The 70,608-nt window shown below is 38.1% G+C and overlaps 6 protein-coding genes and 1 long non-coding RNA gene across 9 annotated transcripts; 3 read left to right on the top strand and 4 right to left on the bottom strand.

Annotated features, from left to right (window-relative positions):
- Positions 1 to 17,556: 17,556 nt before the first annotated feature.
- Positions 17,557 to 22,166, bottom strand: LOC130461137 (uncharacterized). 2 transcript variants are annotated; one of them, XR_008921517.1, is made up of 11 exons: positions 21,764 to 22,166; positions 20,197 to 20,470; positions 20,037 to 20,124; positions 19,827 to 19,954; positions 19,164 to 19,245; positions 18,959 to 19,091; positions 18,548 to 18,709; positions 18,358 to 18,478; positions 18,091 to 18,270; positions 17,922 to 18,016; positions 17,557 to 17,846 (listed from the first exon to the last, which is right to left on the bottom strand). XR_008921517.1 is itself a non-coding variant. In XM_056829090.1 (4 exons), the coding sequence occupies exons 1-3, from the start codon at positions 21,998 to 22,000 to the stop codon at positions 20,072 to 20,074; spliced, it is 564 nt and encodes a 187-aa protein (XP_056685068.1). In that variant the 5' UTR covers positions 22,001 to 22,166; the 3' UTR covers positions 19,757 to 19,954; positions 20,037 to 20,071. The 2 variants fall into 2 exon arrangements, 1 of the variants encoding a protein (XP_056685068.1); XM_056829090.1 differs by lacking the exons at positions 17,557 to 17,846; positions 17,922 to 18,016; positions 18,091 to 18,270; ... (2 more) ...; positions 18,959 to 19,091; positions 19,164 to 19,245 and having other exon boundaries at positions 19,757 to 19,954.
- Positions 22,167 to 22,180: 14 nt separating this feature from the next.
- Positions 22,181 to 23,672, bottom strand: LOC130461738 (uncharacterized). Its single transcript, XM_056829921.1, has 2 exons — positions 22,329 to 23,672; positions 22,181 to 22,222 (listed from the first exon to the last, which is right to left on the bottom strand). Exons 1-2 carry the CDS (start codon positions 23,670 to 23,672, stop codon positions 22,181 to 22,183), a joined length of 1,386 nt encoding a protein of 461 aa, XP_056685899.1.
- A 1,191-nt stretch (positions 23,673 to 24,863) lies between these two features.
- On the bottom strand, positions 24,864 to 26,701 carry LOC130461737 (uncharacterized). The gene is made up of 3 exons (XM_056829920.1): positions 26,590 to 26,701; positions 25,104 to 26,480; positions 24,864 to 25,018 (listed from the first exon to the last, which is right to left on the bottom strand). Exons 1-3 carry the CDS (start codon positions 26,699 to 26,701, stop codon positions 24,864 to 24,866), a joined length of 1,644 nt encoding a protein of 547 aa, XP_056685898.1.
- Positions 26,702 to 29,786: 3,085 nt separating this feature from the next.
- Positions 29,787 to 30,951, top strand: LOC130461736 (uncharacterized). The gene is made up of 2 exons (XM_056829919.1): positions 29,787 to 30,021; positions 30,321 to 30,951. The coding sequence occupies exon 2, from the start codon at positions 30,322 to 30,324 to the stop codon at positions 30,949 to 30,951; it is 630 nt and encodes a 209-aa protein (XP_056685897.1). The 5' UTR covers positions 29,787 to 30,021; position 30,321.
- An 18,475-nt stretch (positions 30,952 to 49,426) lies between these two features.
- On the top strand, positions 49,427 to 51,941 carry LOC110793818 (thioredoxin-like 4, chloroplastic). Of its 2 annotated transcripts, none has more exons than XM_021998745.2 (4): positions 49,427 to 49,584; positions 50,051 to 50,671; positions 50,819 to 50,872; positions 51,472 to 51,941. In XM_021998745.2, exons 2-4 carry the CDS (start codon positions 50,198 to 50,200, stop codon positions 51,607 to 51,609), a joined length of 666 nt encoding a protein of 221 aa, XP_021854437.1. In that variant the 5' UTR covers positions 49,427 to 49,584; positions 50,051 to 50,197; the 3' UTR covers positions 51,610 to 51,941. The 2 variants fall into 2 exon arrangements, with proteins under 2 accessions (XP_021854437.1, XP_056684258.1); XM_056828280.1 differs by having other exon boundaries at positions 49,441 to 49,584; positions 50,396 to 50,671.
- Positions 51,942 to 52,137: 196 nt separating this feature from the next.
- On the bottom strand, positions 52,138 to 53,455 carry LOC130460749 (uncharacterized). The gene is made up of 2 exons (XR_008920865.1): positions 52,704 to 53,455; positions 52,138 to 52,597 (listed from the first exon to the last, which is right to left on the bottom strand). It is a non-coding gene; the product is annotated as an uncharacterized lncRNA (long non-coding RNA).
- A 112-nt stretch (positions 53,456 to 53,567) lies between these two features.
- Positions 53,568 to 57,816, top strand: LOC110793813 (uncharacterized). Its single transcript, XM_021998725.2, has 12 exons — positions 53,568 to 53,777; positions 54,335 to 54,554; positions 54,653 to 54,853; positions 54,980 to 55,050; positions 55,132 to 55,291; positions 55,493 to 56,089; positions 56,183 to 56,563; positions 56,645 to 56,720; positions 56,807 to 56,870; positions 57,003 to 57,138; positions 57,225 to 57,338; positions 57,423 to 57,816. The coding sequence occupies exons 1-12, from the start codon at positions 53,668 to 53,670 to the stop codon at positions 57,486 to 57,488; spliced, it is 2,196 nt and encodes a 731-aa protein (XP_021854417.2). The 5' UTR covers positions 53,568 to 53,667; the 3' UTR covers positions 57,489 to 57,816.
- The last annotated feature ends 12,792 nt before the right edge of the window (positions 57,817 to 70,608 follow it).

Below are 70,608 nucleotides of genomic sequence, written 5' to 3'. Positions count from 1 at the left end.
ACGCCGGAGTAATGGAGAGGAGCAGAAATCCGATGGTGTTGATTGCGGTGAAGAGGAGCAGCGACGCCGGAGTAATGGAGAAACAGGGAAAAAGAACGAGAACCAGAGGCTATAACATTAACAATCAAAATTCACAATTTCAATTTAACAAGAACTTAAAAAATTTTAAATTTGTGTAAAAACAACAGAAATTGGGGCAATCAATAGAGTTAGGGTTTAACGAAAGGTACCTGTGTCAGTGATATGTCGTTCACGCCTTTAAGATACAAGAACTTGCGTCTGGTCTCTCTGCAAATCCCCAAACGTCAGGTGGTGTTGATGGCGGTGAAGAGGAGCAACGACGCCGGAGTAATGGAGAAAGAAACAGGGAAGAAGAAGAGAAGCAGAGGTGGGAAGAAAAACGCGAGGGAAAGAAAAGTATTCGTGTTGTACATGGGTTCGTAGTGATCTAGGTAGGTAAATAATATTAATTAATAACGACTTTATTTATAGCAGTTACTATTAACAAGTCCTAGTCGAATTTGGGTTAGTATTTATGTTAATTAGTAACCGGCTTTAATTTATAGTAGTTACCATTAAAAAGTCCTAGTCGGATTTAGATTAGTATTTATAACTGGCATATTATCGGTTAATTACTAGTAAATAATTTAGTAACTGGCTATTTGGGCGCCCATTACTATTAGTGTGGCTGGTGGGTTTTTGGACTAGTATTTACAATGACACGTTTGGGTGCCAATTAGTAATTGCGTTTTTGTAACTGGACTTATCTTAGCCAGTTACTAATGGGGGGTTGTGAGGGGGTCGAAAAAGCACGAGGCTAATGCGTGACCTCGTCCCTCGTGGGTGTGACGATTCTTTTTATTCAATCAAGTGTAATTGGATTTTCTGTGAGTTTACACCCAATTGACTAGTAATATAGGAGTCGCCATTCAGTTTTTAACGACAATGAGAAAAACTGACAAAACCCGGTTATCGTGACATAAAGGGAGTGCAATTATGTTTGACCACGACGGCTGTAGGTTCCCTTGTGATCCCTGGTGTGGGGATCTCTCAACATACACCCACAAGGTAGAGATTGAGGGTTCGGGGGACTGTAACTACCGAGAGGAGTACTCGCTCGTCGATAACTCCAGAGGCAGGATATCCTTACTAGCTCAGCATAAATAATTGAAGGGACATGTGTTAACTATTAAACTAATCTGAGTTGATTTTAGCAATATGCAACATATAATACTAGGTCGATCGCGATTATCTGATTTAAATAGCATTAAGGGACCTAGCATGAAAGTCTAATTTCCCAAAAATATTATATTTGTTAGGCGTGATCGAACAATCAGATTTTAGTTAGTTTAACAGTTCATAAAAGGGCGAGGAAAGCAATTAAACCATGGAAAAGGGACACATTATGACGCACCCTTGAGAGGTGCGTCACGGTTCTCAGAAAACTAACCACTTTGACTTTGCTATTTCTCCTTTTATTTAACGAATCTCAAATTATGGGACAGGATACATTCTGTTCGATTTATGGATCGATTGCGACAGAACGCGTGATCAGTTTTGCAGCGTGAGGCTTAGGCTTAGGGGTTTAGAGTCAATACTCAGAATAATAATTGTGTGTTGTTGTGTCCTTTTCACGTCAGTTTTAAGGCCCTATTTATAGAAAAGAGTTCGTGGAAAGATAGAATTTGTAGAACTCTAACCCACGAGGAATTAGGAAAAAACACGTACCAGGTATTTTCAGCGCCCAGTGCTGGGCGTCAAAGATTTCGGCGCCCAGCTCTGGGCGTTGAAAATAGGACCCATGCAATTTCAGCGCCCAGGGCTGGGCGTTGAAATTGATGTTTGGGCTGTTTTCTTAGTCAGATTCGGATTCCTAGAATCCGGAGTATTTGAGATTTAATTGAGTCTTTTAGTGCGTATTAATTTTATGACGGAATGCGTCTGGGCCCGTTACGAACTCTAGGCTCGTTAGGATTTCAATCAATACGTGACTCTTACTTTCGAATCGTATTAGGAATAGGATTCTCTCGCAATTTCTGTCTCATTTAGGATTTATGTTGGAGTGCAACACCTAATTCTGACAGGTTTCTATCTTTTATGACTTGCCACTTTTAACAACTACCCATTACGGCAGTTACTATTTTAAGCAGGTTTCCATAAATAGCAGGTTTCTATAAATAGCAGGTTTCGGGTGAAATGAAAAGGGGTGATCGAGATTCGTTATTTTATAGGAGATGCGTTGTCAAGTGGAGATTTACGTTTTCATCATCGAACCTTCCCTTTCGGGAATTGGGACAAAAGTAGGTGTCTACAGTTAGCCCCCACTTTGACTGAGTCTTGGAGTAAGACGATGGTCAAAGTATTAGGCGGAGTGCGCCACACAAGTCATGGTGACCTGTTTTTGCGAGGGTCTCACGAGCCCCCGAGTGATAACATTTGACTTAAGGGTCATCACTTGAAGTGTCGACATATCCCTCACGTGTCATTGGGATTTGTCAACGGATAGTATAGAAACTCCCTCACTTTGTCATTGGAAGTATCTAAAGAAGCGTAGAAACTCCCTCACTTTGTCATTGGAAGTAGCTACAGATGTTTTCGAAATGAAAGCTATAAAGTGTAATTGGGCCTGGCCAAGCCCAACCACGAGGTAAAAATGTTTTTAAAGATTCTCATTTTCAGGGTTAGCTAAACGAGAAAACCCCCTTGTTTTTATGGGACGTAAAACGAAGGAAAATCCAGCACATCGTTCTTTTTTGGAAAAAACGGAAAACCAATCTTTGGAAAAAGGGAAAGCTACTCACATCGTTCTTTTTTGGAAAAACGGAAAACCAAAAGCTACTCACGTCGTTCTTTTTGGAAAAACGGAAAACCAAAAGTTACTCACATCGTTCTTTTTTGGAAAAACGGAAAACCAAAAGAAGTTATCGCTGCAGCGACTAAGGACCTGCGCGGTTAGTGACGCAGACCCCGCCGGCTAAAGATGGCGAGCCTGTCCGCTAAGGGTGGACACCCCGTCCGATAGAAGTGGACGAATCTGTTTTAAAATTTGTTTGTGCTTTTTTGAAAATAAGGACCTACGCGATTTGTGACGTAGACCCCGCCGGCTAAAGATGGCGAGCCTATCCGATAAGGGTGGACACCCCGCCCGATAGAAGTGGACGAATCTGTTTTGAAATTTGTTTGAAAATAAGGACCTACGCGGTTCGTGACGTAGACCCTGCCGGCTGAAGATGGCGAGCCTGTTTTTTTGTTTTGAAGATTTTTATTTTTCGAAAATTGAGGATCTGCGCGGCTAGTGACGCAGACCCCGCCCGCTGAAGGTGAGCGAGTCCTGTCCGCTGAGGGTGGACGTCCCTGAATTCGTTTTTCTATTTGGAGCTCGTGCGGTTCGTGGCGCGATCTTGCCCGATTGAGGTGGGCAAGTCCCTATTTCATTTGTTCTTGTGATTTCTTCGAGAATTTCTTTTCTTATTCATTCTCGCAGGAGCGAATTCTTTCGAGGGATGCTCGGATTTAGTTGTAACCTGAATGTGGGTTGACAACGTGCTTAGACGGACCATTGTTTTGTGGTCATCTTCTTTCGTGGTTTTGAGCTAGTCTTTATGGCTCGATTTTGCCACCACTTGGGTCTTTGGTTAGGGGACTATGTATAAGTGTCAATGGCGACCTTTGTCTTGAGGTCGTAAATCGGTTTTATTTTTTGAGACATCCAAACACGGGACTTCGTACAGCGTAGTCTGGGAATATTGTTTTAACTTTGCATAATATATATTTTCTTTCGAGCCCCCAAGCATTCGTGCTTGACGGTCATTTCTTGTCAAAGAGGTTCCTTGGGGATACGCATTCTGTAATGTCCTTGATCGTGTTTGGGATTGTGCTCGTAAGTGCGAGCGACCTTTGTAGTGGTGTGCTACTCTTGACAAAGTCGTGAGGTGCGACTTTCAGTAAGGAAATCGGCAATTTTCGAGTCGAATGGATGCGGCAGGGCCCAATAGAAGTTAGGGCCTTTTTGAGCCTGGGTTCAATTTTGGCGCCCAGGCCTGGGCGTTGAAATAATTCACGCCCAGGTGGGGCGTTGAAAGTGTTGTTTGGGCTGGTCTTTTGATGACACAGTTGGCCTCTTGTTCATTCGTTTATTTCACTTGGAAGTTCTATGTATTCTCTTTTCTTTTGTTTTTTTCTTTGTTTTTAGAACGTGATGATTTTCTTGAGAAGCCGTAGCCGATTGGTGGACTACGGTGCTTGTCGCTTTGGGGCGATTATTTTAAGGAATTGTTGCTCTTAAGGCGTACAGTTATTGCGATAGTTGGGCGAGTTTATATGGCCCGAGGAACATACCTTGAGGCGTAAGACTTTGACCGCTCTTGTTGTTGTATATTTTTCCTTTTGAACGCGTTCGTGAATGTCCGATACTTAGAATGACGATATGTATGTGCGAACGAACGTTCATAGAATGACCGTTGTGTGCGGTCCATTAATCAGTTTGCTTGAATCATTTTTTTTTTTTTTTTGAGCAATGACTGATTTTGAATAGTTTGCTTAGAAGCTTGATAGGGTTCAGGCCCATTCATGAAGTGGGCTCAAACATCGTGCCCTTTCGATTGTTCAAACATTTGCTTCGAGATTTTTTTTATTTTGCTATGGTCGTTTCGTAGCTTGGAGCCCCCAAGTATGCATGTTGGGATGCTTCCTTTTTGCGTACGATTTTGTAGGTTTTTTTGAGAAAGATGCCTTGGGGTTCCGCTCGTGTAGGTGCGAGCTATCCCTTCCCTGGTAGTGATGTTTTGCTACCTTTGATCCTTAATGTAGAAGTCGTGTGGCTTGCATTTTGAATTTGGGCGATAAGTAATCTTTGCCTCTTTTACACATGCTCTTTGGTCGTGCTCGCATTAGTGCAATATGCCTTACTCTCCTTTTTTAGACTTGTACCGTGGGATGGTTTAACTTATGGTGCGACGTAGGCTTGTGTGGCCTAACAGGTGTCTTAGAACATTTCTCCAGGTGTTGGGGTATCATTATTATTTTTTGCATTGGAGTACTTCATTACGCCTCGTTCAGGTGCTCGAACAAGTGTAGCACCTTCTGCGTGGGTTTGCACGGCTTATTACTTCGTTCGATGCGAGGATTCATAGGTGCTTCTTTCTTATTTTTATATCTGGGCAAAACTTGGCTAGCAGAAAGAATCAGCGCCAAGGCTGGGGCGTTAAAGATATTGGCGCCCAGCTCTGGGCGTTGAAAATTATCTCTGGGTATATTTTGACATTTCTTATCCTTGATTTTTCTTTCGCTTTTGCTTTGGAACGACGTAGACTGTGTAACGGGCTCTTATAGGGCGAGCGTTAGGTGCAGTAGTTTGATCGGAGTTTTGGTGACTCGCGATTTTCAGTTACCCTTGTTAGTGGGGTGACTTTATATATTCTAAGTAGTGCTTAGAATTTGGGAGGGGTTGTAGCCATTCTAAGGTTCGTTTTACACGATTAAAGTTTAGGATTGTGCCCCTATGATGTATGTATAGCATTAGCGTCGAGAATTTGCGATAAAATTGTCATTCCGAGCATTTTTAGAGTGTTTTTCTCAAGCCCCCAATTGTAGCTACGGGATTGTCTTGGTGCTATAATGCTTGGCATACGTTTTTATGCATTCATGGTGACATGGATCATGAATAGTTTGAACCAGACTCGTTTAGTGCGAGGTACGTTCGAGTAGTGATTTTGCTACTTCTCTTGTAAATGTCGTATTGTGCGACATTGCCATGGTCAAGGTAGTCACATGTTGAAGTGTGCCTTGACCAAAAGCTAGGTGCCTTTCTTTACCCATAATCATATTTAGAAATCTTTTGACTCACTTGCAACATCGAGATAAACGCATACTTAGCTTAAACCAACGACACTTTATTATGTTCGAAGAGGTCTTTGAAAATCTTTTGAAATCCGAGTCCTACTGTGTACAATCCGAGGTGTCCTAAGTAAGTTGACTTATAGAAGGGTTCGTACAGGATTATATGAGTGAATCAAAATACTGTTACGATTTTTGGAATGCTGTCTAAGGATTTGCTGGAAGCCAGGGTGCAGGCGTCAAGATACACTTGTGCCCGCTTGGCATTTGCTTTAGGCTTTTAGGGCCATCTTTTCCTGAATTGCGGGAATATAAACCGTTTTCAAATTGACTTAGATTTACTTGGTGTATGTCTGTACAAAAGGTCAAGGTATACTTAGTTCTTTTCCTAGCTCTTTCATTTCAATTTTTTAGCCCCCAATTGCTATTATGTCTTCCCATTAATGATGTTTTTAGATTTCGATTTTATATGCCCGTGTCATATGTCTGAGTAGGGTGAGCCTTGGTTAAGTGCCAAGTCCTATTGACAATGTCTTATTTTTTCCAAAGGGGATTAGCAAGCATTTGAATTACCATGAACGGGTGCCCTGAGTTCGAGGGAACGATGGGGTGATGCCGTAGAACAATCCTCTTTATTGCAAGCTTACTGCCTTTACTACTTGTCGGCGACTATGACTGTGTCTAGGGGTGAAAGAAGGTCTTTAAGCGAACGACTATGTCTAGTGGTGAAAGAAGGTCTTTAAGTGAGTTAGTTCGCTTTCGGTCAGGTCGAGTACTTTAGAGGTCATGGACGCTTGCGCTAGCCCCCATTCAATTGAGGCAAAGCGGTCTTTTGAGTCTTGGCTAAGTGCCTAGGAGTGTGAGTGCTCCTTCTGGCAAGGGTATGTGCCCTTATTATTTTTCGATGTGTGCTCGTTTTGGCATCTTGACGACTTGGATTCTTTCTTTGACTTAAATTTTTCTTCCGACTTGGATTGCAAGTAACTAAATTTCAATAAGGGACTCCATTTCTTATTCTTGTTATTCTATAGGCTTTAACGTTTTTACAAATTGGTTGGACCGAATCATGGATTGCCTACGTATCCGCCTTAAATAGATTTAATATGGAATCAGGTCTTGCGTAGTTCTTAGCCTAGAAAATGGTTTCTTAGAATGCCGAATTCGATAACTATGTTCTGAGATGGAAACATATTATTTGAAACGGTAGAATAAGTGAAGTTTATTATTATTTTAATCTGCCGCCTTGCCGTAAGCCAAAAATTTGTTTTATATTTTTAAGTACATGTATTTGCACAAAAATCTTTTCATGTGTTTTTTTGGTACGTATATCTGGATACGTGTTGTACCCCTCCAAGTGTTCGTTGTTTTTCCGTGTATGTGCGGATAAAATGACGAGCACTTCTGGACAAATTTTAGCAAGCAGAGAGATTCAGCGCCCAGGCTGGGGCGCTAAAGATTTCGGCGCCCAGCTGTGGGCGCTGAAAATGATTTCTGGCGGATCTTTTTTGGTGCGCTAAATGCTCCTTTTTTTTTAGACTAACTTTAGAGGCGCTTTGCAAAGTTCCTTTTTTTTATTATTTATTACTTTTTTGTACTTTTCATTTGTTTTCCTTTTTTATTCGTGACTCAAGATGGTTTGAACGATGGGTTGAATGAGATAGGATAATTTGTATAGGTATTGGTCAAGCATGAGGATTACATCCGCTAGGACTCACAATTTTGCCTCAAGCTAGGGTCATGAGTTTACATCAACCAAGGCCAATGAGTAGCATGGGGACGGCTCAAGGGTATATCAACAGGATGTATCCAAACATGTTATATGGTCATTATGCTAATGGTGGTGTAAGAGCAGGTTTTTGAAATAATGGTATGACGCACGTGTCAATGGCCGTACGTAGTTTGCGGTTGATAACAAGTTCAAAAACAAGAGTTGGGGTAATGGTTTCTTGGGTTATGGCAATGAGAACATGGATGGGTTAAATGAGCTGAACAGGGGCCCCAGAGCGAAGGCGTCTAAGAACATAAGGATTAGAAAGGGTAGACATCGTAGAACTTTATGATTTGGATTGGTTGACTCAATTCTTTTCCTTGTTTACTTGGGTAAATTTTGCACTTTGGGAGGTACGGGCTAGGTACTTCATGGCTCTTTTCGCTTCCCTTTTCTCTTTCTCTTTTTTTCTTTTTGCTTGGGATTTCTCCCCAACATAAATCCTTCAATCAATTTTTTGTTTGGGCTAAAAGGTAGATGGTTGTGGTCTTTGAGTCACGGAGCGAGACTGAGTAAGCCTCGTTTGGTAAGCCTATAGTGGACCTTTAATTTTAGTAGGCCTAGGGTGGACCTTTAATTTTAGTTGGCCTAGGGTGGACCTTTAATTTTAGTTGGCCTAGGGTGGACCTTTAATTTGTCTTACTTTGCAAGCGTATTTAGTGGTTTCTTAAAATGTGCAAATAGCGTAGATTCAAAATGTTGTTTTTACCTTATTGAAATTTAACGAAAGAATTACATCGAAAATAATTTTTTTTGCTTCTTTTCAGATTCCAGTTTCTGGGATTTAATTGAAAGTTGTGATTTAGACTCGAACTTTCGTTAATTTTTCTGATTATAACCCGTGTATGAATACAAGGAGGTGGCCTAGACTCAAAATAATGACGTGGCGTAAGCCTATAATACTTGACCAAGCGACTCTCAGACTTAGGCTAATTGGACCATAACTTTCGTCGGTTGACACTTTAGATTTTAACCCTTGGGTGTTCATTTGTCATGCGCCGTTTTGCTTAATGTTGGCAAGGTAGTTAGTTGGGGAGATCAAATTTTTATTTTTGCAAGACTAGAATCATTAGTGCGGCTTCTCTCTTAGTGTGTATTGCTTTACCCCAATGGTAGCCTTATGGCATGCCGATTTGGGTATTTTCATGGTTCGTCATGTTGTATTCATGGAAAATCTTTTAGTCCGTACTTAGGAGCACTTCAAGGAGCGAGTGGCTCGAGAGGACTATGATAGTCGTGACCCAATGTGATTATAAGCCTTGAGGCCATTAATTTTTTCTTTGCCAATGGTATTGACACCTTAGGTTCACTTTGGGGGTTGTGCGACTATGGGAGAATGATTTTCAGAATGTGACCGTTTCCATTTTGCAAGTACTATAATATATTCTTTTTATTGGTGAGAGAGAGTGTTGAGGCCGTGGATCCTTAGCAAGGGATGACAATTAGTATGGGTGCTTATTGATTTAAATGTTAGGAAGGGAGACTCAATATGGTTTAACCTTTTAACTTGCAGAACGACACCAAGCATTAGGACCGATTCTATGGATAAGACAACTAAGACTTAGGATTTAGATTGTACTTTGGCATAACCTAGTCTAGACTCGGGTTTACTTATTTTTCATTTGAACATTATTTTTGAATATTTTGCCCATGTGACATTCAAGTTTATTTTGATTAGCATGCTCGGTTTTGGAGCCGAACATTATCGTCATAGGAGCCCTAACAACGACACAAAGAGTTATTTTATCTTTTTACAAGTCGCTTTTAGAATCGAGTGCCTTTTCATACGCCCTTGCAGCAATTTTTACGAAAGGTTTTTTATGCTACGTGTTTTTTTTGCGCGGGCACCGAGGCTGCTGTGCCTGACCAAAAGGCCAGGCAGCAACTTCAACGCCCAGCTGAGGGCGTTAGAAATAATGGCGCCCAGCCAGGGGGGTTGAAAATGCGTCCCTAGCTGGTTTTCGTTTTCTGCTTACGTATATTTTTTGTTCATGCGACTTCGATTTTGCGTGCTTGCCTAATAACGTCCTTTGCGCGTCGTGCAGCGTTTGTGGGATTCGTTACAGGCCATCCCGAACGTCGCTTATTTTTGTGGCGATCGTTCGGGTTAGCGGAACACGTATCTTGGTATAACTCTTTGGCCAATTGGTTTATGAATGTTCGGGCAATTTTTAAGGTCGTTGGTTTTCTAGGATAGTTTGTCACACACAATCACATATTTCGCTACACATAACTAAAATTCATCATGAGGCGATAATAACATGTCATGTAGTTTATGATAGGCTTCTATGGGTAGTTATTTGCGCCTGGTTTGGTACCGCTTCTATCGTAGATCCAACACATGCCCTGGTCGAGGTTGTCTTCAACAGACGAATTTCGCCCAAGAGGCCAACCCGCAAGTGCAAGCCAAGGGGGCATGCAGGCGAGAGGGACCTAGTGGGCGAGCGATTGGGTTTGGGACGGGTGTACTACTAGCAAAAGTGCCGAGTGGACAACATTCGAAGCGTATGCACCCCCCCGATTGGCGATGGGTATCCTTAGTCCAAACTCCCTGAGGGAGCCAAGATTCATTATGCGTTTCTGCCCGTTCACATTAATATGCTGATTTTCAAGTCGTCCCAACTTGATGGGGAAATAAACGCGGGGTAGGATCGTTTCACCCTTCGGCTATTTTGATTACCTACAAGCACGAGTATTTCCTTCACTATCCCCAGTGGAGTCGTCACTGTGAAGGGGTCGAAAAAGCACGAGGCTAATGCGTGACCTCGTCCCTCGTGGGTGTGACGATTCTTTTTATTCAATCAAGTGTAATTGGATTTCCTGTGAGTTTACACCCAATTGACTAGTAATATAGGAGTCGCCATTCAGTTTTTAACGACAATGAGAAAAACTGATAAAACCCGATTATCGTGACATAAAGGGAGTGCAATTATGTTTGACCACGACGGCCGTAGGTTCCCTTGTGATCCCTGGTGTGGGGATCTCTCAACATACACCCGCAAGGTAGAGATTGAGGGTTCGGGGGACTGTAACTACCGAGAGGAGTACTCGCTCGTCGATAACTCCAGAGGCAGGATTTCCTTACTAGCTCAGCATAAATAATTGAAGGGACATGCGTTAACTATTAAACTAATCTGAGTTCATTTTAGCAATATGCAACATATAATACTAGATCGATCGCGATTATCTGATTTAAATAGCATTAAGGGACCTAGCATGATAGTCCGATTTCCCAAAAATATTATATTTGTTAGGCGTGATCGAACAATCAGATTTTAGTTAGTTTAACAGTTCATAAAAGGGCGAGGAAAGCAATTAAACCATGGAAAAGGGACACATTACGATGCACCCTTGAGAGGTGCGTCACGGTTCTCAGAAAACTAACCACTTTGACTTTGCTATTTCTCCTTTTATTTAACGAATCTCAAATTATGGGACAGGATACGTTCTGTTCGATTTATGGATCGATTGCGACAGAACGCGTGATCAGTTTTGCAGCGTGAGGCTTAGGCTTAGGGGTTTAGAGTCAATACTCAGAATAATAATTGTGTGTTGTTGTGTCCTTTTCACGTCGGTTTTAAGGCCCTATTTATAGAAAAGAGTTCGTGGAAAGATAGAATTTGTAGAACTCTAACCCACGAGGAATTAGGAAAAAACACGTACCAGGTATTTTCAGCGCCCAGTGCTGGGCGTCAAAGATTTCGGCGCCCAGCTCTGGGCGTTGAAAATAGGACCCATGCAATTTCAGCGCCCAGGGCTGGGCGTTGAAATTGATGTTTGGGCTGTTTTCTTAGTCAGATTCGGATTCCTAAAATCCAGAGTATTTGGGATTTAATTGAGTCTTTTAGTGCGTATTAATTTTATGACGGAATGTGTTTGGGCCCGTTACGAACTCTAGGCTCGTTAGGATTTCAATCAATACGTGACTCTTACTTTCGAATCGTATTAGGAATAGGATTCTCTCGCAATTTCTATCTCATTTAGGATTTATGTTGGAGTGCAACACCTAATTCTGACAGGTTTCTATCTTTTATGACTTGCCACTTTTAACAACTACCCATTACGGCAGTTACTATTTTAAGCAGGTTTCCATAAATAGCAGGTTTCTATAAATAGCAGGTTTTGGGTGAAATGAAAAGGGGTGATCGAGATTCGTTATTTTATAGGAGATGCGTTGTCAAGTGGAGATTTACGTTTTCATCATCGAACCTTCCCTTTCGGGAATGGGGACAAAAGTAGGTGTCTACAGGGGTTACTAATAGCACTTTTCTACTAGTGCTTGGAATATTGAACTAGGACTATTTTAGGGGGATTTCAACCCATTTAAAATTTGGAAATTTGACTTGTATTATTTCAAGGGATTTTCAACCCATTGGAAATATTTTAGGAGATTGGACCTGTATTATTTCAGGGGAGTTTCAACCCGATTGAAAAGGAATTGATTTTGTATTATTTCAAGGGAATTTCAACCCGTCAATATTTTAGGGGAATTTCAACCCGTTGGATTTTGGAATATTTTAGGGGAATTTCAACCTGGAGTAGAATTTGGACTATTTTAGGGGAGTTTCAACCCGTTGGATTTCGAATTATTTTAGGGGAGTTTCAACCCGAAGTAGAATTTGGAATATTTTAGGGAGTTTCAACCCGTTGATAGAATGTGGAACTTGAATTTGTATTATTTCTGGGGATTTTCAACCCGTTGGACAATTGGACTTGTACTATTTCAGGGGATTTTCAACCCATTGGACAATTGGACTTGTACTATTTCAAGGGATTTTCAACCCATTGGAAGTATTTGGAATTTTGTATTATTTCAAGGGATTTTCAACCCATTGGAAGTATTTTGAATTTTGTATGTGGAAGCAATGGAAGACAAGGATTTTTTGTAGCTTGAAGATGTATTTGAAATTTGAATTCGATTCAGAGTTTGAATTTGGAAAAGGAAAAGAAGCCTTTTTTGTATAGAGTATGAGGCTTTGAGTTTTGAAAATCCCGACAATATGCCGCCATGGATTTGAGACATTAAATTTGGAATTTTGAAAGTCCGGCATCATGCCGCCGTGGACTTGGAATTTTGAAATGTTTGGTCATAGAATTTTGAATTTGAAATTGAATGAGGAAAATCCGGCACTACGCCATCATGGATTTGGAATTGAAAAGTTTCGAATAAGGGACTTGAGATTTGGAAGATTGGATTTAGAACTTCGAACTCCAGGTTTGAAATATAGAATGGAAAAGTCAGCATTATGCCGGCATGGATTTGGAATTGAAATTTTGAATATGGGACTTGAAGTTCGAAAGATTGAACTTAGGAATTTGGTCTTGAAGCTTGAATTGAAAAGTTGGCATTACGCCGGCATGAGTTTGGGTACTTGAATTTGAGGTTTAAGATTGGAATTGGAAACTTGAATTTGAGGTTCGAAAGATGGAATTTAAAGATTTGAATGCTTGAACTAGAAAATCCGGCATGACGCCGTTGGACTTGAATTTTGAACTTGAAATTTGGACTAGAAAATCCGGAATTGCCGTTGGATTGAATTTTGAAACTCGAAATTTGGACTAGAAAATCCGGCATTATGACGCCGTTGGACTTGAATTTTGAACTTGAAATTTGGACTAGAAAATCCGGCATTATGACGCCGTTGGATTGAATTTTGAAACTCGGAATTTGGACTAGAAAATTCGGCATTATGACGCCGTTGGATTGAATTTTGAATTTGAAACTCGAAGTTTGGACTAGAAAATCCGGCATTATGACGCCGTTGGATTGAATTTGAATTTGGCATTTTGTGCGTGAGGCGTGTTTGAGGGTTTTGAATCAAATGGAGTTGCACTCCTAAAAGACTTTAAATCGGCGATTTTAGATGCATGAGGCTTGGATGATGCTCCTAGGGGTTTGGTTTCCTAGTTGGAGGCTAATGGGTTTTGGCAAAGCTATAACTAAGGTTAGCCATTCACGCGTGCAAAGACGCCCACACAATGCACAAGTAGCACGTTGTCACACTAATCGTGGATATGAATGCGACATGCAAAGTTCTCAACCTAAGTGGTCGGCTTTGGGTGTCAAAAGGTACTCGACTAAGAGGCGGATCCGGCGACAACTTGCACATCCACCTAAGGGACGTGTGTGTCGGCAGACGACCTCCATACTTGACATCGGGAATGTCAAGCAAATGCCAAGTTTCGGTAGGCACGGAAATGGTCACACACTTTGGTAGGGAACCGTATGGAGAGTCACCATTTCGTTACCCCCGGGGCTAGCCCGAATGTAGAACACATCCGTTTGGGCAAGGTAGAAATTCGTTTTGCACAAATATGGTTTTCGAAAAATGCATGAAATGCCTAGAAATTGAAAATTGAAATCGCACTTGAATATTGTATTTGAAAAGCTCGTTTTTCGACATTCGTTCTCAAGGTTTGGGTGCGTCCTTCAAAATTCAAAGACAGACTGACTCCCACTTGAAAACTTGAGCAAACGTGGGCAGCAAGCCACTGTGAGCCACTGTGCTGGATGCAGCCAGTGGCGTTTGGCGCAGGGGCCTGCGCCTGGCGCCAGTGCTGGCATTCAGAACTTAAGCAGATCAGTGGCTTGATGCTCAAGGTCTGCTCGTATTTTCGAAGTTGAAATCAGGAACTCCCCAGTGGAGTAGCCAGAATTGTAAGGGGGGTTTTTTGTACGTTGGTTTCCCTTCCTACGGGGCGGTTTTTTGGAACTTTTGTATCTTTGTATTTTGAAGGAGTCGCCACCAAACATTATTTAGGGTCTCGTTTGGAAAGACCAAAAAATGACTCTATTAGGATAAGGCATTGAATCTTAGAAACGGATGGGTGAGATCCGGGCAAGGGAACGAGATGCTTATTCCGCGAGCTTTAAAAATAATTCAAATGCGTGGCTCAACGTTTTCGAAAATACCCTAGTTTAGACTATGTGGTTTTGAATTTAGAACAAATAGAATTTCTACTGTGTATTGTGGTCACTTTGCTTTAAAGTTAATTTAAGGGAACCTAAGATCGGTTTGTCCAAGAAATTATCTTTGTTAAGCGTGGTGTAACCTTGTATTTTGTTGTATTTAGCATGTTAGGTGATGAAAGCAATAAACAAGTAAAGCAACATCACAATGGAAAATAGGTGCAAAATTAGTAAAGTACAAGACCACCTAGAAATGGACTAGGAGGTAAAACCACATTGCCTAGAAGGACTAGGCAAGTAAAGTTGCGGAATTAAAATTGCATAATTGAAAGTCAGAATTGAAATTGCATAATTGAAAGTGCGGAATTGAAATTGCATAATTGAAAGTGCGATATTGAGCTTGAATCTTAGCACATGAGATCCGAACGCCAAGCGACTCCTTAAAAATAAGTGCGCCCGACACGGATTCAAAGCACAAATCTCTACTTTAGGTCAAGTTGCTCGACCAAAAGTGTCTTAGATTTTGAACATAGAACTTGAACTTGAAAAGTTTGAATCTTGAAGTATTGGACTTGAAATATTGAACTCGAAATGTTGAACTTTGAAATATTGAACTTGAACTTGAAATATTGAACTTGAACTTGAAACATTGAACTTAAGAGTCTTGAATCTCAAAGCTTGGACCTTTTAATGTTGAAAAGGTTTGATCTTTGATGTGCTCTTATTTTGAAATGATCCTAGTTTAGGGAAGTGATTGCAAACAACCCAAAACATTATGGGATCTTGAAACTTGAACTTGAAATTTGAAAAGTAGAGTCTTGAATCTCATAGATTAAACCTTTAAACATTAGAAAGGCATCATCTTTGATTACTCCATGTTTCGAAGGTGATTCTAGTTCAAAGAAGTGATTACAAACAACTTTGAACATCATTGAATCTTGAAAGTTTGCATTTTTGTATCACATAAAGTTTGGATTTTGTAAGTGACACTTTTATGATTAAAAATGCCAACTTACTAATCATTTTTGAGAGAGAAAATCAAAGAAACATGATTGATTAGGGTTGGGATTCGGAATTACCTAGTTAGGTTTAGGCAAGAATTCCTTTTAGAGCTCTCAATTGATTAGAACTTGGAAATTGTATGTGATTTTGGAGGATTTTTATATTTTGATTTGAATGGCAATTTTTGTATTACGACGTTGTGTTTTAATTTTTGCCTCCCCATAATGCTCAGAATTAGGGGTTTAAATAGGAGAAGCTGCTGCTAAACGCCAGCTCACGCCAGCGTCCAGCGCAGCTGCCAGCGCCAGGCGCTGCTGACGTGGCGCAGAAGCTGCCAAACATGGACGAAAGATGTCGTCCTTGTTTTGGCTTGTAATGGTGTACCTTTGTACGAATTTTACGAAGTTGGCACATAGTGTTTTCTTGATGATTAAGGCTTAGTTTGCGTCTAAAAACTAGCCGTTTCAGGTTTTTGAATTCGATTTTACGGGACGAGGCCCGGCTTGCTCGGTTTTGTGGGTCGGCGCCCGAATTTGGATTCCTTAGTGTCATTTCGACTGGAAAAGGCCTTGTAACACTAATGGGATAGTCCATTGGGTGAGATTGTACTTGGATTTTGAAATTCATTTTTGGAAATTGTATTTGGTACCGAGTTCCGAAATGGGAACGGCCGCAGGGATTGGATTTTGGCTCTTGGATTTTGGAAATGTTCTTAGCAATTGGGATTTCTGCACTTTTAACACGTTAAGTAGTAATTCGCAAAATCACTAAATACAAAGGTAGTAATTGATAAAATTTTCTTTATTGGATAACCATTGTAGGAAGTCAGTAGCTCAACTCTCTGTAGTCTCGTTCACCGGGCCTTAAATCTGGTTAAATTTGGGTTTATGATACTGTGGCCCATAGGCTATAGGGTTACGCTTAGACCTGTCAAACGGGTCGGTCGGTTCGGGTTGTAAAAAAAATTCGGGTTCGGGTTAAATTGGGTCGGTCAATTTCGGGTTCAGGTTTACAAATGCTTGTTCGGGTGCCATAACTTTCGTGTTCGGGTCGACCCAACGGGTTGAGAGATTTTAAAACGCGTATTAAATTTTCATCAATTTAGGTAATAAATATACAAAATACGGGAAAAAATCAAAAAAATCATATATTTAGTCAAATTCAACAATAAAATGACGTATAATCCAAACTAAAATCATATTACACCCATCAATTGAAAAAACAACGTGTTTAATGTGCTTAAATTTCCTCATAATCTCATTTATTACTATAAATATAATTATTTCCAATCGGTCGGGTCAAGAACAGATTCGGTCGGGTTTTGACCTATTACTTTCCGGGTTGCTCGGGCTCGGATAAAATCGATTTACAGGTCACAAAATCTTGTTCAAGACCCAGTATTTTCAGGTCCGGTTCGGATTGTTTTTCGTTCAGGTCAGGTTCGGATCGTTTTTCGAGCCGGGTCAATTTTTGACAGGTCTAGTTTCCTTTAGAGGGCGTTCTGTTCACCTTAAAAAAATAAGTTTCAGGTCTAATAAGTTCAGATAAGTTCCAATAAGTTCCAATAAGTTTCAATAAGTTTCAATATTAAAAATAATATTATTATTTATAATTTTTAATATTATTATTATATATATTCATTTATATTAATTATTAATTATTTAATAATTACTCCATCCATTCCTTTTTGATGTTCCTATTTGGAGTTTGGGGTGTAAAATAAGAAAATTGAATATTGTAATGATTATGTGTAAGAGTAATGATTGAGCGTAAGAGAAAGTAATAAAGAAATGAATGAAAGTAATAAAGAAATGAAGGAGCTCGAAGATATTTTTATTTAAGTAATAAAAAATCATAAAAGCGGGGTTGGGTGGGTGAATGAGGAAATGTGAATGAATTAAACTAGTTTCAAGCCCGTGCGATGCACGGAACTTCCTATTGATTTGCAGTTTGAGCGACAAAGAATATTATTTCTACCTTTTAATTGCTAAATGTGACACTAATTTTTTCCTAACACTTATTCAAAGACAGTGTGTTTTTTTATATTTTTATTTTATTGCATAATAAATTGTATAACTTACAGGAGTCTTTATTTTGTCTAATACTTACATGGAAGGTAAATCCTTTGTACAATAGCTAAATAAGTTTTAGAATTACATTTTTTGGAAGTTCTACCAAATTATAGATAAAATCAAACAGGATATTTACTATCTAAGAAGCAATATGTCCAATATGTTTACAACACCTAATATAAGACACGAAAACATTTTATCCTTGTGTTGTTGATGTCCTCCATTCCACACCCAGGAGCCTTATTCTTTTCCCTTTAATCTGCAAAAACGTGGCATTAGTTTTCCATTTCATACATATATTATTTTAATTTTGTATTTTGTTATGGTTACTTACTTTTCTTGTTTAATCTTTTTAAGTCCTTAGCGTGTTGATATTGATGTAGTGGCTTCTATTTCAGTTGCGCTCCGCTTGTTTGTTGCCATTTGCACCTGGACATGCATATTTAATTAAAAAAACTTATAGCAAGCCTAATTTAAATTGTATAATAATGACGTCAACTCACCAAGGTTTGTGTAAGGTCTGTGGACTGAGTTTGATTATCTTCCTTCTCTTCATCTAGGGTGAATACCTTTATAGCAGTGAGCTCTTGTGTGAATCCTCTTTTGTTTACTTGTACTTTAAAAACAAATGAGTTTCCAATGCAATTTTCAAATCTTTCATGAACTTTTTCATCTCCATATTGCTACAATTTGCGGTGATCCTTTGTTAGTCACCGATTGATGATTTAGTTATAACGATTTAGTATTAACGAATTATTTGGATAATTTACCTGTGTGCTTATTTTGATCATTGCTGATATTGGCATTTGTACAATTTTTTCCACAGTTCTATCAAACATTCCGATCCTCATATACGCATCTCCTTCTTTGACTGTTATCACTATTCGATACCTACAATAACAAATTGTATTTGTAAATTTACTTATTATTACTTGTATTGCGTGTCTTTGTTATATATACCTTTGAGTTGGGAATTCATCTATGACTCCACACTTTTTGCACATATGGTGTTCATCAAGCTTTGTCTTGCAAACTCGACATGACTCATATTTCCATCCAAAATCTCTCACATGAAGCATTTCGATTTGTGCATGCCTTTCAAGTGTATGTCATTTGTATGTCCTATGTAACAAATATAGTTTCATTAGTGCAAAATAACAGTACATGTCTTATTTATGGTTTACATAAAGTGCTTTATGGTCATGTGCAATATATATATATATATATATATATATATATATATATATATATATATATATATATATATATATATATATATATATATATATATATATCAAATAATTTTCCTTTGAGTGTCAATTTATATAAGAGGTAGAATGAGATTGTAAAACTGAAGAAATCCAATATTACCTGGTTATCTTCTTGTTCCAAATAAAGCTGTTGTAGTTCTTCTATGGTTTTGCGATTTTTGCTCATTATTTCCATTTTGCTTTCTCGTTGTGGTATTTCAAATTGTGTAACTTCAGGAATAAATTCACCTACACTGTAATTAAGAAATTATTATTATATGATTTAACAACTTTGCCACACTTTGTATGTATTAATATTTTCTTACGCCTTTTTGAATTCCACGACTTCTGCAATATTAAAGTTCCTGTAAATTTTTGTTCCACTTGAAGATCCCAACTGGTAGTTTCCTGTACCAAAAAGTTATTTGTATTACCAGTTATATATTTTATATCGTTAAAAACTGTTAAAATAGTTACATATTCATCAAGGACTTCTGTATTTGTTCCTGTTAATGTCTTATATTCCAGAAGTTGCTTTCATAAACGACTCAAAGTGTGTATACTCAAATAAACATTATAATGTGCCAATTTCGCAAATAATTTGTAAAACACCAGTTACTAAGTTCAATGTTGTACCAAGCTGGTAACCATATGAATATGAGACCAAATTACCATCATATGTATTCATGTTAAGTATGAATGGACTGAATATATGAAGAAGTTCAAAGAAAATATTATTCTAATTTGTAAACACAAAAAAAAAGTTTGAAGGGAAATTACAAAACTTACACAAACAGAGTGTCTACTGCAACACCTATCAGACTTAACAACACTTTTAATTCCATTTTGCAACTCATTAAATCATATGCACTCATCGTCTGTCCATTTTCTTTTTTTAAATCCTGTATTGTATTACACATTTCATCTTTGTTGACTTGTTTCATAATGATAGAAGGATATCATGACAGATTATTACAAATAATTTTTACCTAAGTATTGAGTGACACGGGTTCCTGTTATAACCAATATGTTTGCTTCAATTCCAGTCAGCAACATGTTTTCCTGTATGAATGAATTTGCTACTTCGTTCCAAAGAGTGACTGTGACTTGTTGTTTCCTATATGAATAGGTATTAATGTAAATGTTAATGTGATACTTGAAAGAACTATTATTTAACACATTATATTTTATATTCTGACCTTTGATCTTGAATGTACAATTTCTTTCGTACATTTCATTCTCCATCCGTCACCGTATTCTCTACACCAGTCAGAAGTCCAATAACATCTGCACATGTTTAGAGTTAGTCAATTATATGATATATTTAATTTAATGAGATTTCCTATTTTCTAAAATCACCTGTAACTATGTCATTTCTACCGCTTCGCTCTTGCAAGTGCTCCAAAGGTTTTATTTCAAACTTGTGTATTGCGATTTGAGCAATGTTCTCCTCTTCCGGTGTTATAGAAGTGAATGAAGTGAACCATATCATGTATTCATTTGAAACAGGCTTTAATTTGCGCTTAGTTTTTGTAACATTGAAATGTTTGAAAGTAAAAATTCTCCATTCATGTAGCCTGTCCTTGAAATGAGTAATTAGATTTTTAGGCACGGCTGCTTGGATATGGTTGTCCTACAAATTGAGAAAGGAAGTTAATTTAAAAGAACAATTCCCCAAAAACATGTCATTTGCTAATTTATTTTGAACTCAAATATAAGATTGAGTGAGTTGAGTAGTCCTTATAATGATTTTCAATGTATCAGTCTTAGAAATCAAGGTTTTCATATTTTAAGTAATTTAGATCAAGTATGCAGTGATTTGGGTGTGTTTATCCAGTTCAAAAGGTTAAGTGGGCCGTATATTTTACAAAAAAGAAGCCAGCTTCACACACTAAAATTATCCCTGCTAAGTTTCTGACCAATAGGCAGGCACATTACTGTTTTGTTTCTTGGCTTTTTCTCCACTACTGCTAACATATTCTTTTAAATGCTGAGATTTAATCAACTAAGTGAAACCCATGAACCTCAAATGGTGTATGAAAATGACAGAAGAAAAGTCTAGATCAAAGCAAAATCAAATTTCCTGTAAATGAAACAATTAACCTGAGCCACATGCTGATAAAATTGTTCTTCTTTTACTCTTAGAAGACAAAATTCCTCATATTTGACTACAGAGCAATCTCTCTAATTATGGATCTTTCAATAAATGGGAACAATAATTCTTGGAAAGTCATAAGCGATGCATTACTCATACTCTATTGATCCAGGGGGATAGGAAGCCCCAATCAGTGATTAAATTATTATGTTTCTGCACCTAGTTCATATCGAAAAATAAGACCGGAAATTCATTTATGATGATCATAGATGTAAAAAAGAAGAAAAGTGACTTCAGTTCATCAAATATCACCCAAAGTTTGCTTTTATCTAAACTGAATTACCACTAATTGCTATGCATCTCACATAAACTATAACAAAGAAAATATTTGACAAAAACAACAATCGAAAAGGGCAACAACAAAGAGCACCCCTTTGCTCTTTCTGAATGTACTATTTGTTCATGCCAAGATTCTTGAGTCCATGGAATTTTAATAACTTGATGCTATTCTGTTAGAATTTTAATTCATTAAGCGGCTATGGAAGTTTGTGTTCCTATTTTTTTTTCACTACCTATTTTTATCATTTCTGACATTTTGATCAACCTTTGTTTGCAATATTAATTATGGATATGGATTTTCAATTTAAAACTATTTACACTTTTTAATTTCAGTTAGTTATTCTTTCTGTTATGTCACAACCATTTAGTTTGCATTCCCTATTAGTGTTAGTTTTGAACCTGTCAAGTGTTATATTTACAGAGGTGTGTATTTTTTTGGACCAAATTTAGTTTTGGAAAAATGATAGTTTTTTAAAGATAAAGTTTACTTACCTGCTCATCAAGGAGTATCATATCGAGAGTATCTGGTTCAACATTCTTAGAATCGTATCGTACTTCCCATAGGCGAGTAAGTCGAGCTATTATCTTCCATTTTTTCCTTGATGCATCCAGATCAGAAACATAGTATTTTGTAGGTTCCATCTTGTGTACCCCTGCATAATTAACATATGTCAATAGATTCATATAGTAATGGAAAAATACATTTAATTGAAAAACACATGCTTTCATTAAAGGAAATAATAAAATATAATTAACAGAAACAATCACAAACCTGGAGTTATTTTTTTGTGTTTTTTGTTAGTATTTTATAATATTTTTATGTTTTTTGATATTACAAAGTTTCAAATATTTCCCTATATACTACATTTTTTGTCATTTTGCTTTCTTGTTCCGTATTCCCATCTCTGCCTATACAAATTTTGAGACCACCTCGACTTGTGACTCTTGAAACTGCAACATATAGTTGGCCATGGCTAAAAACAGGCTCTGACAAGTAAACTCCAACACTTTTAAATGTCTGGCCTTGACTTTTGTTTATTGTCATTGCAAAACACACTTTGACCGGGAATTGTCTGCGTTTTAAAGTGAAAGGCAGCGTACTATCAGTTGGTGACACTTCAACCCTGGGAATGGCCACCTGTTCACCTACATTTGTACCTGTTACTACCTTAGCTTGAATCACTCTTGTGTCTAACCTGCTCACAATCAGCCTTGTTCCATTACATAGTCCTTCACTTTGACTAATGTTACGTGTCAGAATAATAGGACAACCCACCTTCAATCGTATTTCATGATTTGGTATTCCTGGGAATTGCAAAGTATTGAGGAATTCTGTTGGATAAAGAACTTCATCATTTGTACTTGTGTTTGTGAATGGGCAAATTCTATCAGCACTTTTGTAAATATGTTCATCTCCGGGAATCATTCCAAGTATATAATTATTGATTTCATCTACTCCTTCATTTTTGGGGGTAAGTATTGCTCTTTCAGTTAGGTAATTTAGGTCTCTATACTTATTTAAGAGGTCTGGATATATTTCTTGGATTATGGCCTTCTTTTTATCACCCTTGTCTTTCAATAAGATATCATCTGGGATTTCTATCCAGTTTGGTTCTTCTTCCCCTTCCATTACTATGGCAGGTATTTTTCCATCCCCAACATCCAAAACCCATTGACTAAACTGAGCTAATTCTTGTTTTCCAATCTGATCTGCAGTGCCTTGTAATCTCATGTTCATGGTCAGCTTGAATACTTTACAGTGAGGCCATAAGGTGTTGGATTTGCTAATTGATCCATCAACAATCTCAGCTCTTCCTTTTCTAGGGATAACAGGTAATATTTGTCTAAAATCACCACCCAATACTACTGTTTTCCCTCCAAAAACCTGATCCTTGGCAGCAGGATTAATGACTTGCATTATGTCTCGAAATGTGCGATCAACTGCTTCAAATGCATGTCTATGTACCGTAGGAGCTTCATCCCATATAATTAGTTTAGTATTCTGTATCAAGAATGCTAGGCTAGATCCCTGGCTGATTCTGCAGCATGATTTCTCGTGTATGTTTATCGGGATGCTGAAACCTGAGTGGGCTGTTTTTCCGGAGGGTAGCAAAAGAGCTGTTATTCCTGATGATGCTACAGCTATGACTACATGGTTTTGTGACCTCAATTTGGAAATTAGTGTCCGCCACAAATATGTTTTCCCAGTTCCTCCACTTCCATAGACAAAGAATAATCCACCATTTCTTTGGTAAACGGCTTGTTGTATTGCCTCATATACTTCTTTTTGTTCCTGATTTAGACCACTTTCAAGTTGTGAAGCTTCTGTTCCTAAATACTCTGTGTCATACAATTGTTCTTCTATAATAAGCCTATTTGTCTCATCTAGTAGAAGTGACATATCCGGAAATGGTATAGTTGGGAATTACTGTAGGGAGTGATGACTTCTATTCAAGACTTGTTCTATCTCACACAAAGTGTAGGTTTGGATTTGGTTGTCTGATAGGGTCAAATTGTGGGTGGTACACCTTTGTTGTTGTTGCCTAAATACAATGTCTTCGGATAATTCTTTCCAATGTCTTTCCCATAACTCTTTTGGATTTGAGACTTCACAAAATAATAGTAGTGTGACAAATAGATTCCTCATTTGTACCGCATTTGCCCAAGTTGCAGCTTCAATTAGTGCCTCATGCCATTCATTATCTCCTTCTAACAGTCCCGAAGCATTGCAAGCTTCTTTGAATGTGGAATATACCACATTGTTCACAGTTCTAATTTTTTCAAAGCTGGTGGATCCTCTTACTTTGTTGAGAAGCATTCTCAAGTAGTATTGTTCCCCAGAGGTCGGGTGCGCATAATAGATCCTTCCAATTTTGGTTCCTAATGTTCGTGGCTTCCACCTTTTTCGTCACGTAACCAAACCCATTCTGTTGGGAATTCATCGTAAGTAAGCTCGCGTGCTTTAGCACTTATTTTATTAATTTCCATCCACTGTGTAAATGGAGTTCTTGCTTCTCCTACTCGTTCCAACACCCCATCTAAATGTTCATGATCTTCAAGCACAATTGGTTGTTCATTTTCCAAATGATAACTCAACCTTTCTACCAGGGGATATTTATATTGGATTTCAAATCCAAACATTCTCTAACATGCTTCAGCTGCCGATACATATCTACATTTGAGGTAAGATTGTATCTCGTCAACGGTTCTTTCATTTTCAGGAATCGGAACCCCATCAACGTTTGTTTGCTCAACTGATACAACTACCATGTCAGGACCTTTGTTCATGTACTTGAAGAGATACTTTGTAGTGTTATATTTGTTGCATAACTCCACATTTATATGAGCATCATATTTCATGAGCAAATCAATATTGTATGGTACAATGTTAGAGTTGTCAATGACATTTCCATTCTTGACAGCAGTTCTCCCATTATCTATTCTTCTATAGACTGGGTAACCATCTTCACCAATACTTGTTTTATTTGTGAACTCTTTAGGGTAGTACTTTGTACACTTTCCTTCTTGCATGCATGGAGATCGTTGGTTTATCACCCCACAAGGACCATGAATCATGTGTTGAACCACGGCTTTAAATGCATCTGGGTTTTTTTTTAGGATCTGGCAGTTCTGCACTGATTATTCTATCAATGTCTTCGGATGTCCTTGGTTTATCTTCTTCATTCAAGAACAATAAAATGTGTGCATGGGGTAATCCTCTTTTTTGAAACTCTATTGTGTATATTGCTGTAAAAAGTAAGATAGCATTTAATAGATTATTAAAGTAAATATAGAATTAATGTTATTTTTAATGTATTTTATTATCTTTTACCTGCTTTGGCTTCTCCAAAATGGCCTCTATCTTTTAGGTCTTCCATTAGCTCTTCAAGTTTTATTTTAAACACTCGAGCTATAATATCAGGCCGATCTTCTGGCCTTTGGCCAGAAATTATTGTCAAAAATTCAATGATCTCTTGCCAATTTGGGTTGCATGTGAACGTGACAAATATATCCGGCGGGCCAGCCCATTTACAAATTGCTAGTGCGTCATGATAGTTTTGCAACATATATCTTGGACTTCCTGTGAAAGATGAAGGTAACACTATGCGTTGTCCTATAGATGAAGGGGTTGTGTCACCACGCGAAACTGCATCCTCAAGTCCCCGCAACATTTCCTTTCTTATTGTTTTTTGGTTTCCCCTAACCCATTCTAATCGTGACTCTTGTAAGCATGTAAATGCATCAACTTGATATTGTTGATTTAATCTTCCAAGTTCAAATCTTGTTATAGACTCACGACGTCTTTGTTGGAAATGAAATGCATAGTATTCTCTAATTGTTACCATTTTCCTAGCCCTTGTTGTTGTTTCTTGATCGGCATGAGGAATATTTGTTGGGAATCCATCTTCACCGTATGGAAATAATATTGGGTATTGCATGGCCATAAAGCTAGGGTGCAACTCTGATATTCTTTTTAGGCCATCTGATTGGTGTTCCACAATTTCATCACGGTGGCCTTTTTCATTGTCACCAGTACCAATAATTAGGGCAGCAACTTCTGATGATGTTGGTAGGTTATATTGTCTACCATCTTTTTGTCTGGTGCCAATCAATCTAAGGCGGATTGGTTGAAGATCATTTTCTTCAAACCTCTCTCTTGCCATTCGGAAAGCCTTAGTTAATTCATTGTGTTCGTCAAACATCTTTGACAGGGCGTCAACAATATCTGGATTTAAATTTGAGTGTTGTCCATTGTTGCCCAAACTGTTAATTCTGTTTGAAATTTCATTTTCCGTATCATAAATGTATAAGTGTGTGAATCTTGGTCGTTCACCGATTTGTGGTAGTAATGATCCTATCTTGTGGTGATTTTGGCCATTCAATCTAAACACATATGGTGAATTTCCTTGATTGATCGTATTATCAACCTTTCCTCCCATTGATGTTAATGCAAATATGGAGTTTAACATCCTAGATTGTTCTTTAAGCTTTTTGAGTTGTGGACCTTCACTTTGGAGGAGTTGTTGTAGATATATTGGAGGGTTTTGTAAAAGAGGTAACTCAATTTTTCCCTTTCTACAATAGATTGAAAATTTTGTTAGACTGTTGTTTGAATCTTTTTTGGCACGCTCCTCATACCACATAATTGCTCCACAATCGCTGCACGTATGCGTTGGTTTGCCAAAGTTCCACACCTCAGTGTATTTTCCTTAAGAAAGAAGGAGTTTATATAAACTGATTAATTATTTGTTTTGTTAGTAGATAGTATGATTATAAGTTTAATAACGTTATTAAAAAATCAATATTTAAATACTTACTTTTTTGTCTTTTGCTTGTCTGTTGTTGTACATCTATTTGATTTGAAATGTGTTCATCACTTCTATGTTCATTTTCCCCTGACATTGATGTTTGGCCGGGAGTGTTTGGCATTGTTCGTTGTCTTACATGTCTTGTTGTTGATCTTGTATTCATGTCTGATGTTGACTCATTTCCTATTAATTAATTTTTAATTCTTTGTTAGAATAGGTTTGTTTAAATTATTTATAAATTTAATTAAAACATGATAATGAATGTTAATTTTTTTCTTACCAATATTCTCTATTAAATGAGAAGTTGTTGGTTGCTCAGATTGGTTTTGATGATTCCTTTTTCGATTCCTTCTTTGTTTCATAATGCACTTCCTTAAGAACCGAGATTTCTTTGCTTTGTTTACTTTGTCCATCCTTAAGTTATTGAATTATGTGGCAAATAAAGTAATAAGAAAGATTAAGTAAACAATTTAGTTGTGAATATTTGAATTGTTGATGCATTAGTTATTATGCCTATAATCTGTCAATGTTTTTATCATATTGCAGCTATTTTAAGATTTGTGATTTTTTTAGGACATTTAACTTTGTAAAAAAACTTATATTATAATTAGAACGAAAAGAGTGACAAACATTATGCAAATGTGATTATTAAATTATAAAATACACATGTAATTCATATATAAAATACTCATGTAATTCGTAAAAAATAGACTGAGTATAATTAACAATATTTTATCATAAACACATAACAATTATTTTGTACATTAAATTAGCAGTAAATAAAGAAATACAACCTATGTTAGGTTGTCTATATGCGTATTTAATAATTGCATGAAGAAAATAATGTAGGACTACTTCACAAATATACAACTTAAGCTAGGCTATATATCTAAATACATATTTATCTATAAACATCTTAGCTTCCAATTTGTATATTATTCCATTAAGATGCTTCAATGTTGATTACTTCTCCCATTTCGTTGTCTTGATTTTGTTCCCATTCGGCCAATTTTTCTATTAGATATGTTCCCATGAAATCAACGTCAAGGTAAGAAATCCCAGAATATTTGAATTTAGTTGGGTGTATATTTCCGTCATTGGTTAATACGTCGCTATACTTTTCTTTAATCGGGATCCAAGGCTCTAGGTCTGGAACTGTTTTCAATAAAACATCAACTCTTCTTGGTCCGGTGGTGAAATTGTTATTTCCTCCAATGATAATTATTCCCCAAAAGTTGCATGTTTCTATTAGTGTTGTTAAATATTCAACCATGGGCTGTCCGTATGACCATCTTAGATTGTAAGGATTCATTGGGTGTTCCTCCATCTATTTAAAAAAGGATTAAAAATAAATTTAATTATAAATATTTATGAACTGATGTTATCAAAGTAAACAATAAGTTTAAAAAGAAAAACCCAAGTTTTAATTATCTGAAAACCAAATATATACTTTTTCCAAACCTATTACTTAAATCGAATGTATAATCTACTCCAATTCATTTTACCTATCCGCAAAGTCTTTAATTTTTATAGTTTATAACTGTAAAACATAATAAAAATAACAGCACCACAATCCTCCATCCCTTTTCTTCTTTAAAACTCCCATATTTCTAATTAAACCAAAAAGCACAACTATAAATTTCCTACTTAATTTACCAACCACTGTGAGTTTAACTCTTCTGATCAATTCACCATAAATTAGGAATGAACTTTAAGGAAGTGTTTTTTGGTCAGCATTGTTTGACTTTGTAAAAATTTCAAGTGCAGTGGATAATGGTTTGTTTAATTATTTGAAGAGAAGTTGTTGGTGCAGTCTTTCTTTGCCATTCCTCTGTTACTTTAAATATTAAAGGATGAAAAAGATAAGTGACAATGCAAATGTTTTTAAAACAATTATTATAAGAACTTTAAATATTGGAAAAGGCTACATGTACTACTAGAGTACAAGAGCCTTTTGTACATCACCTATAATATATTGACAACACATCAATCCCACTAAAAAATGGGAGGGAAAACACAAATAAAAAAGAAGTTTTAGGCGGGATACACTTTTGCATATTGCGCCAAAACGTGAGAATTGGGCGGGATGCATTTTCACTTATTGCGCCAATCTGAAGAGCGCCAAACGAAATTATTGTAGGTCCTTCATCTCCCTTCTTCTCTTTCCTTTTTCTTCCATTGTTGTTCATAAAAGAAATCTGCCATTGTTGTTCATTAAAAAAAACTGCCATTGTTGGTCCATATTCATTCTTGCTAAGAATAAAAATTGAAATTTAATTAATTTCATAGCTGGACATTCGTGCTAGATATAAACTATTATCAATTGCAATTAGAGCTGCCCTTAATATCTTTCGAATTGGGCTATGAGATAGCCAGAATTTTTATTACATAAACCTCCATTTGTGATGCATATAAGGTGTTTGATAAAATGCTCAATTGAAATATTAAATTTAATCTACCTTTTCTAAATTAGTTTCAGTTGCAAAAGCTAGCTATATTGATGGTTGGAAGAAGGTATAGAAGAAAACTAGCTATGTGGATGTTTTGTGCTTGAATGGAAGCAAAAGCTGGACACTTTACCAAAGGTTGATGAAGACGACAATGGCTTTTCAGAAGTGACAATGGTCGTATATTGCAATATGCAATCTGATTATATATTGTTTATTATGATTCCGTAAATACTAAAAAGAAAACATAAAAAGTATAGAAACATAAAACAACAATTGCACAAAGGAAAAAAAAAGCCACATATAAAGGATAGAACGCAGGTCTAGGCAGTGTAAAGATGACCATATAAACTTCGTTGTAACCAGTTTGGCAAGGGGTATCAGCACATCCATTTGTGCTAGAAAATATATAATATATTTGAGATTTTGAAAACCTTGTTTTATAAGCAGCGAATGTTTAGATTTCATAATAAATAAAATGATCCCACATATTAAAATACATAGTAATAAAATTTAATTCTCATTTTTTTCATGAAATGCCCCTGAGGTTTGCAATAATGCACCAAATACACCTGCGCGTTTCAAAATTCATAAAATACCCCTAAAGTTCCGTACTGTTCATTAAATGCTCCTGGATTTAACGGACGTTAGCTTGCCGTTAGTGATGTTTTACCAATTTTCCTTAATTGTTGTTTGGCGCGATTTAGGTAACAACTGTGACTGAAATTCCAAAAAAAAAAAAAAACTTCTCAACTTCTCTTCTTTCTCTCTCATTTCCCCTGTTCTTCAACCCTCATCAATTCTACTGTAACTAACAAAATTCTGGGTAGATCTTTAAGAATTTAGTGAAATTTGTTGCGTTCTCTTTTGGCGAGTTCGTGGGTGTTCGTTTGGTGAATTCGCGACAAAAAGGGGGCAACTTGGAGGCGATTTAGAGCTTCGGGTGCAGTGGACGAACAAGGGCCCTTTTCCTAGTTGGATTATCTACTTCAAGGTAATAATCCCTTCTTCGCTGATTTATTTTGCTTGTAAAGTACAATTTTTTTCGCGAAATTGATTAGGGTTAGGGTTTTGCGAAATTGTTAGTGATTTTTTGAAATTGTCAGTTGAGATTAATTAATTGGTTAGAAGTTAGTTATTCCTTGGATTTGTTGTGAATAATTGTTTGGTTAGTTGTAAGTTGTGATTGTGACCTGTTGAATTTCATTGTGATCATGATTGTGGTTGTTTATTGATGAATTGTTGTTGGTTGAATCGAAATTCATGTTTTTTTTTCTTAAATTTTCCCTTTAGGATGACTGCAATGTGGTTGTTATTGCATCATGGATCACATAGCTTTGATGTGAGAGTTACAGACATGGAAAAGTATCGTCTTTTGAGGTTGTTTTTGGATATTTTTGAGGAATCTGTTAGGCAGGATGTGTTTTTACCTAGTACATTTGCCCTGTTTATTGAGTCTCCCTGTGGTAGAGTTGAGTTGGTAGATGATAAGACAATGAAGCTAATGTGGGGATGGAATTGGGGTAAGGACACTGCTGAAATATGGGTTGAGGGTACAGACAAACCAGGAGTGGTGTTTAGAAATGCTGTTGCCACAATTGAGCATCATAGGAAGGAGAGTGAGAGAAAGCTCAAAGAGAGACAAGATGAACTTCTTAAGGCTCAAAGAAAGGAGGAAGAGGAAATGAGGAAAAAACAGGAGAGAGAGGACATTTTAAGGGAACTTCAGGAACAAATGGAGTACACAGTAGCTGTGGAGGTGCCTGTGGTTGATTGTGAGGACTTAAGCACTGAGTATGTGAGGATTATAAGCAAGGATGGTGCTGATGAGGTGTTTCCAGGAGCCTCTCAACCACAACCCACACAAGAATCTTCACCCTCCAAAAATCCTACTTCTCCTAAACCTGGCAAAATACGGGGATGACTTGTGGCTAGGGGTGAAAGAGAAATTGATTCAGTCAGGGAAATTCAAAATCCAGAAGATGTATGCTCACCTAAGGGAAGTTGGAAAACAAAAGGCCAAAGTCAAGCCAACTACTCCAAAAGCTCCTAAGGTTCCTAAAGCCAAGAAACTGACCCCTAAAAGGAGACCCACCCCAACTCAAAAACAGGCCATACCAAAGGCAAAAAAACCCACCCCAACAACAAAAAAGCCCACCTCAACACCACAGCAACCCACCCCAACTCCAGAACAATCAATCCCACCAGCACAGCAACCCACCCCAACAACACAGCAGCCCATCCCACCACCACAGCAACCCAACCCATCACCACAAACACACCCCACCCATTCCCTACCACCACAGAACACCCAAAATGATCAACCACCCCATTCCCCACCACCACAGAACACCCAAAATGATCAGCCACCCCATTCAACACCAACACAGAATCAGTCTGAAGCTGTTAAAAGGAAGGGGGGCAGGACTAGACCTACAGGGTTCAGGGTGAACAAAGTGACTGCCAAGAAAGCTGGAACTTGGGTATCCAAAGGGAAGGGCATAGGTAGGAAGGGTACAGGGAGGTCAAAGAGTGCAAGGGTGTTCACTGATGTTGAGGATATAGGTTCAGAAGAGGAGAGTGAGGATTCAGATTGGGAGGAATCTGAACCAGACTCTGAACTAGAGGAGGATAAACTTGATGATTGGGTTGACTCTGATGTGGAGGCTGAGGTGATAACAGATGATATGCCTGACTTATTGTTTGAGGAATGTTTGGATGGTTCTAGTAAGATGGATAAGGCCTACAAGAATGGAAAGATATGGACTCATCAACCATATGGGTCCATCAAATTAGAACCTTGGTTGATCTTTCCAGACAAGTCCACTTTCCTAGATGTTTTGAGGAGTTTTTGCATACAAGAGGGGTTTGGACTTAGTGTTGAGAGGGCTGACAGTAAGAGGTACACTGCAGTGTGTGCAATAGAAACTTGTGACTGGAGGATACATGCAAGTAAGATGTTTGACAGTGTCAGTTGGGCTATTAAGGGGATCAGTGGGTGCCACAAAACTTGTGGGAGATTGGAGGAGAACCCTGTGGTGACCTCTGAGTGGCTATGTAAGAACATGATGAGTCTAATTGAGGCCAACACTGAAATTCCTGTTGAGACATTGAGAAGGTATGCACAGGAGACATTTCAATTGAGGGTTAAAAAGAGATTGTTGTACAAAGTAAGGAGTATGGCAGTAGAGAAGATACATGGTGGTTGGACTGAGGCTTATGAGTTGCTTCCTAGGTATGCTGAGATGATTAAACAGACAAACCCAGGAAGTTATGCACTGATTTCATGGGGTGCTACAAGTGGGGATGTGAACCCCAAGTTCAGAGCTTGTTTCTTCTCCTTTGCTGCTCAAGTCAAGGGGTTTTTGAGGGGGTGCAGGCCTATAACTGGAATAGATGGGGCTCATCTAAGTGGGTTTTACAAGGGAATCCTACTCACAGCTGTTGGCATTGATGGGAACAATGAAATATTTGTTCTGGCTTATGGGATAGTGGACACTAAGAGCTGTGATAGTTGGACACATTTTATGAGATGCTTGAGGCAGATGTTTGAGCAAGAGGGTTGCAACAAAGATGATTGGACCTTCATCAGTGACAAGATGAAGGTATATGTTCATTTTTCTCCTTTTTTGTTTCAATTTTATAATATTGCAACAGATATGATTGGCCTAAAATGAACATATTCTGTGTAGGGAGTTGACTTGGCAGTGAGAGATACTTTTCCTAGAGCTACTAGGAGAGTTTGCTGCCAACACTTGTACATGAATTGCAAAAACAATGGATTTAGTGGATCTGCTTTCTTCAAACTATTTTGGATAGCTGCAAATGCACACAATGAGTATGTGTATGGTAAAGCATTAGAGAAGATCACTGCTCATGATCCAAATGCTGCTGCATACTTGGACACATGCCAGGAGCAGTGGTCCAGGCATATGTTTGACCCTGCTGTTTGTTGTGATCACAACACAACAAACTTTGTGGAGTCATTCAATGCATGCACAAAACCATACAGAGACATGCCTGTATTCTCATTGTTGGAAGGTATAGCTCACCACTTCATGTTCTGTTCCTTTATTTTCTGATGTTTGTGATGTTCTGTGTATAATGTTTTATGTTGTTGTGTTGTTGTACAGCAATCAGAAAGTGGTGTATGGAGAGGGTTGGGGCAAGATTTGACATGGCAATTGATATGGAGGATGGTCAGTTGACTGAGTATGCCAAGAAAGAGGTGGATGAAAGAACAGGAGAGTCTAGGTTCTGCTATGCTACAGCCTGTGGTGGGGGGGAATTTGAGGTCAGAGATGCACATGTGAACTTCCGCATCAGGTTATCAACTAGAAGATGTGGGTGTGGGAAGTGGCAAATTTCTGGAATCCCCTGCAAGCATGCACTCAGGGTGATTTATGACCAAAGGCTGAACCCCATTGATTTTGTCTCCCCATTCTTCAAGTCTGCTGCATACAAGCTTACATATGCAGACCACATTCACCCCATGTCAGACCCAACACAGTGGCCTAACTTTTCTCTCACTGCCATTCAGCCTCCAGTCATCAAAAGACAAGCTGGCAGACCTGCTAAGAAGAGAAAGAGAGGACCAAATGAACCCAGTGAAGGAAATAATGCCCTTGGTCCAAGTATGCATTCTATTTTAAGTCTAATAAATGCGGTTCAGTATTAATTAACAAGTTAATAATTCAGTGAGATCAAGTGAGCTGAATGCCTAACTAGAGGCCGCTTCAGTTCAAGTGGAATTAATGATATTAATCCACAGCTTACTCTTGACTGAACCCGTAGGGTCACACAAATAGTACGTAAACGGATCAAGTATTTAATGGCATTAAATACTCCATCTATGAATATTCGGAACCGACGGATCTTGGTTTCAGTGGGAGCTAAGATCGTCACAGGCAAGAAATGAATACTCCGGAAACGATGATATTGCCGGAAACGGAAATATGGATCGTATCGGAAATATAAATATTATCCAAGTCGTAGATGTTGCCGGAAACGGAAACATGGTACGTATCGGAAAATATTATCGGAAATGGAAATATTGCCAGAATCGGAAATATTGCCGGAAACGGAAATATTGTCAGAATCGGAAATATTACCGGAATCGGAAAATAATTCCGGAAACGGAAATATTAAATATTTGTTCGAAACGGAAATTAATTCCGGAATCGGAAATATTAAATATTGTTCGTATCGGAAATGAATTCCGGAATCGGAAAATTTAATCGGAAGCGCATCGTACGAATAAGCATCGGACGAGGCCTGCCGGACGAGGCCCAGCACGAAGCCAGGCCATCGCCCAGCAAGCCAAGCGCGCCGCACAAACAGCCACGCCAGGCCCAGCGCAAGGCCAGGCCCAGCAGGCTGCGCAGCGCGCACAGCACGCGCAGCGCGCAGCGCGCGCGGGCGCTGCGTGGGCTGCTGCTCGCGCGCACGCATGGGGGCCTATCGTGGCTGCCGTGCGTGTGTGTGTGCAAGTGTTTGTGTTCGTGCACGTTTCCTAAAACATGCAGAGTTCGGTTAATGATTAAATTCCTAATTCTATTTGATGAATTAATTAAATTAGAGTTCTTGTAGGATTCTAGGTTTAATTAATTTGTATCTGAATAGGATTTCGATTCCCTTTCCATACCCCTATAAATATGAGGCTAGGGCTCACAATTTATAACAAGTTTCAAAGTATTCAAAGTGAGTTTTTGAGAGAAAAATTCAGTCACACATTTGCCTATAAAGTGCCGAAAATAATAGTACCTTAAGGGCGATTCTAGTTGGTCAATCTTAAGGCGGATCCGGACGTGCTGTGGACTATCTACGGAGGGACGACACTTGGAGTCCTAAAGACTTGTTCTTGTTCGGTTGGGGCGCAGCTAGGGAAGGCACGCAACAAAGAGTATGCATCTAAACTATGCTAAATGATTATGTGTAAATAATATGTTTTCCTGGCTTTATGGTTTTTCCGCATGATTTATGAATTGTCATATGTATCATAACATAACAGTGGTATCACGAGCCCCTTATTATTTTCATAATCTAAATTGCATGAACATGGTTAAATATTACAAATTTGCAAGAATTAAAAGGGGTGATTAATTTTCGTAATTGTTAATTAATTGCAAATTGCGTTTATTTAATTATACGTACGCAGTTTTTCGGCAGTTTCTTCGTTACTCATCCGAATTGAGTGATTTTTGTGTCAATTCCGCATGTAAAAGGCATTCTAAAATTTTGACAAAAATAGTATTTTTCTGCCGAACCCAGAATTCTCAAATTCGAAGCCTAACTATGACTTTTCGAAGGTTTTAGTTTTTCGAATGCAAAATTTCGTAAATTTAAGATGTTAAATTAAATATTTGCGATTCTTGTTGATAAATCTTGAATTTTTGATTGACCTACTGCATATGTTTAACAAGTTTGAATGCCTAGTCTTGTTAATTATGCAATCTAATTTGTAATTATGATTAATTTGTTGAAAATTAGAATAATTTAGAATTAATTTGATTTTCATAATTAATTGTAATTTAATTAGAAACCTATGATTAAAAACCACCATAAAAATTGTAAATTTATGATAAATTTTAAATTTTTATGACCTAGACTTGAATCCATAACAATCGGAAATCAATTGGATAATAAATTTTCGATTTTTCGCCCTAAAATTATGAAATTAATAATATTTATTAATTTGTCATTAATTTTATAAATTTTAAATTTTTATGCGATTCGTTCATAAAACTTGCACGCACAAAGCAATGGACGCTTCGTGTTACCCTTAAGGGGTGTTGTATAATGCGGGCATGCGACGACGAGCAAGGGAGCTCGTCGCCCGTGCGGCACGAATGCAATGAGCAAGGGCGTAGTGCACGAGCACAAGGCAGCAGCCCTGCCTTGTGTCGTGTGCCACGAGCAATGGACGAATGGGCATGGGCGAAGGGCGAGCCAAGGCAGTCGCGTGTGGGCAGCAAGCAAGCTGCGCCACAACGCGCGCTGCCTCGCACAAGAGCGCGCAGCCTCGCGCGCAGCGAGCGCAAGCTCGCGTGCCACGAGCGCTGCGCCCAGCATTGCTCGCGCGCACACGCCCAGCGAGCGATGGCTCGCGCGCCCAGCGAGCGATGTCACGCGCCCAGCGAGCGATGTCGCGCGCGCACTGCGAGCGATAGCTCGCGTGCGATGAGCGCTGGCGCGCGCAGCGAGCACCAATGCGTGCGGAGGCTTGCGATGGGGATGCAGCAGCTATGCGACGAGCGCATGGGCTGCGCGCACATGGCCAGCAATGGCTGTGTGCGTGCGGCCCATGGGCGTGCAACGCGTAGGGTGTTTGCGTTACGATTAAAGATCGTTTTGAATGTTTAATTTGAAAATTCCAGTTCACGTAATTTTAATTAATTTTAAAATTAATAATTTAAATTATTTTCTTGGATTTTAATTTTGAATATTGTAATTATAATAAATTTTATTTATTCTAATTATTTTACTAAAATTAAAATCATGAATTAATTTAAATACGACTGAAATTAAATTAAACTTTTTGGATTCAATTATAAGTTTATATGAGCTTTAAATTTTAATTAAATTTGTATGTTTCCGGTTAGACTAGAAATACATTTTTATGTTTAAAATTAGTAAAGCATATGAATTTATTGGTTTAAGTGGGAGCGTATTTTAGTCATAAACTCTTGATTAGGTCTACAAATCCTTAAGGTTAAAACAACTTGATTAGAATTAATAAGGACTGAATAATTGGTAGATTATTGGTGCCCTTGATTAATTGCTGCAAATGTTTACGTGATGCATAATGTGTTTTACTAACCAGCTATGTGGGCCATTCATGATAATGAATGGGTGAATGGTATATATTGTATATGTACTGTTTTGCAGGTTATGAAGTGACTAGTATGGCCCAAATAGGATAGAAAATATGGTCTGCGTACCATTAATTTGAATGTAATTGGTCTAAAGTACCAAAGTTATTTTTCAATTCAAATATGGTCTGCGAACCATCAAATAGTTGTAATTAGTTATAGCTTATCCTATTTGAAGAAAATGGTGCCTCCCACGGAGATTTTCAAGACGGACTTTGAAGTCAAAAGCTTCAAGATGAAGTCGGGCCATACTAGATCACAAATATCTTATGCATGTTTTAAGTTATTTATTGTTTTAAATATGTCTTAAAATGCATGAGATCAAAAGCTTGATTATGTTGCATGATTAAGGATTTTAGTTCACTTAAAATCTAACCAACATAGTAAGAGCCTTAAGTTCCAAACTTAAAAATTGAGTTAAAAGGTGCCATGCCAAAATATACACTTGCTTGGATATCCTTTACATCAATCTAGTAATAGTTTTCGCTCAGCGAGGTGTTACTTATTGGTCCTAAAGGGGCAAGGTACACAAATAATTGTGAGTACATGTTAGTTTTGGTGAAACTCAGCGATATAAGTAAGGAGTCCTTTTATGTCGTGGCAAAATCGATAGGTTTACCTAATACGTTCTTAGACGTACCTATCAACCAAGAATAGTTTCTAGACTATTAGCAAAAGGCTTTTGCTTACCTAAGATGTTCTAGGATTAAGTCGACAAACTGTGCTTAGTTCTTCAATGATTTTAGGATCTTGGAATCATTTTATTCACACCTGCCGGAACACATAATTTGAATAAAATGCTTAATAAACATTGAATTATGCATGTATGCTAGAATTTAAGTTTATTAAAAGAAACTGTGAATGGTTATTTATTTGTTTATTCTTTTCAATTGTAGTTTTTAATATGGCAAACAACAATTCATTCAACATTCGATCAATTCTCGAAAAGGAGAAGTTGAACGGGAAAAACTTCCTTGACTGGCAAAGGAACTTGCAAATAGTTCTTATGCAGGAAGAAAAGGAGTATGTCCTAGATGAGGCGATGCCCGAAGCTGCAGGCGACGGGGTCACTCAGGCAGCCCTCAATCGTTGGATTGATGCCAACAAGGATGTGAAATGTCTAATGCTCGCCACCATGAGTGCGGATCTGCAGAAAACGTTCATCAACTCAGATGCTTTCACAATCATCAGTGAGTTGAAGAACATGTTCCAAGATCTGGCTCGAGTCGAAAGATTCGAGACTCATAGGCAAATTCTTGAGACCAAGCTTAAGAAAGGCGAGCCCGTAAGTCCACATGTTCTCAAAATGATTGGACTCATTGAGAATATGAGTCGGCTGGATCAGCAATTTTCTCAGGAAATGGCTATAGACACCATCCTCCATTCTCTTCATAGCGGGTATGATCAGTTCAAACTGAACTACAGTATGAATAGTCTGGACAAAACTCTCACTGAGCTTCACGGTATGCTGAAGACCGCTGAAAAGACGCTCAAAAGTGATAAGCAGGATGTGCTTATGGTGCGTGGGGGCAAGTTCAAGAAATCTGGAAAGAAGAGGAATGCTAAGAAAGGTGGCAACAAGGCCAGCCCAACTAAGCAAACTGGCGCCAAATCTGCAAAGAGGAAGGTCAGTCAACCCACTTCTGAATCCGAATGCTTCTACTGCAAGAAGAAGGGGCATTGGAAGAGAGATTGCTTGAAGCTAAAGGAAGATCAGAAGAACGGAACAGTCGTTCCATCTTCAGGTATTTTCGTTATAGACTGTATACTTGCTAATTCAACTTCTTGGGTATTAGATACAGGTTGTGGCTCACACTTATGTTCCAATCCATAGGGACTAAGAAGAAGTAGAAAGTTAAGCAAGGGTGAAGTCGACCTACGAGTGGGAAATGGAGCACGGATTGCTGCATTAGCCGTAGGAACTTACTATTTGTCGTTGCCCTCCGGGCTAGTTTTGGAACTGGAAGAATGTTTCCATGTTCCAAGTCTTACTAAAAACATCATTTCAGTTTCTTGCTTAGATGCTAAGGGATTTTCCTTTTTAATAAAAGACAATAGTTGTTCGTTTTATTTTAAAGAGATGTTTTATGGATCTGCTAGATTAGTCAATGGACTTTATTTATTAGATCACGACAAACAAGTATATAACATAAATACCAAAAAGGCCAAAAAGGATGATTCAGATCTCACCTATCTGTGGCATTGTCGATTAGGCCATATAAACTTGAAACGCTTAGAAAGACTTCAAAGAGAAGGAATTCTAGAACCATTTGACTTAGAGGATTATGGTAAATGCGAATCATGTTTACTTGGCAAAATGACAAAGCAACCTTTCTCTAAAGTTGGAGAAAGAGCAAATGAACTATTGGGTTTAATCCATACAGATGTATGTGGACCAATGAGTACAAATGCTAGAGGTGGTTTCAGCTACTTTATCACTTTCACTGATGACTTCAGTAGGTATGGTTATGTCTACCTAATGAAGCATAAGTCTGAATCCTTTGACAAATTCAAGGAATTTCAGAGTGAAGTAGAGAATCAATTAGGCAAGAAGATTAAGGCACTTCGGTCTGATAGAGGCGGTGAATATCTGAGCTATGAATTTGATGACCATCTGAAAGAATGTGGAATTCTATCAGAATTGACTCCTCCTGGAACACCACAATGGAACGGTGTGTCGGAACGGAGGAACAGAACCTTGCTAGACATTGTCAGGTCAATGATGGGTCAGGCCGAACTTCCATTAGAATTTTGGGGACATGCACTAAATACAGCTGCACTCACTATAAATAGAGCTCCGTCTAAAGCTGTCGAAAAGACTCCATACGAATTATGGTTTGGAAAGCCTCCAAATGTGTCTTTTCTTAAGATTTGGGGATGTGAAGTATACGTCAAACGATTAATTTCAGACAAACTTCATCCAAAATCTGACAAATGTATCCTTGTGGGCTATCCAAAGGAAACAAAGGGGTATTACTTCTACAATACATCTGAGAACAAAGTGTTTGTTGCTCGAGATGGTGTCTTTTTGGAGAAGGATCACATTTCCAAAATGACAAGTGGGAGAAAAGTAGACCTCGAAGAAATTCGAGTCGAACAACAAACTCTAGAGAATGCTCAAGATGACATTCAGGATGAAACTCAGAGATCTTTAGAAGAATCTGGTGAGAATCATGGTCAATCTAGAAATGTTACCCCGCGTAGATCGCAAAGATATAGATCTCAACCGGAAAGATACTTAGGTATTTTGACGAACGAGAGCTATGACGTTCTATTACTTGAAAGTGATGAACCTGCGACTTACAAGCAAGCTATGACGAGCCCTAGCTCCAAGCAGTGGCAAGAAGCCATGCAATCTGAATTAGACTCCATGTCTGAAAACCAAGTATGGGATTTGGTCGATTTGCCAGATGGCTACCAAGCCATTGGAAGCAAATGGGTTTTCAAACTGAAAAAGGACAAGGATTTCAAAGCTAGATTGGTCGCAAAAGGTTACAGGCAAGTCCACGGTGTGGATTACGATGAAACCTTTTCACCAGTTGCAATGCTAAAGTCTATTCGGATAATGTTAGCAATCGCTGCATATTACGATTACGAAATATGGCAGATGGATGTCAAAACTGCTTTCTTAAACGGCGTTTTAACAGAAACTGTGTTTATGACACAGCCTGAAGGTTTTGAGGATCCAAAGAATGCTAAAAAGGTATGCAAGCTAAAGAAGTCAATCTACGGATTGAAGCAGGCATCCAGGAGCTGGAATATACGTTTTGATGAAGCAGTCAGTGACTTTGGTTTCATCAAGAACGCGGACGAATCTTGTGTATACAAGAAGGTCAGTGGGAGCAAAATTGCTTTCCTAGTATTATATGTCGACGACATATTGCTTATCGGAAATGACATTCCTATGTTGAACTCTGTCAAGATTTGGCTTGGGAAATGTTTTTCGATGAAGGATCTAGGAGAAGCACAGTACATATTGGGCATCAAGATTTACAGAGATAGATCTAAAAAGATGATTGGACTTAGTCAAAGCACTTATATCAATAAGGTGCTTGATAGGTTCAAGATGGCGGACTCCAAGCGAGGCTACCTACCCATGTCTCATGGAATGACTCTAAGCAAGACTCAGTGCCCAAAAACACTTGATGAGCGTAGACGAATGAATGGGATTCCATATGCATCATTGATTGGTTCAATAATGTATGCTATGATATGTACACGCCCGGATGTTGCGTACGCACTCAGTGCTACGAGCAGATACCAGTCAGACCCAGGAGAGGCGCATTGGACTGCTGCCAAGAACATTCTGAAGTACCTGAAAAGGCACAAAGATTACTTCCTGGTCTATGGTGGAGATGATGAATTAATTGTTAAAGGCTATACGGACGCAAGTTTCCAAACCGACAAAGATGATTTTAGATCACAGTCTGGGTTTGTCTTCTGCCTCAACGGAGGAGCAGTAAGCTGGAAAAGTGCTAAGCAAAGCACCATTGCGGATTCTACAACTGAAGCGGAGTACATTGCTGCACATGAAGCAGCAAAGGAAGCTATATGGCTAAGGAAGTTCATAGGAGAACTTGGTGTACTCCCCTCCATTAAAGGACCAATAGCCCTGTATTGTGATAATAACGGAGCTATTGCACAGGCAAAAGAGCCTAGACACCACCAGAGAGTCAAGCATGTACTTCGTAGATTTCATCTTCTACGAGAGTTCGTTGAAAGAAAAGAAGTCGAGATAAGCAAAATTGGAACTGATGACAACATATCAGATCCATTAACTAAACCTCTGCCGCAGGCGAAGCACAACTCGCACACTGCAGCTATGGGAATCAAGCATATTGGAGAATGGCTTTGATGTCTCTGTTTAATGTTTTAAAGTTTTAGAGTTTAAATCTTTGTAAAACATTATTGGTTAATCATTCACAATAAATGAAATGAATTCATTTTTCCATTTAATTTATGGTTTATTAAATGATGAGTCCCTTCAATTTGACGATATATTCAAGATAGACTGTCAGGACCAGTCCTGTGACTAAGAAATGTCTATCAAGTGAACTTGAATGTCAAAGGTTGAAAATGGTCCCTAATCGGAGTTTTCTATAAAATTGGACGCATAGAAAACGTTAGACGATTAGAATGCAAGATGACTAGTAGTTCTGTTTCTTGAACTATGTGGACATGGCAATGTCATAATCATTTGCATAGATACTTACTTTGGGAAGACTAGTATCGGACAAGACCTATGAAACTTTACTGTAAGAGATGAAAATCTGTCATAAGTAAATTTCATTAAATTATTAGACACTAAATCCTCAATACCTGAGTGATTTGAGATTACTTGTTTGAGAACTGGTTGCTTTGACGTTGACCAACCGTCGCACCGTAAAAGGAGGCTATAAAGGCAACGCTCAGGTAATCACCTATCAGACGAAGTCTAATCTCAAGATCGCAAGATTGGGATTGTCCTCCCATAAATCGGGATGAGATGCTTAAAAGTTGTACAAGGCCACTCGGAGAGCTAGAAACTGTGAAATGCATGGCCGTGCTCGGATGAATCATAGGCTATGATTATCTGTTTATTTGATCAGTTGAACTCTGAAACCGAGGAACACCTCTGGACGTAATAAGGATGACAACTCTTACCTTATGTTCAAGAGCAAGCATCGAGCGACAAAGGAATTAGGAAATGCACACTTGTCCCTAAGGACAAGTGGGAGACTGAAGGAAATAATGCCCTTGGTCCAAGTATGCATTCTATGTTAAGTCTAATAAATGCGGTTCAGTATTAATTAACAAGTTAATAATTCAGTGAGATCAAGTGAGCTGAATGCCTAACTAGAGGCCGCTTCAGTTCAAGTGGAATTAATGATATTAATCCACAGCTTACTCTTGACTGAACCCGTAGGGTCACACAAATAGTACGTAAACGGATCAAGTATTTAATGGCATTAAATACTCCATCTATGAATATTCGGAACCGACGGATCTTGGTTTCAGTGGGAGCTAAGATCGTCACAGGCAAGAAATGAATACTCCGGAAACGATGATATTGCCGGAAACGGAAATATGGATCGTATCAGAAATATAAATATTATCCAAGTCGTAGATGTTGCCGGAAACGGAAACATGGTACGTATCGGAAAATATTATCGGAAATGGAAATATTGCCAGAATCGGAAATATTGCCGGAAACGGAAATATTGTCAGAATCGGAAATATTACCGGAATCGGAAAATAATTCCGGAAACGGAAATATTAAATATTTGTTCGAAACGGAAATTAATTCCGGAATCGGAAATATTAAATATTGTTCGTATCGGAAATGAATTCCGGAATCGGAAAATTTAATCGGAAGCGCATCGTACGAATAAGCATCGGACGAGGCCTGCCGGACGAGGCCCAGCACGAAGCCAGGCCATCGCCCAGCAAGCCAAGCGCGCCGCACAAACAGCCACGCCAGGCCCAGCGCAAGGCCAGGCCCAGCAGGCTGCGCAGCGCGCACAGCGCGCACAGCACGCGCAGCGCGCAGCGCGCAGCGCGCGCGGGCGCTGCGTGGGCTGCTGCTCGCGCGCACGCATGGGGGCCCATCGTGGCTGCCGTGCGTGTGTGTGTGCAAGTGTTTGTGTTCGTGCACGTTTCCTAAAACATGCAGAGTTCGGTTAATGATTAAATTCCTAATTCTATTTGATGAATTAATTAAATTAGAGTTCTTGTAGGATTCTAGGTTTAATTAATTTGTATCTGAATAGGATTTCGATTCCCTTTCCATACCCCTATAAATATGAGGCTAGGGCTCACAATTTATAACAAGTTTCAAAGTATTCAAAGTGAGTTTTTGAGAGAAAAATTCAGTCACACATTTGCCTATAAAGTGCCGAAAATAATAGTACCTTAAGGGCGATTCTAGTTGGTCAATTTTTTGGCGGATCCGGACGTGCTGTGGACTATCTACGGAGGGACGACACTTGGAGTCCTAAAGACTTGTTCTTGTTCGGTTCGGGCGCAGCTAGGGAAGGCACGCAACAAAGAGTATGCATCTAAACTATGCTAAATGATTATGTGTAAATAATATGTTTTCCTGGCTTTATGGTTTTTCCGCATGATTTATGAATTGTCATATGTATCATAACCTAACACCCAGGAAGGGGAAAAGGAACAGCAATGTGAAATGTGGAAAGTGCAGGGAGTTTGGTCATAACTCAAGGACATGTAAGAATGGAGGACCAAGCACTGGACCAAGCACTTCAGCAGCAGCAGGAGCAAGTACATCATAAGGGGGTCCAAGGGGGAGGAAAAGAGCAAACACAGCAACTTAACCATGCACAAAGTTAAAAGTTAGTCAGTTTTTGGTGAATTGTAGGTGCACAAAGTTAAAATAGCTTAGGCAATTTACAGTTAGTATCACTTTTTGGAAAGAACACAAGTGCTTAGACAAGATGTTTTTGTGCAGTTTCAGTGGCATTTGTCCACTTAGAAATCAGTTTTTGTAAAGCTCATATGCTTAAACAAGTGATGTTATTGCTTGAAAGTTGTTACAACTCTACTTCATTGCTATCCAAATTAGAAATGCAAACATTATTACACCAATTTTTATTGCAAACTTGAATTTTTGTTTCTGTTGTTTCAGTTTCTTCTTCAATAGCTTCAACTCTTCATGCATTCCCCTGCTTCCTTCTTGCATTCCCCTGTTTTCTTCTTGCATTCCCCTGTTTTCATCAGCTCTGTTTCCCTTGCTTTGAGCTTCATCAAATGTCTGCTCAACAAAACCTTTGCACCACTTGAAATTATCACAAGGATCACACTTGTAGTAAAGCTTTTGCGGATTTTTAGCCGTTTCCGAGCTCCTAATTGCAAATCTTCTCCCACAATTGCAGTTTTTATTTGGAACTCTTAGGTATGACAAATTTGGGATGGAAGAGGATCCGGTTTTTGAATTAGAACTCATGGCTATTTAGGAAATAGAGGGCTAAACATGGAGCAAGTCAAGTGAACAACAGCCTTACTTATAGGCAGCATGAACATAACAGCTATATTGTATTAAAACTAGCCGTTGGATCAAATTATGAAGTTTGGGTATTTGGTGCAAAGAACTTTACAAATAGGTGTATACTATGCAAAACCTTTATATTTAGGTGCATTTTATGAATTTTAAACATGACTTAACGGAGGACTAACGGAAAGTCACAATAGGGGTATTTGGTGAACAGTTTTGAGTAAATAGGGGTATTTTATGAATTTTGAAACGCGCAGGTGTATTTGGTGCATTATTGCAAACCTCAGGGGCATTTCATGAAAAAACCGTAAAAAAAACATACGGAGTAATTCCTAGTAAAAATATAATAAAAAAAAGCGTTTTCTGCCAATAACCCTTTATATAATTAGGACCAAATATTGATTGATAATTCAAGCACTTGGAAAATTATGGAGTAATTAAGCATATGTTCAAGATAATTAGTCTTTTCAAGCCTTCACGACTTGCGCTAAATGCTTCATCATAGTACTATTATAATTTACATGCAATATTTAATCCATTAATTACAAACGTTTATAGATATTTGCTAAAACAATACCGTCGTAATAGAAGGTTACATTTACCTTTTTAATAGACGACTACTCTTTAAGAATCTAGGATGAGAATCCATACACACCTAGAAGTTAATTTATGTTTTAGTAAACACATCTAATACGACAATAAAAATAAAAGGTTACCCTGACTATGGATTTCCCTAGAGCAAAAATCATCTTTTTAAAGTTTAACTAGGCTTTTGAATCCTGGCCAAAGAGGAAATTACTTGGTATAATTTTTTACCATGAATTTACAGGATCATTACACCTTTAAGGTAAAAAGAAAAAAAAATAGTCAAACTCTAATTCAATATACAAATTGGTTCTTTTGAAAATACAGATGTGCTGATACCCCTTTGTCGCAATGGTTACTGAATGCTGATCATATTGAGTAATATCCCCACGCACCCATGTCCGACTCCTTTCAAGGACAGACAAAATGTTTTTAACATAACATTACTATACGGGATCATTTTGAATATAAAGAAGTCATTTTGTTTTTATAGGGTTCAAACTTCAATCCGTTAAAATGGATATAGAGTCTTACAAATCAAAAGGGATTCTACTAAAAATGATACCGTCCCAGAAATTCAATCAGACGTCATATACCAACTCCTTTGAGTGCAAATGAATTGATACCTATAAAACGCAATTCACATAAAGGAGCTCAAACGTCCCTCAGTACACAACTCCCACAGAGAAGTTCAAACGTTTCTTAAAACACAACTCCCATAGAAAATTTCAAACTTCAATTTGGGGCTTCACATCTTCGTTAGCATTGGAAAAAAATTGTATCACAACCATATAGCACCGACGATAGCTTGCTGTTTCTCGCTTATATTTTCCATTTCAATTGATAGGTGAGTGTGTAATTTTATAGATTACTACTGTTAGTATTATATAATCGTAATTTCATTTCTGGATTTCGTTTTTTTATAAATTAAATTAAGTCAGTGTTTAAAAATCACCTTTTGATTTCCTTAAAGTTAAAAAGATCCCGTAAATTCTTATTCAGAGTTAAAATAAAAAAAAGATTGTTGATATCAGGGATCGAAAACGCCTCGCAGGCTGAAAGAAATATAGGAAGCATTGCAGTGACCATTGAAGCAAGGGGTATCAGCACATAACCTTTGGTAAAGTAAATTATTTTATCTATGGTTGCCATAATTGTATTAGAATCACTTTATTTGATTCTATAAAACAAATGACCCCGTATATTCAATTTACCTTGATTTCATTATTTTTTAAATGATCCCGTTAAATCAAAGGCATATAAAAAAATGATTGAACAACTTTAAGATCTAGGTCATTCATCTGGGTTCCCAACCCGCCGCCACCATCACCGTCTTCACCACCCTCAACAAACTTCCCTTCTCTTTCGAATCTCTTATTTCTTTTTCCTTCTAATATTACCCCTCTTACCCTAGATTCCGGCCGAAAATAAGAACACCAACGACCCACCTCCGTCGTGGTTTGACTCCAACAACCGCCCTTGGGTCGAAGACCACAACCGCCAAAACCCTAAAACGTAATCTGGGTTTATGAATATGAGTTTATGAATCTGGGTTTATGAACAACATGAAGAACATAAGAAAATCAAAGTTTAATTACAAAAACTTTAATTCAAGGAAGAACGTGAAGAAAGGAAGAATATGAAGAACATAAGAAAATCAAACACCAAGAACTGAGGAGATCACGAAGAACGGGAGAAAACAATGAGAATGGATGAAAAAAATTCAACCCAAGAATATGTTTTCTCTCTCCTGTTGAAAAAAAAATCTGAAAAAAAATAATGCATTAATTAAGTTTATTGTAATCTGTGTAAAATTTGAAATTAAATTTGAAATTAAATTTGAAAATTGGGGAAATTTTCAAAAAGGATGGCATCTTTAAAGATGCCATTTCAGCCAATGAATGGCATGGAGTACAAGATTCCATGTACTCTAGGAGTACATGGCAGTGGGTAATGGACCCGACCCGGATCCGTGGATCCAGATCCGTTTTTAACGGATCTGGATCCTCAATTTTTGGACCCGACGGATCCGGGTAGGATATGGATCCTTGGTTTTAAAAACGGATCTGGATCGGGTCCTAAGTCATTACCCGGATCCAGATCCGTTTACCCGTTTTTATAAAAAAAATATATAAAAATATAACAGTAAAGACTTAAGACTTGTAGTATTATTGAAGTTTTTGAACTTTTAGTATTATTTATGTTGGATTTGTTAAATTTTATTTTAGTAAATGCTTGTATGGAAAAATAGCTTTGTTATTGAAGTTTTATTAAACTATGTTTTAAGGTTAAAATGAAAATTAGTTTCGTTTGATGAAAAAATAAGTTTGGATCCGTTTTGGACCCGGATCCTTAAGATCCGTCGGATCTGGATCTGGATCCTCAATTTAATTACCCAGCGGATCCGGGTAGGATCTGGATCCTTGCCTAAAAAACGGGTCTGGATCTGGATCCTAGAGGATCCGGTCCAGATCCTACCCATTGCCATCCCTAGTCGTGTGTGGTCTTATTAGATTCTTGTCGATAAATATTTTTTAAATATCAACTTTTTATAAATTTTTTTCTTATCCATAATTGAAGATATTGACGATAGAAGTCGTGCGTTGGCAAACGTGCCTAAATAATTGTGTCATTTATTATTGATTATTGATTATTGATTATTGATTATTGATTATTTATTATTGATTATTTATTATTTGTTATTTATTATATATTTATTATTATTATTTATTATTATTTATTTATTTATTTATTATTTATTTTTTGTTATTTGTTATTTATTATTTTATTATTATTTATTATTTATTACTCCCTTCGTCTCATAATTATAGTTCCGTTGACCAAAAATACGGATTTTAAGAAAAATGGAATATAGTACATGGAAAAGTGGAATAAAGTACAAATCATTTGTGCATGAAAAAGTGGAATAAAGTACATGGAAAAGATAATATAATACTTCGTACATGGACAAATGGAATATAGTACATGAGTGGGGTTTTCAATGCAGTTTTAATTTATATAGTACATGGGAAAGTGGAGACCTTAATGGACAAAATTAGAAACATGACTATAATTTTGGGACGTCCCATTTAAAAACATGACTATAATTTTGGGACGGAGGGAGTATTTATTATTTATTACTTATTACTTATTAATTATTATTACTTATTAATTATTATTACTCATTGCTCGTTGCTCATTACTTATTTCTTATTACTTATCATTTATTATTTATTATTTATTATTTATTATTTATTATTTATTATTTATTATTTCCGATAAAATTCAATAAGCTCCAATAAATTCAGATAAGTTTCAATAAGTTGGGATAAGTTCAGATAAGTTCAGATCAAATATGGTTAATAGAATGTACCTTTGTTTCTACAAAGAGGTAGAATTGGTGGGACATTAGGTTTGCCATAGAGAACAGTTAAGAATAAAATATAGGAGGGAGGCTACATCGCTGGTAACCAGCGGCACAATTACTCCATACCCGGGGTAAAATGGTAATTTCATCTCATGAGTTGAAAAGTCAAACAAAGTACTACATATGAGCAAAAATGACAGTAATTAGTACAACAATGACAGTATTTTAATACAACAATGACAGTATTTATGCAAACGATGACAAAACTTATATAACACTTGTATACATACTTTTACCCATTCATTTAATATGCAACACTTTTATCCATTCATTTAAATGGTCTCTTTACTTTTTATATTTCATTACAGTTGTATACATAATTTCCTTTTTTTGGGTGATTGTGACAGTATTTTAATACAACAATGACAGTATATATACAACAATGACAATATTTATATTAGAAATGACAGTATATAACAAGTTCACAACACTTTTACACATTTATTCGAAGGTGGGTCATGTTTTCAATTTTTTTTATTTTTTAAAGTGGGTATGGGGTGCTTATTTCGCTGGTCACCAGCGATGTAGACAACCTCTAAAATATAGGGGAGAGAAAATGAGAAATGGATAAGGCGATACTGATATTCTGATCACTCGTTACAAAGTACAAACTCTATCTCGTGCGCGGGAAACACCATTGTAAACCAAGCCTCCTCTCTGCGCCACACCCAAATGTTTCAGGTTTTCATTTTCCCTTTTATTATTTTTAAATTCAATTTCATTAATTTGTATTTAGATTAGTTTCTTAGTAATTTGTATTATCTTATTAAGTTATTAATCACCATTTGTACAAGATTAAGGGTTTTAATTATGATCTAAATTATGGTTTTTTTTTTCAGTCCAATTAAAAAAAAGGGAGAAGAACTGCCCATTTCTCAAGAAATTAAGCTATGTTTGCATTTTTGCAAAGATTTCTAATTTTACTTACCATCTTATCATTTCTGAATTTTAGGAATCCATTGATGATTTAGATCATACAAGTAATTAAATAATTGGCCAGTATGAAACTGGTTACGATTTTGTAATTTGCTAGTACCTTATTTGTTAAATTTGACAAAAAAATACCTTATTTTCTAATTTTACTACGGAAGTATGGGGTATATTTTCCTGTTATCTGATGCACAGAATGAATGGTACCATTTTGCAGATCATTGTTGAAGACTATATTTTCGAAAAATGAATCGAGCTGTCGTTTGAATATTAGCCCGGTTTCGTGCTTTTTTTTTTTGTTATGCTATCATAAGAATATCAACAATATTACCAACTTATTATTAGCATATTGTTGGATTGGATCATGACAATAGTGGGATCTACATTGGGTCGATGTTACAATTGTTGTACATATAAATCACCAATTCATTTGAGGAACTACTACAATGAGCAATTGGATTTCAGAACTTCCTCAATGCTTGTATTGAGGCCGAGAAATCCTGCAATTTTTAATGGGTTTGTTGGTGTGGTTTCGATGATTAATGGCTCGAGTGTTAAGCAGCATTCTCTGAAGTCTGTCGCATATGAAAATCAAGATGATGTACTTGATGAAGAAGATGAAGAAGAAGGGCTGTGCCCTGTTGAATGTGTGAGAGAATTCAAGACTGATGAAGAATTCTCGAGAATTTTAGAGAAGGCCAAGAAGAAGAATACTTTAGTTGTAGTAGACTTTTACCGTACTTCTTGTGGCAGCTGCAAATACATCGAGAAAGGGTTTTCGAAACTCTGCAAAGCTTCTGGTAGTGATGACGTTCCTGTCATATTCTTAAAGCATAATGTGAGAACTCATCCACTATTTTTCCTTTGGTCTTGCATTTTCCTCATTTACTTTTCTTGGTTTATCTTCCTGTTATTGGCTCCTGTCAAAGGAGATTTTTAGCATTTGATTTGACTATTTCAGTCTCTATTATGTCATGTGTTGCAGGTTATTGATGAATATGATGAGCAATCAGAGGTTGCTGATCGACTTAGAATCAAGGTGAAATATCTGGATCCTTATACTTTCTGCATTACTTTCTATCTTTTCAGTTTTATCATGCATGTATCTCAGTCAAATCGCTGAGGAAATAGGTTTAGTCGAGCTCATAGAGTTAGTAGAAAGCATATTGTTGTCTCGATCTCGGTTTATCTGGTGGGACTGCCTGCACCTGTAAATTGGCAATAGTGGAACAAACATAAGCTCTGATACCATGTTAAATTTCATAGAATATACCATATCAATATGAATGGGTCTGAGCAATCTAATACAGAAAAAGAGAGTTCGTTGCACTTATAATCCCAACAGAGGTTCCACATTAAAACCAATTGGCTATAGTGGGAGTAACTACTCAGGCTTATAAGTTATTATTTTCTCTTCTCTTTGCCTATGTGGGACAACTCACATGTGGGTAACATTGAGTTTCAATAGAAGTTGGGTAGCCTTTTTGGAAATAATTGGTTTTTATCTGAAGTTTATTTCACCTGAAACTTATGTAGTAATTCTATAAGGAGAAAAGAACAAGTCATACACGTACACCTAGCCTATTGCATCTGAAAACTTGACGCTTATAGCTATAGAATGGGTGTTTTGTAATGCAGACAGTTCCTCTATTCCACTTCTACAAAAACGGGGTTCTGCTAGAAGCATTTCCAACCAGAGACAAAGAAAGAGTCACAGAGGCAATCTATAAGTATTCGTCAATGTCATCTCCTGCACCTCAAGAGAGTACAAACTAGTTCCTTAAACAAACTGTTATATATATATACTTGTATTTCTGTCTATACACATAATTGGTAATTCATGATGACTAGATGTCCTTAATTACATAAGTCTTTAATATGAAGTTTACTTCAGCCAACGGTCGGTCTGGGCCGGGGTGATTGACTGTATCAGTTACCAACTCAGCAGTCTTTGTCAGGGAAGATGTCTTGGACTCCCCTTCCCTAACTAATAATAATTTGTACAATCATTCTTCGGGGATGAATTTCTGTAAATCAAAATCTCTTATGCCATCAACTGGTGAGAGACATTGTTGGGTTAATGTTTTTACTGGTGATTGAATAATTTACTTCCCCCTTGTCCAGAAATTTTCAAGCATGTTCTGATTTCTTAAATTTCATTTATTTGTATTTCCACCCTTTAAAAAACAGCAAGGAACACTAGCTGTTTGAAGTGCCACAGTAACCGAGCCTAGCTTGCTTGTGGAGCCCTTGGGCTTGGCGCGAGCCTGTTAGGTTCAGATAGACTCAACTTTGTTTAAAAGGTTTAGTATTGATCATAATACTCGTTTGACAAGTGTTTGAGTATAGCTTGCAATTTGACGAGATACAAATTTATAGTAAAAAGATACATGAATTCTATCAAAGATATAGGAAAAAAGGCGATATATACTAGACTTAAATTATTATAAGGAAAAACAAGGTAAGATTCATCTGTTCTTCGTGTGTGTAGAACTTCATTTGGTAGGCCGTAAGGCCGGAATAAAGAAAGACTAGAACAAGTCCAAGGAGACATCTTTCAGAACAGTACATTTCCTTGAAGTTGAAGCTGATAATCCAGGGCAAGATTCCTGTTCTTCGGTTTCTCACCTTTAGTGAACAAATTGTTCTAACATACTAGTATTAATCTGCTGATCTGAGGCCCTATTGACATTAGCGCTATTGCAACCGATGTTCTGAGCTCTCCTCTTGTCCTGTTAATCACTAACATGGAACCATTTGAATCCTATATATAAGCAGAAAATATGAGAATTGTTATGAAAATTATTACATGGTCTATGTTTGAATATACTAAAATACTCCTGTTTAACCAATTATTAAGATCAAATTACCTCTGGCATGCATGCTTATTGCCGTGGAGAAGGACATGAACATGAAGCTAAAATAGAAAATGTTGTCTCCTTTTGCTGCATTGCGTCTATTTCAAGTTCCTTGTTCATATACTTCTCCACGGCAACATAAGCTAGCAGTTCCATGATCAGGGAAAGGATTCTCTCCGGCAATAGAAATTAAGGTTGGATTACAAGAGGGAGGAGGAAAACATAGATCGGGTCGACCTCACCCTTATAGAGTTATAGTTTCCTCCTCCCTCTCATAATCTAGTATGCCATACCATCCCATACATAGGAGAAGAACCTAACCCGATTGCTAGGCGATCACACTTTCATAATAATGAAAAGTAAAGTTAGAAAAAGCACAATCTAGAAAAGAAATTCACAAATTATTTCATACACACGAACGAGAGTATCCTCTAGGATGTTCCTGGTTTAGTACGTGCACAACACACACCCTAGATGGAATCGGATCTCTTCAAAGAATTTAAGGGATAAAGAAAAGTTTATAATTACCTAGAAAGACGTTGAGTATTGAGTAATATATACGGAGTACTCCATAAAGGGTAATTGAAAGGTGTATTTACCAATAAAAATGGCAACAGTCTTACGATGAAATGACAACATCCTTTCACCATTATTTAATGTTCCCAAATGACTTAACCACAAAACAACTTCTTTTTCCTCTATAAGGACTATAACTAGGAATATTCCTTGAATCAAATCTTGACATATTTATAACATTATTACAACATCTTAAAGTTTTATTCAAACAAAGTTGCCTAACTAATACTCCAAGTTTCCTCATAACTATATTAACTCATTCTGGCGACATCCTATATTATTATTCTATCTTCTCCTTTTTTTTTTTTAGCTATTTTTAAGGGATGCAAAACTATAGTAAATTCACATTCCATCAAAGACAATTTCTGAGTTACATATAAATTATAATAAGCAGCAAGAAATGGGGTCTTTATCTACCATAGATGTACCATTGAGGTATCCGAAAGCACGACGTGATGAATGTGTTATAGATTACTACCATGGTCTCCCTGTTTCTGATCCTTACAGATGGTATGTATGCATCCTTTTCCTTTATAATAAAAACTTATTACGTAGTGAACAATATATGTTTGTATTTTGAATAATATATGCTTGGAAAAATCAATGTTCAATATACTAATTTGTAGTGAACTCTAAGTCTCAATGCCAATGTTTTTTTTAATTGAATGTTTAAGATATCTAATTTCATCTGTAGTTCAACAAAGTTAGTTATTAATTTAAAGATGAAACAGTTATTTATTTAATTTGTTAGGAAGATTACGAAGTTGAAAAACATTATGCCGTGGTCAACCAATAACAAGGTTGACTTTTATTTAGGTGAGAATATATACACAAGTATTAGCTTATCAAACTTTACCAGTATGTTATTCAAAGGTCTGACACGGATGATCAGTTGCATGATTAGTATCATGTTTAACAAATCTATTACCCCCTTCTGTATTTTCGTACATGTTGACTGGCAAAAATGTTAAGGAACTTACTATATTATAATATAGATTAACTTTTCCGTCCCTATTTAACAAGTATATATGCTTGGTTTAACAACTAGTACGTATATTATAATATAGGTTGGAAGATCCGGATTCAGAAGAGACTAAAGAATTTGTGAAGAATCAAGTGGAAGTGACTGAATCTCTGCTTAAAAGCTGTGAAACAAGAGAGAAGATCAAGGAAAGGTTAAACGAGGTTTTCGAGTTTGAAAGGTTTCAAGTGCCTTTCAAACGTGGTGACAAATACTTCTACTTCCATAACAAAGGTCTTCAGCCCCAAGATGTGCTCTATGTTCAGGTTTCCTCGATCTCCTTCTTAACAATTATATATATATTATGACTTGATGCATCTTTTCATGTGTCCTAACTCCAATTAATCCTAACTGATTAAAACAGGATAGTTTGGATGGCGAACCAAGAGTGCTGCTCGATCCAAATGTTCTTAGCGAGGATGGAACCGTGTCTCTCCACATTTGTGTAGTGAGCGAGGATGCTAAATACTTGGCATATGGCCTAAGCATTAGTGGAAGTGATTGGATTACCCTCAAAGTGATGAGTGTCGCGGACCAAACTACCCTGTCAGACACTATAAGATGGGTTAGTATTTAGCTACTTACATGTAACATGTTCAAGAAAACTCAAATTTCATAACAAGAAACAAACAAATATAATTCAAGTTATGTTACTGATCCGAGTTATATTTCTTCATGTTATACTTGACAGGTCAAGTTCAGTGGTGTTGCCTGGACTCATGATAACAAAGGCTTTTTCTACAGCCGATATCCTGCCCCAAAGTAAGCTATTTATTTCAAGCACAAGCATTAGATAAAAGGACAAAGTTAGTTTCTGATGCTATATAACTTGATTTTCTACAGAGGAGATGGTGCAGATTGTGGCACTGAAACGAAAATTAATCTGAATCATGAACTATATTACCATGTTCTTGGTACGGACCAGTCTGAAGATATTCTATGCTGGAAGGATCCTGAACATCCTAGATACAGATTTTACCCTCGTGTAACTGACGATGGAAAGGTAACAAAAACTTACAACTACTGTAACTCAACTTTATGTGCCTGTGAAAATATTACTCCATAGTAAGGTGTTTCTGATATAGAAATGTTTCCTAGGTTTGTTCTGTGATTTCTGCATATGTTAATATGTTCGAAGATGTTTCCTCCGAGTTTCTATGCTTGTGATATTGGTTTGTAAGCTAATTTTGTTGTACCTTTGCAGTATCTTCTTCTGCAAATTGAGGAAAACTGTGAGGAAGTGAACAAACTCTATTATCTGAATCTTTCTTCCCAACCTGCAAATGATGACCTTAGAAGTACCCAAGATGCAAATGGCTTGCTTCCATTTACAAAACTTGTTGATGAGTTAGATGCACTCTATCACTATGTTACCAATGATGATAGAGTGTTTACCTTCCAAACAAACAAGAATGCTCCAAGATGCAAGCTTGTACGCGTTGATCTAAAACAACCGAATGTTTGGACTGACGTACTCTCAGAATCTGAAAAGGATGTACTAGTATCAGCTGAGGTTGCTAATCAAAACAAACTTATTGTATGTTACTTGAGAGACGTGAAGCATGTACTCGAGATCAGGGATCTTCAGACAGGGGCTTTTCTACATCATTTACCCATAGACATTGGCACTGTTAGAATTAGTGCAAGGAGAAATGACAGTACGGTGTTTGTATCATTTACTAGCTTCCTAACCTTCAACATAACATACCATTGTGACTTAGCAACAGATATTCCAGAAATGAAGATATTCCGAGAAATTTCTGTTCCTAATTTTGATCACTCTGACTTTAAGATTGATCAGGTAAGTTTTAAATGTTTATTATGTCCTGATGATATGGTTGGTCGGTTGGTCATCATCATGTCAGTGAATTGTCTGTCTGCAACTGTATTTCAGGTTTTCGCACCCAGCAAAGATGGCACAAAGATACCAATGTTCATAGTGGCTAGAAAAGATATAGTTTTGGATAAATCAAATCCATGTTTACTATATGCTTATGGTGGATTTAACGTTAGTCTAACACCGGGTTTTAGTGTAATTCGTACAATTCTTCTGAAACACTTGGGTGTCATATTCTGCCTGGCAAATATTCGTGGTGGTGGGGAGTATGGCGAAGAATGGCATAGAGAAGGAACCTTAGAAAGAAAACAGAATTGCTTTGATGATTTTGTAGCTGCTGCTGAGTTTCTTATCTCAAATGATTATACACAGCCTTCAAAACTGTGCATCGAAGGTAGAAGCAATGGCGGTCTACTAATTGGTGCTTGCATAAATCAGGTACTCAGTTTTACAAAATACTATTACTTGTAAATTGGGAGTAATTAATAACTGTTTTTTTTTGGAATATGAATGAGGTAGAGGCCAGATCTTTTCGGGTGTGCTTTGGCTCATGTTGGTGTCATGGACATGCTTAGATTTCACAAATTTACTATCGGTAAGTTGTTGTCAATAGTCAATACACTTGATTTCTTTAAAATTATCTTATGTTTATGGAGATGAATATATGTTCCATGTTTATAGGCCATGCTTGGACTGCGGATTTTGGTTGTTCAGATAAAGAGGAAGATTTTAATTCGATAATTAAGTGAGTCATTTTTAATCATCTTAATTTCATTACTGTAATAACTAGGTAGAAATGGATTGATTTAAGATTATGAAATTGCAAATCAGCTAGAAACTTGTTGACATTGTTTAGCTGGAAATGAATATGGTTCAGATATTCACCGCTTCATAATGTTAGAAGGCCATGGGAAAACTGTTGTGGGCGATACATACAGTATCCGGCAACCATGTTACTGACGGCTGATCATGATGACCGCGTTGTACCATTGCACTCGCTTAAGTTGCTAGCAGTAAGTATATATGAATGCTTACTAGCTAGTACTTGTATCCTTAATTAGTTTGTGAATGTAATGATAATTTGTTGTTAATAATGCAGACTATGCAATATACACTTTGTACAAGCGTGACAAGGAGTCCGCAGATAAATCCAATAGTAGGGCGGATTGAATGCAAGGCTGGTCATGGATGTGGGCGTCCAATACAAAAGGAGGTAATTAATGGCATCAAATTGCACGTAAATTAATTGAATGAAAATTAATTACATAAAACGTACACTAATTCATATTTATTGCAGATTGATGAAGCTGCTGACAGGTATAGTTTTATGGGTAAGATGGTGGATGCTGCATGGAATGATTAGTTTTATGGTACTAAACCATCTAACAAGTTGATGTAATTAGCAATTTAAATGAATTCCTGAGCCTAATGGCTCACTAATCACTATAGCCAAACTACGACCAGTGTTTAACACGCGGAGAAGCTTAGGCCTTTTCACATTATAGTTTAACACGTCCTTTGGTGGATTCAGGATCAATTTCAGTAGATAACACTAAACACTGTGTAGTTGCTTCGATTGACTGCTGAATAAATGTTCTAATGTACGGAGTATGCTTTGGCTTGGATCGTCTTGTAGTTTGGGCTTCAATTATTACGGAGTATTTATTAATGATCTTAACTTGTTCTATGAATAGGACATTTTTATCTGATTCAAGTTCCGTGTACTCGATAAAAAAAAATACTTCCTCCGTTTTTTTTTTTGGTGTCTCAAAATGTTATTTATATTTTCTTTTATATTATCACATAAATGCTTTAATATTTTATCAAAATTTGTGTCTAATGATTATTTTAACCAATTAAATTCATTGGATCATTTAATCTTTCACACTTTTCCAATGGGACATTAATTTTTTCTCATTTTTCCAATATCAGAATTTTGATAAAAGTGAAAACATTATAAATAAACGTAATTTGCCTTGATTAAATAAAATAAATAGAGGAATCTCAATGCACATTAATTAGTCGTTAATAAACGTATAAAAAGTCAAACGTAAAGAACAAAAAGAAACGGACAGATTAGGTTTTTTCAAGTACCCAATAAGTTTCCCTCAAAAAAAAAAAAAATACCCAATAAGTTCTTGGACCAATAAAAATAAAACTGTAATTGAAACTTGTTGCAATTGAGGGTGTTCAAAACATGCCCGACCCAGAAAAATGGATTGTACCACCCCGTATCCGCGATAAATGTTACTCCCTCCATATTTTAATATGAGTTACGTTTGAACGGCACGTAGTTTAGGAGAGTTAGTTGATTTTATTAAAATAGACATTTGTCAAATAAAACCAATTAAAGTTGGCTCTTTACCGATTACAACCTCAAATTTTCAGATTTGTAAATTACCACCTTAAACTTACATGTTCCCTTTCATTTACGCCTGGGTCATTTTCCGGCGAAATCAATCGAAATATAACGTCAATAATCTTATTACAACCCAATCATATAATTTACATACAAAAAACGATTAATCAAAAACTTTTTTCAGAAAATGAACCCCCGTAAACATTTTTCATTTCTTAACTCCATCAATCGGGTAAACTAGTGTTTATGCCAAATTTCGTCTAGGGGCGACACTTGGCTTGAGTCGACACTAACTAAGTAAACAAATGCGGAAAGCGATAAAAAGAGAGACGACACAAGGAGATATTGACTCGGAAAACCCAAGAATAGGGAGAAAAACCGCGGGTAGCTATGAGGCTACCAATCCACTATGTAATCCTAAGAAACTAAATAAATAAAAGTGCTTTGCGAATAAGTAAACGAATACAATGATTGTTTGCCAATGGCTAGAGAGCGTATAATGCTTTGATATTGCTAGAATGCTTGAGTTAACGTGTATCTTGAAGGCCGTCGGCTCTTGTTTATATAGTTTGAATCCAACGGCTCGATTAGTTGAGAAGATCCCGCGGAATTAGGGGTTAGTTAGTTCCGTTTGCCCCCACGTCTCTTGCTTATCTCCAACTATCTACGAGATCTTTGGATATTCTTTTGACCAGTTATAAATAGTTGACGGCGCTCTGGATCTTGGGCCTTGGGCTTTAAACTTAACCTATTTCTTTTAATCTCTCGCTGCTTATCGCTTGTCGCTTGTACACCGTCGTCTGCTGCCACGTCCGACCTGTTCACCCGACACGTCGCAACCTGTGACACGACAACACTTGGTCGACACGACATTATCGAACATCAAAAAGGTTATGTCGTTAGTACAAAAAGTGGGATAACAGTTTTCCCCCAATTGTGATTTTGCGAAGGCTCACGAGGCAAAAAATAACAATTTAAATTTCAAAAGAAAACTGCTTAACTGCTTCGGTCGTGGGGAACCGCTACAAATTAAAGGCAAATAAATAGATATCAGCGCATGCAATAAATATTCATAGAAAAATTTCGAGAAACTTTCAGATCTGAAAACAAGAGAGAGAAAGAAAGAGAAAGAGAGGAGTAGAATCGTTTCCCTGTTTGATTCCACAAATACCCAGGTAATTTCCGATCAATTTTCTTCGTTTTTCCGTTGAATTTTTAGAGATAATGGTTAGATCCAAGTCTGTAGCGGTTAAGGAGAAAGATGAGGCCGGGTCTAGTCGGGTTAGCTTGAACAACCCGTTTTACTCTACGGTTGAGAACCCGGAAGTGTTTATCAAGCTTGCAGGTTTGCCGCCGTCGGCGGAGGTTGTAATTCTCGGCCCTAAGGACAATGCCTTTCATTGTCCTGAAGGGTATATATGTGGTATTTTATGAGTACCCGTTTGTGATTGGGTTGAGTTTTCCTTTCACACCGTTGGCTAGATCCTTTATCGAGGTACTCAATTTGAGTCCTGGTCAGTCGATGCCTCAGATCTGGAGAATTTTTTTCGTTGTGCAAAGGGTTACCTCAGATTGGAGAAGGCCGTTCAACTTGGCCGACCTGATGTACACTTATGATCTGAAGATGAAAGAATGCAATCGGTATACGTTGGGTACGAAGAAAGGGATGAGCAATTTGGGTGTTGGTCTTGGTGTAAACGACAGGGGCTGGCAGAGTCGTTTCGTTTTTGTGAATAAGGACTCGTTGGGAGAGTCGGATAGTTTTCTGGTTGAAGGGTGGACGACGAAAGGTAATATTGTTTTTTTGTTCGGGTTTTGCTGTTTTACTGAACGTCGCCTTACTTGGTGTTGTTTTGCAGTTATCAACGCGTCGTTGGCGGGTTTAAACTCAGATTCCTATGACAAACTGTGAAGTTTTTGGGGTATTCTGTTGATGACAGGTCATTTCGTCGCAACGCGGGTCGCTTGGAAGGTTAGCAAGTGGGAGACGTTGACGAGGAAGAGGTGGAAGAAGAGTCGGATCGTTTGGCTCGTCAACGAAAGAGGTTGGATTTGCTTGAGGAAGTTGTTGCGAATTCGTCGTATGACGAGGCTAAGGTGAATTTAGAGGGTGAAATGGCTGATACTTCAGGTATGGTTTTGTGTTTTTGTTTATGTCGTGTTCTGGTTTTTTGGTTAGTGTATGTGAGACGTGATATATGGTTTATGCAGAGCATACTTTGCCGTCCAAGCCTTTGGCTAGGATGTCTCAGAGTGAGATGATGGAACGTGCGAGGAAGAGGCTGAGGTATTCCGTTGCATCTGGTGGGCAAAGTCTGTCTATTGTCCCTCGCCACTCTAAGATAGGCGTGTCGCCTGAGACGCTTGTCATTATTGGTGGCGAAGGTTTTAATCCTATAGCATCGTCGTCGCCTCCGAGGCCGTTCAAGGCGTCGTCGTATGATGTTTCCCTTAGCAAGGCCCCTGCTGCGTCGACCAAGAAGTGTGCAGTTGAGGTGAAAAGTCCTGTCGAGAATATCAGCATCTCTCGTCCCCAAACTTCTTGGCCGACGGTGACACTGTTGTTGTCTGGCCGTACGCGGATTGTTTGATACTGCCCCCGACGTACCGGCGCTATCGCGAGGCGACACAGGTGGTTGTTGCATCGGATGTTGCTAAGCTGAGCTTAAGGGTAAGTTTGTTTTACGTTTTTGCGTCATTAACCGGTCGTCGTGCGTTAATTCGTCGTGTGGCGTTTGTGTTGCGCGCATGACGGTCGTGTGTCGCTGATTGTTGTGACATCTACATGTGCAGGCGTTCCAAGCCTCGTTGGTCTCTCGTAAGCATTGTGCGCAGTTAGACGATGAACTGGCCGATGCTGGAAAATTAGTCGCATCTGCGGAAAAGGAAGGATCATCGTGGGAGTCGAAGTGGAGGGTTGCTGAAAAGAAGGTGGCTGATCTGACGGCGGTTGTGAAGGCAAGGGATGAGCAGGTGAAGGCTAAAGACGATCAGATCAAGACCATGAGGAAGGAGATTGGGGATGCGAGGGATGAGTTGGCTTTGCAGGCGATAGAGATGGGAGGGCTTAGGAGTTTGTATGACGCTTTGCAGGAAGAGTTTAAGGACTGCAAAGCGTTGGTTGTCATGAGGACGAGGGCACAGATGATGTTTTCTCATTTGATGGGAAACGAGAATCTGGCCAGCGCAGAAGGAGGTGGACAACTACTTGGCTTGCGGCGGTACCATGGCGGAGTTGGCAGTGCCGGTGGTGGAGTTGGGGGCGAGGTTGACGACACTGCAAGTACGGAGGTCAATGAAGTTGTCGTCGACCAGTTGGTCGAAGATGCTCCAGTCGCCCCTGCTACTCACGAAGGAGAGGAAGCTCCAGTTGTCTCCACGCAGGAGGAGGAAGTGAAGAGGGAGACGGCAGAGGTGGTGGTTCCCGTCGACACTGATGTGCCCCCAGAGCATGTGAATGAAGGCCCCATCCCCCCCTGAAGGAAATAATGCCCTTGGTCCAAGTATGCATTCAATGTTAAGTCTAATAAATGCGGTTCAGTATTAATTAACAAGTTAATAATTCAGTGAGATCAAGTGAGCTGAATGCCTAGCTAGAGGCCGCTTCAGTTCAAGTGGAATTAATGATATTAATCCACAGCTTACTCTTGACTGAACCCGTAGGGTTACACAAATAGTACGTAAACGGATCAAGTATTTAATGGCATTAAATACTCCATCTATGGATATTCGGAATCGACGGATCTTGGTTTCAGTGGGAGCTGAGATCGTCACAGGCAAGAAATGAATACTCCGGAAACGATGATATTGCCGGAAACGGAAATATGGATCGTATCGGAAATATAAATATTATCCAAGTCGTAGATGTTGCCGGAAACGGAAACATGGTACGTATCGGAAAATATTATCGGAAATGAATTCCGGAATCGGGAAATTAATCGGAAGCGTATCGTACGAATTAGCATCGGACGAGGCCTGCCAGACGAAGACCCAGCACGAAGCCGGGCCATCGCCCAGCAAGCCAGCGCGCCACAAACGCACCAGCCAAGGCTGCGCCAGGCCCACCGCAAGGCAGGCCCAGCGCGCGCCAAGGCTACGGCAGCGTGTGGGCTTGCGGTAGTGGGCTGCGAGCTCGCGGGCTGCGCGCGCGCGCATGGCGCCCCTCGTGGGTTGCTGTGCGTGCGTGTGTGTTTGTGTGCTACTCGAATCCTAAAGCTACCGGGATTTGTCATATGATTAAATCTAATCCTAAAAGATTTAGTTTATTTAATTAGAGTCCTAGTAGGATTATAATTAAATAAATTAGTATCCTAATAGGATTCCAAATCCTTTTCCATAACTCTATAAATAGGTGCCTAGGGTCACATATTTACATAGAGCATTCAAGTATTCAAAGTGAGTTTTTGAGAGCAAAATTCAATTACACAATTGCCTATAAAGTGCCGAAAATAAAGTACCTTAAGGGCGATTCTAGTTGGTCAATCTTAAGGCGGATCCGGACGTGCTGTGGACTATCTACGGAGGGACGACACTTGGAGTCCTAAAGACTTGTTCTTGTTCGGTTCGGGCGCAGCTAGGGAGGGCACGCAACAAAGAGTATGCATCTAAACTATGCTAAATGATTATGTGTAAATAATATGTTTTCCTGGCTTTATGGTTTTTCCGCATGATTTATGAATTGTCATATGTATCATAACCTAACAGTGGTATCACGAGCCTCTTATTATTTTCATAATCTAAATTGCATGAACATGGTTAAATATTACAAAATTGCAAGAATTAAAAGGGGTGATTAATTTTCGTAATTGTTAATTAATTGCAAATTGCGTTTATTTAATTATACGTACGCAGTTTTTCGGCAGTTTCTTCGTTACTCATCCAAATCGAGTGATTTTTGTGTCAATTCCGCATGTAAAAGGCATTCTAAAATTTTGACAAAAAAAAATTTTTCTGCCGAACCCAGAATTCTCAAATTCGAAGCCTAACTATGACTTTTCGGAGGTTTTCGTTTTTCGAATGCAAAATTTCGTAAATTTAAGATGTTAAATTAAATATTTGCGATTCTTGTTGATAAATCTTGAATTTTTGATTGACCTACTGTATATGTTTAACAAGTTTGAATTCCTAGCCTTGTTAATTATGCAATCTAATTTGTAATTATGATTAATTTGTTGAAAATTAGAATAATTTAGAATTAATTTGATTTTCATAATTTATTATAATTTAATTAGATACCTATGATTAAAAACCACCATAAAATTGTAAATTTATGATAAATTTTAAAGTTTTATGACCTAGGCTTGAATCCATGTTAATCGGAAATCAATTGAATAATAAATTTTCGATTTTTCGCCCTAAAATTATGAAATTACTATTATTTATTAATTTGTCATTAATTTTAAATATAAATTTTTTAAATTTTATGCGATTCGCTCATATAACTTGCACGCACAAAGCAATGGACGCTACGAGTTACCCTTAAGGGGTGTTATATAGTGCGGGCATGTGACGACGAGCAAGGGAGCTCGTCGCCCACGCGGCACGAATGCAATGAGCAAGGCCATGGTGCACGAGCACAAGGCAGCATCCCATCCTTGTGTCGTGGGCTGTGAGCAATGGACGAATGGGCTAGGGCGAAAGCAAGGCACAGTAGTCGCGTGTGGGCAGCAAGCGAGCTGCGCCACAGCGCGCACTGCCTCGCGCAAGCGTGCGGAGCCTCGCGCGCAGCGAGCGCAAGCTCGCGTGCCACGAGTGCTACGCCCAGCGTCGATGCCTCGCGCAGCGAGCGAGGCTCGCAGGATCGAGCGCTGGCAAGCGCGCGCAGCGAGCGCTGGCGAGCGCGAGCAATGGCCCGCATAAAGCGAGCGCTGGCGAGCGCGCGCAGCGAGCAATGGCCCGCATAAAGCGAGCGCTGGCGAGCGCGCGCAGCGAGCAATGGCCCGCATAAAGCGAGCGCTGGCGAGCGCGCGCAGCGAGCGCTGGCTCGCATGAAGCGAGCGCTGGCGAGCGAGCGCAGCGAGCGATGGCTCGCGTGCATCGAGTGCTGGCGCGCGCAGCGAGCACCAGCTCGTGTGATGCCTTGCGAAGGAAAGCAGCAGCAGCGATGCGACGCAGCGCATGGGCTGCGCGCATATGGCCAGCGATGGCTGTGTGCGTGTGGCCCATGGGCGTGCGTTGCGTGGGGTTGTTGCGTTGCGATTGGATCGTTTTTGAAATTTTAATTTGAAATTTTCAGTTTACGTAATTTTAATTAATTTTAAAATTGATAATTTAAATTATTTTCTTGGATTTTAATTTTGAATATTGTAATTATAATAAATTTGATTTATTCTAATTATTTTACTAAAATTAAAATCATGAATTAATTTAAATACGACTGAAATTAAATTAAACTTTTTGGATTCAATTATAAATTTATATGAGCTTTAAATCTTAATTAAATTTGTATGTTTCCGGTTAGACTAGAAATACATTTTTATGTTTAAAATTAGTAAAGCATATGAATTTATTGGTTTAAGTGGGAGCCCCTTTTAGTCATAAACTCTTGATTAGGTCTACAAATCCTTAAGGTTAAAACAACTTGATTAGAATTAATAAGGACTGAATAATTGGTAGATTATTGGTGCCCTTGATTAATTGCTGCAAATGTTTATGTGATGCATAATGTGTTTTACTAACCAGCTATGTGGGCCATTCATGATAATGAATGGGTGAATGGTATATATTGTATATGTACTGTTTTGCAGGTTATGAAGTGACTAGTATGGCCCAAATAGGATAGAAAATATGGTCTGCGTACCATTAATTTGAATGTAATTGGTCTAAAGTACCAAAGTTGTTTTTCAATTCAAATATGGTCTGCGTACCATTAAATAGTTGTAATTAGTTTTAATTATAGCTTATTCTATTTGAAGAAAATGGTGCCTCCCACGGAGATTTTCAAGATGGACTTTGAAGTTAAAGCTTCAAGATGAAGTCGGGCCATACTAGATCACATTTATCTTATGCATGTTTTAAGTTATTTATTGCTTTTAAATATGTCTTAAAATGCATGAGATCAAAAGCTTGATTATGTTGCATGATTAAGGATTTTAGTTCACTTAAAATCTAACCAACATAGTAAGAGCCTTAAGTTCCAAACTTAAAAATTGAGTTAAAAGGTGCCATGCCAAAATATACACTTGCTTGGATATCCTTTACATCAATCTAGTAATAGTTTTCGCTCACCGAGGTGTTACTTATTGGTCCTAAAGGGGCAAGGTACACAAATAATTGTGAGTACATGTTAGTTTTGGTGAAACTCAACGATATAAGTAAGGAGTCCTTTTATGTCGTGGTAAAATCGATAGGTTTACCTAATAAGTTCTTAGACGTACCTATCAACCAAAAATAGTTTCTAGACTATTAGCAAAACGCTTTTTCTTATCTAAGATGTTTTAGGATTAAGTCGACAAACTGTGCTTAATTCTTCAATGATTTTAGGATCTTGGAATCATTTTATTCACACCTGCCGGAACAATAAATTCGAATAAAATGCTAATAACTTGTTGAAATTGCATGATTGCTTTAATTTTCAAGTTATTAATCATGATAAATGTTTAGACTTTGCATGCTTCAATGTATGTTTTAATCTGTTAGGTTATGATACATATGACATTACATAGATCATGCGGAAACAACCATTAACCCAGGAAACATATTATTTACACATAATCATTTAGCATAGTTTAGATGCATACTCTTTGTTGCGTGCCTTCCCTAGCTGCGCCCGAACCAAACAAGAACAAGTCTTTTAGGACTCCAAGTGTCGTCCCTCCGTAGAAAGTCCACAGCACGTCCGGATCCGCCTTAAGATTGACCAACTAGAATCGCCCTTAAGGTACTCAGAAAATTCGGCACTTTTGGGGCAAGATGGGTGTTTGAATTTTCTCTCAAAAAAAAACTCACTTTTGAATACTTTGAAACTTGTGTATAAATTATGACCCCTAGGCCTTTATTTATAGAGTTATGGAAAAGGAATCGTAATCCTAGTAGGATGCGAATTAATTGGAATTAGAATTCTACATGAATTCTACTTAATCAATTTATCCAATAGGAATAGACATTTAATCATACACTGACTCTTGCAGATTCAGGAATCTCGCATGAGCTCAAACTCACACACACACGGCAGCCACAAGGGCTGCCCACGCATGCGAGCAGCAGCCCACGCAGCGCGGCCCACGCATGCGTGGCCTTGTGCGCGCTGGGCTGTGGCGTGCGTGCTTGCTGGGCGATGGCCTGGCTTCGTGCTGGGCCTTCGTCCGGCAGGCCTCGTCCGATGCTAATTCGTACGATACGCTTCCGATTAAAATTCCATTTCCGGAATCTATTTCCGATACGAACAATATTCAATATTTCCGATTCCGGAATTAATTTCCGTTTCGAACAAATATTTAATATTTCCGTTTCCGGAATTATTTTCCGATTCCGGTAATATTTCCGATTCTGACAATATTTCCGTTTCCGGCAATATTTCCGATTCTGGTAATATTTCCATTTCCAACAATATTTTCCGATACGTACCATGTTTCCGTTTCCGGCAACATCTACGACTTGGATAATATTCATATTTCCGATACGATCCATATTTCCGTTTCCGGCAATATCATCGTTTCCGGAGTATTCATTTCTTGCCTGTGACGATCTTAGCTCCCACTGAAACCAAGATCCGTCGGTTCCGAATATTCATAGATGGAGTATTTAATGCCATTAAATACTTGATCCGTTTACGTACTATTTGTGTGACCCTACGGGTTCAGTCAAGAGTAAGCTGTGGATTAATATCATTAATTCCACTTGAACTGAAGCGGCCTCTAGCTAGGCATTCAGCTCACTTGATCTCACTGAATTATTAACTTGTTAATTAATACTGAACCGCATTTATTAGACTTAACATAGAATGCATACTTGGACCAAGGGCATTATTTCCTTCAGTCTCCCACTTGTCCTTAGGGACAAGTGTGCATTTCCTAATTCCTTTGTCGCTCGATGCTTGCTCTTGAACATAAGGTAAGAGTTGTCATCCTTATTATGTCCAGAGGTGTTCCTCGGTTTCAGAGTTCAACTGATCAAATAAACAGATAATCATAGCCTATGATTCATCCGAGCACGGCCATGCATTTCACAGTTTCTAGCTCTCCGAGTGGCCTTGTACAACTTTTAAGCATCTCATCCCGATTTATGGGAGGACAATCCCAATCTTGCGATCTTGAGATTAGACTTCGTTTGATAGGTGATTACCTGAGCGTTGCCTTTATAGCCTCCTTTTACGGTGCGACGGTTGGTCAACGTCAAAGCAACCAGTTCTCAAACAAGTAATCTCAAATCACTCAGGTATTGAGGATTTAGTGTCTAATAATTTAATGAAATTTACTTATGACAAATTTTCATCTCTTACAGTAAAGTTTCATAGGTCTTGTCCGATACTAGTCTTCCCAAAGTAAGTATCTATGCAAATGATTATGACATTGCCATGTCCACATAGTTCAAGAAACAGAACTACTAGTCATCTTGCACTCTAATCGTCTAACGTTTTCTATGCGTCCAATTTTATAGAAAACTCCGATTAGGGACCATTTTCAACCTTTGACATTCAAGTTCACTTGATAGACATTTCTTAGTCACAGGACTGGTCCTGACAGTCTATCTTGAATATATCGTCAAGTTGAAGGGACTCATCATTTAATAAACCACAAATTAAATGGAAAAATGAATTCCTTTCATTTATTGTGAATGATTAACCAATAATGTTTTACAAAGATTTAAACTCTAAAACTTTAAAACATTAAACAGAGACATCAAAGCCATTCTCCAATATGCTTGATTCCCATAGCTGCAGTGTGCGAGTTGTGCTTCGCTTGCGGCAGAGGTTTAGTTAATGGATCTGATATGTTGTCATCAGTTCCAATTTTGCTTATCTCGACTTCTTTTCTTTCAACGAACTCTCGTAGAAGGTGAAATCTACGAAGTACATGCTTGACTCTCTGGTGGTGTCTAGGCTCTTTTGCCTGTGCAATAGCTCCGTTATTATCACAATACAGGGCTATTGGTCCTTTAATGGAGGGGACTACACCAAGTTCTCCTATGAACTTCCTTAGCCATATAGCTTCCTTTGCTGCTTCATGTGCAGCAATGTACTCCGCTTCAGTTGTAGAATCCGCAATGGTGCTTTGCTTAGCACTTTTCCAGCTTACTGCTCCTCCGTTGAGGCAGAAGACAAACCCAGACTGTGATCTGAAATCATCTTTGTCGGTTTGGAAACTTGCGTCCGTATAGCCTTTAACAATTAATTCATCATCTCCACCATAGACCAGGAAGTCATCTTTGTGCCTTTTCAGGTACTTCAGAATGTTCTTGGCAGCAGTCCAATGCGCCTCTCCTGGGTCTGACTGGTATCTGCTCGTAGCACTGAGTGCGTACGCAACATCCGGGCGTGTACATATCATAGCATACATTATTGAACCAATCAATGATGCATATGGAATCCCATTCATTCGTCTACGCTCATCAAGTGTTTTTGGGCACTGAGTCTTGCTTAGAGTCATTCCATGAGATATGGGTAGGTAGCCTCGCTTGGAGTCTGCCATCTTGAACCTATCAAGCACCTTATTGATATAAGTGCTTTGACTAAGTCCAATCATCTTTTTAGATCTATCTCTGTAAATCTTGATGCCCAATATGTACTGTGCTTCTCCTAGATCCTTCATCGAAAAACATTTCCCAAGCCAAATCTTGACAGAGTTCAACATAGGAATGTCATTTCCGATAAGCAATATGTCGTCGACATATAATACTAGGAAAGCAATTTTGCTCCCACTGACCTTCTTGTATACACAAGATTCGTCCGCGTTCTTGATGAAACCAAAGTCACTGACTGCTTCATCAAAACGTATATTCCAGCTCCTGGATGCCTGCTTCAATCCGTAGATTGACTTCTTTAGCTTGCATACCTTTTTAGCATTCTTTGAATCCTCAAAACCTTCAGGCTGTGTCATAAACACAGTTTCTGTTAAAACGCCGTTTAAGAAAGCAGTTTTGACATCCATCTGCCATATTTCGTAATCGTAATATGCAGCGATTGCTAACATTATTCGAATAGACTTTAGCATTGCAACTGGTGAAAAGGTTTCATCGTAATCCACACCGTGGACTTGCCTGTAACCTTTTGCAACCAATCTAGCTTTGAAAACTTCAAGTTTCCCATCCTTGTCCTTTTTCAGTTTGAAAACCCATTTGCTTCCAATGGCTTGGTAGCCATCTGGCAAATCGACCAAATCCCATACTTGGTTTTCAGACATGGAGTCTAATTCAGATTGCATGGCTTCTTGCCATTGCTTGGAGCTAGGGCTCGTCATAGCTTGCTTGTAAGTCGCAGGTTCATCACTTTCAAGTAATAGAACGTCATAGCTCTCGTTCGTCAAAATACCTAAGTACCTTTCCGGTTGAGATCTATATCTTTGCGATCTACGCGGGGTAACATTTCTAGATTGACCATGATTCTCACCAGATTCTTCTAAAGATCTCTGAGTTTCATCCTGAATGTCATCTTGAGCATTCTCTAGAGTTTGTTGTTCGACTCGAATTTCTTCGAGGTCTACTTTTCTCCCACTTGTCATTTTGGAAATGTGATCCTTCTCCAAAAAGACACCATCTCGAGCAACAAACACTTTGTTCTCAGATGTATTGTAGAAGTAATACCCCTTTGTTTCCTTTGGATAGCCCACAAGGATACATTTGTCAGATTTTGGATGAAGTTTGTCTGAAATTAATCGTTTGACGTATACTTCACATCCCCAAATCTTAAGAAAAGACACATTTGGAGGCTTTCCAAACCATAATTCGTATGGAGTCTTTTCGACAGCTTTAGACGGAGCTTTGTTTATAGTGAGTGTAGCTGTATTTAGTGCATGTCCCCAAAATTCTAATGGAAGTTCGGCCTGACCCATCATTGACCTGACCATGTCTAGCAAGGTTCTGTTCCTCCGTTCTGACACACCGTTCCATTGTGGTGTTCCAGGAGGAGTCAATTCTGATAGAATTCCACATTCTTTCAGATGGTCATCAAATTCATAGCTCAGATATT

Source organism: Spinacia oleracea, chromosome 5, assembly GCF_020520425.1.
Source record: "Spinacia oleracea cultivar Varoflay chromosome 5, BTI_SOV_V1, whole genome shotgun sequence".
NCBI lineage: Eukaryota > Viridiplantae > Streptophyta > Magnoliopsida > Caryophyllales > Amaranthaceae > Spinacia > Spinacia oleracea.
The sequence above is the reverse complement of the archived record's forward strand: the minus strand, read 5'-3'. Positions and strand labels throughout refer to the sequence as shown.

Bases quoted from the DNA above. Each gene is read 5' to 3' on its own strand.
- LOC130461137 (XM_056829090.1), bottom strand. From the start codon at position 22,000: ATGAAAGCATGTGTTTTTCAATTAAATGTATTTTTCCATTACTATATG. The intron at 20,471-21,763 runs GTAAGTAAACTT...CTCAATTTGTAG, and splicing joins TGATACTCCTTGATGAGCAG to GACAACCATATCCAAGCAGC. The intron at 20,125-20,196 runs GTGATTTTAGAA...AAACATGTGCAG, and splicing joins TAGAAATGACATAGTTACAG to ATGTTATTGGACTTCTGACT.
- LOC130461738 (XM_056829921.1), bottom strand. From the start codon at position 23,672: ATGTCACTTCTACTAGATGAGACAAATAGGCTTATTATAGAAGAACAA. The intron at 22,223-22,328 runs GTGTGTTTTGCA...TATATGTTGCAG, and splicing joins GCAGACAATTCCCGGTCAAA to TTTCAAGAGTCACAAGTCGA.
- LOC130461737 (XM_056829920.1), bottom strand. From the start codon at position 26,701: ATGCCAAACACTCCCGGCCAAACATCAATGTCAGGGGAAAATGAACAT. The intron at 26,481-26,589 runs GTAAGTATTTAA...TTCTTTCTTAAG, and splicing joins GACAAGCAAAAGACAAAAAA to GAAAATACACTGAGGTGTGG. The intron at 25,019-25,103 runs GTAAAAGATAAT...TACTTTTTACAG, and splicing joins TTTTGGAGAAGCCAAAGCAG to CAATATACACAATAGAGTTT.
- LOC130461736 (XM_056829919.1), top strand. From the start codon at position 30,322: ATGACTGCAATGTGGTTGTTATTGCATCATGGATCACATAGCTTTGAT.
- LOC110793818 (XM_021998745.2), top strand. From the start codon at position 50,198: ATGACAATAGTGGGATCTACATTGGGTCGATGTTACAATTGTTGTACA. The intron at 50,672-50,818 runs GTGAGAACTCAT...CATGTGTTGCAG, and splicing joins TCATATTCTTAAAGCATAAT to GTTATTGATGAATATGATGA. The intron at 50,873-51,471 runs GTGAAATATCTG...TTTGTAATGCAG, and splicing joins CTGATCGACTTAGAATCAAG to ACAGTTCCTCTATTCCACTT.
- LOC110793813 (XM_021998725.2), top strand. From the start codon at position 53,668: ATGGGGTCTTTATCTACCATAGATGTACCATTGAGGTATCCGAAAGCA. The intron at 54,555-54,652 runs GTTTCCTCGATC...TGATTAAAACAG, and splicing joins AAGATGTGCTCTATGTTCAG to GATAGTTTGGATGGCGAACC. The intron at 57,339-57,422 runs GTAATTAATGGC...TATTTATTGCAG, and splicing joins GGCGTCCAATACAAAAGGAG to ATTGATGAAGCTGCTGACAG.